We start from the raw sequence: 71,499 nt of genomic DNA, 5'->3' as shown, positions 1-71,499 counted from the left end.
CCTGCGCGAGGGAAGCAACAGACGTCTCAAGAGCAGGAATCTGAGAGTTTAACAACTCAACAGTTTCCTTAGTCTGTTTCAGCTCCTCTTTGTCGGACGCTGCTGCCGCCAAGGCTTCTTCCTTTTCCGCTCGCGCAAGCTCGAGTGCTTCCTGGCTAGACGCTGCCGTCACCAAGGCTTCATCTTTCTCGGCCTGCGCGGCCGCCAGCTCCTTCTTCAGGCGCGCAACCTCACTCTCCAGTGATGATTTTTCAGTTATAGACTGGACAAGAGCTTGGTCACGCGCCTCCGCGTCCAGCTCCAAGTCACGCACTCTACGCGCGTACTTGGCCGCGTCCGCCTCGGCCGCCTGTAGCTTCTCCTGCGCAGCCTGTAACTCATGACCGCGCTTCACGAAGGCAGTGTTGGCACTTGCTCTGTTCTCGCTGAGCTCTGCTTGGAGTTTCTCAGCTCTCTCTCGAGCATCAGAAAGATGCCAAGCAGACACTTTAGCCTCTTGCTTGGCTTCCGCAAGAGCATCACGTACCTTTACGTAATCATAGCGAAGCTCTTGGGAGGCAGCAAAGAAAGCCGACCCAGCAAACAGATGATCGTTGAGCAAGTCATCGCGAGCGCGGCCCTCCTGAAACCTCCTTTCAGCTGGAGGCACAGAATGAGCCCAGAAGTCCGCACACACACCCATGGACTGAAATGAGCTGTCCTCAGTAATGTTCCATCTCGGGCGGTAAATGTGATCGGCTTACTGCAAACACAAAGTAATGATCTAAGTCATCAAAACACTAAGATGGAAGTCCGCGCAGCGGAGCAAAAACGAACCTATACCTGCGGGGATGAAGCAGAAAAGTCAGCGCCAGCCCCACGAGAAGACTGCGCCGGAAAATCTCGTGGCGCAGCAGGGCTGGCGCGGCCACCGTCGGAGTCTTCAACTTCAAACTCCTCATCCTCCTCTGAAACAGGCCTTTTCTCCTGTGACCTAGAACCAAAATCAGTCTCGCGAGGAGGGCTGTGCGCAGGAGAAGGTGAGGGAGGTCTCGACGCCGCCAGGTCGGCGCGTAAAACGGCCTCCTGCTCCTTAGTAATCCCGATGAGGGGAGATTCAGTGCTTGCAGGAGCGGGAGCAGAACCAACGGCGCTGGCACCGGCGCCAGGAGTGCCGCCAGCAGCTTGTACGCCAGCTATGACTCCTATGAAAAAATCAACAAAAAGATATGGTTCATGACTTGATCTAAAAGGAAAAAGTCAGAAAATAAAAGCGCAATACATACCTTGGCGCAACGCCGTTCGCGAGTCAAACATCGCCATGAAGTCCATTCTCCCCTTTTTTGAGGGTAAAACAGGGGACTTCGAAGCGACCTCCGGCGCAGCCTCGGCATCTTGTTGCGCTTGAGGTTGATCCACCAAGGTCGCCGGCTCTACAAACATTTGAGTGAGCAAAGATTCATTAGTAATTCTATCAGAATCGCGCTCATAGAACCATAAAAGATAAGCAAATGATAAGCAAAGTATACCTGTCGAAGGCGCAACGCCGCTTCCCTTTTCCGCCGCGCGAAGGGAGGAGGTAGTGGCACCATACCTCGTGTGGACAGGAGGTCTGCCCACTTTTTGAGGCAGGGAAGACAAGGAAAACTTGGTGGTAAACACCTGGGTTTTCTCAAGTCCCTTCGCCTGAGTAGGAGGATCCTGAACAACAGGGGCATCATCTTTCTTCTGTTTCTTACGGGCCCCTACGCCAGTTTTCCCCTTAGCTTTACGCTTTAGTTGGGGCACCTCAGCCTCCTCCTCCTCCTCCTCCTCTTCCGCGAGCTCCAGCTCGTAGTTTTCGAGCGCATCTACAATACGTGCAACGGAAGTGTTAGCCAAATTTGGTATTATAAAGGCATAAGCATAAGTACAAAGGCTTACCAGGCGCATCGCTGTCAAAGAGAAATCCCAGATCAACAGGGATGAACATGTCATCAAAGCGATCGGGGAAGCCAACCTCCCCAGCGCCCAGCGCGACGGAGCCACCCTCCATATGCTCATCATAGGCGGCGTGGACATACTCCTTGCTGACTACACAAAACAAGTCAAATGATATCAGCAAAACGAATTATATTCGCGCAGAAGCAATGCAATGAGATTAACTTACACAAGCCGTCAACTTGGATAACGGGCTCAGTCGCGCTGTCGGCCCACCTCCTGCTCATACCAACCCCCACCAGCGCCTCCTCGCAAATGTTCTTGGCGGGGGATGGTTCGGCAGTCAACTTTTTAACCCAGGCGCCAGTTGGGTTCTTGAAGACACCCACATCCGCAGGCACAGAAGAGATCGCGCGCATGGTCATGCGGATGGGGATCACACCAGCCCTGATGTAGAAAAATCTCTCAGACCAGTCATGAAGGCTCTTGAATGAAACAGTGCAGCACTTGACCTTCTGACTGCGAGGAATAAATGAGAACCAAGAATCTTGGATCTTGGGCTTATAAAAAAACTGAAAGCGCCGAGAGGTGGGCTCCTCGCGCTGAGATTTGCACATGAACTCAAAGTGAGTCATGCGCACGAGTCCAAACGGATGGACTTGAGATATATGAATCCCATAAAACTTAAGCAGCGCACCCACAAACCTTGTCATCGGGAGACGAAGGTTGCAGTGGGTGAAAAAATGGCAATAAAGAGATATATAGCCGGTGGGCGGGTCCGCCGCCGTTTGCCCGGCCGCCGGCAGCATGCAGCCATACTCAGGGAGAAAACCCTGAGAGGCGATAAGGCTGTCAAAATCGGCCTGCCTCAGTTTGCAGGGGATCTCATCCCACTTCTTCACTGCCTTGGTCCTCCCTACCTCCTCCGATGAGGCCTCAGCAGCCCTCTTCCCCTTGCCGGTCTTCTTCAACGTAGACATCACCAAAGATTTCACACGGCAATGGATAGGGGAGATTGTGTTGTCTGAGCTATCAGACATGCAACTATAAAATCGAACAAGGGTTGCTTCTAAAGAACAGAGATCTGGAAGCAGAAGACAGGTAATCGGGATAGAATGAAAGAAATAAAAGAGCTCTGAATAAACAACAAGGAAGATGAAGGATTAAAACGCTAAGGGCTTGCTTTTATAGGCCCAGGAGAGAGAAAATTTGGTACTGATCGGACTTCACGCGCCCCTACTCGCAGGTGTAAGCCAACGCGAGCGCGACACGTGTCCCTGACACTGTGAGGGGACACGAAAAGAAACGATACAGGTGCTGCCATAGTTCACGCGCCACCACTCGCAGGTACGGACCAACGCGAGCGCGACACGTGTTCCTGACACTATGTGAGGGGACATGACAGGCAACTGTAGCACCTCGAGCACACGAAAGGTCTGACACGTCTCCATCACTGACGCATGTCAGCAACAACCAACCACGTACAAGGACGATTCGTTTTCAACCAAAAGGATAGAATTTCGCGCACCGATGAGTAACAAGAAGAAAAGACAAACCATATTGAAAGAGCAAACTATCAAGTCTAATATCTATCGTACCTCGCTCGCGCGAGACAAGACACACATTAGACTGGGGGGGCTTGAAGAGGTATGTACCCGCCTCAACACCGAGCGAGGCGGGTCAACCCACAAGATATAGACAAGAGGCTTGAAATCAAGACATTATGAAGGCACAAAGCCAAAACCTATGCGCATGGCGCATATAACATATGCTCACGCATGTCGCACATGCTCATGCATCACATGCTCAGGCATCACATATGCTCACGCATCACATATGCTCACGCGTATCACATGCTCACGCATATCACATCTGCGCGTGGCGCATATCACATGCTTGTGCATATCACATCTGCGCATGAAACATCTGCGCGTGAGAATAAAGAGAAGACCTCGCGCATCCTCAGGATAGGCGCGTATCACACATGCACATAATCAACCTCGTCCTTATCCAAATCAGGATTAGGGCAACCTTGATTGTGCACGTCAGACAACCTTTCAGAAGGTATCTTTTTAAGGAATAAGAATATGCTGATGTTGACAGCTGCCAATGAAAGGTGGACAACTCAGCAAAACCCATGTGCTACCACGTGATTATAACCAATGAAAAAGCACCAGGTGTCCCAAGTACACGTGGCGCAAAGCAATTGGAGGAGGCCAACAAGGCTGAGCTCAATCAGTGGAAACCCTAGCACTATAAATACCACATCAACTCTACAAGGAAGGACACATCCAATTACACATCCAATTACACAGTATTCAACTATATTATGCAATACTCTCCAATTTCCTTACTCTCATATTATTATCTTCTCCTACAAATTCTTATTCTCACACCGGAGGGTTATCCCAAAGAGGACCCCTCTGTCCCTTTCTGAGGGGTAAGTTTACGGTGCTGTTCATTTTGTAGGTGGAAGAATCCGGATCCCAGAGAACCATCGGTGAAATAACATAATCACACCCGAGGAAAGTAGATCGTCTACCAGTGAGTCGATCCACGTTTCTTCATTCATGTGGGTGAAAAATAGAAGTAAAAGATCATTGTTTGAGTGAACAAGTGTTGCAAATTTAATTTTGATTTCTTGTTAGTAGGTTATTTGTCAACTTTGCTTTTCACTTTTGTTTCTTTGCACGTCTGTATTGCTTGCTACTTATGAGTAGTTATTTTTTTTGTTAATATGTTCGCTTTTAAAAAGAAAACTTACAAATTAATGTAGAAATCACTTTTGATGAACTATGCAATAGTTTGGGTTCCAACAACACTATTAAGCAACAGTGATTAATAACCAAATCACGACGCGATTAAACAACAAAAACTAAAATGTATTGTGATTTCTAAGATTTTTTATAATGCATTGCAATTTAAGTTTTTGTAATTTCTAAAAATAAATAATAAAAGGTTTTATTTTGTTTATTTTATACTATATATATATATATTAAAACCAGTTCGAGGATGACCAGGATGGGCTTTGAACTCGCCTGGTTCAGTTCTGAACCTACCGAGTTCCTCTTGATTTTAGTTTTCCAAACAAGAAACTTGGTTCCAAACCCGAGCATTCTTCTATGAAACCGGTTTGATCAATACCGCTGACTTTAATTGCAACTGATTTCTGAAAAAACACGGTTTTATACCCCTCTACTTTTGGGTATCACAGCTATGAACCAGATTTCTTTGTAATGTAGTATAAGTGTTAGTCGTCTCACAAGACGTAGTGACGTGTAAATATTAATAGTCTGACTAGACAACCATTAAGAGATACTTACGAGACGTACACGATAAATAAAAAGCAACCAAATGTATAGTAAAACTTTTACAACTAGAACATTTATTTTACAGCTATACTATATATATACACATATAAATAGAATAAATGTAATTTTGGAGTTTATATTCAGTTATAATTCTTGTATATTATCTCTATATTAGAGATATACTTGTCATATTTGTATATGCCTATTAATAAAGAAGAAATAGAGAAATGGAATTGTTAAGCAAACTTATAATTTTGCATGGTGTATGTATTTTAGGAGTTTATATTTATTCTATTAAAAAATTAATATATAATATATAATATAATGTATTTTTTTCCCTCGACATTACAGTATAAATTTTGTTTAAAACGGAGTCATATTCAAAATAAAGTTTGTTTTTATATCGTAAAATATACAAGTGTCGTTTCCATACCAGTGACAAACCAAACCAACTCCGAACGAACAACATTGATACCAGTATCAATATTATTGGAACCGATACCGATACCGATACCTATTTTTATAGTTTTTAATCAACGTAAAACACATATCGCTATACTTTTTGAACATACCACAACTTTGTTTTATGAGTATTCTCTTTCAGTTTTACCATAGGAGTGTAGGCAACGTTACAAACTACGTAAATCCCACCAGCGAGTTGAATTTTAAGTTTTAAACAGTAACGCCTGGCATGAGTAGCAGTAAAATAATACAATGTTCTGACTTCTGACAAGTGGATCCACAATTATAGACTCTGGTCCGAAAACAATACTGTTGGCCGCTTTGCAAGCTGTCTTTGACTTTATCTATATATGCATGCACACTCTCACCGAATCCTTGTCTTCGTCGGTGCCTGTTTTATACGCGTCAAACGAAACTTCCAAACCCATCTTTCTTTCTCACTAATTAGTATATATATACATATACATATATAACGTTACACATCAGTTGCATTTAACAGTCAAGTTTTATAAATCAACTGTAAGTTCATCTTCATCTCTAAGGGTACGTGTGTGTGTGAGTTGTAGTGAAGTTTATGTGAATTTTTTTTTATAACTTTTTTTGTGGTCAATATATGCAACTTATGTGGTTTTTGAATATGAAGTTGATATGGTTGTGTTTAAAACCAGTTTACATCTTTTCATACCTTATCATTGTGTATTAAATAACGGTTAAAGCAATCTTAGTTATTAGGTTTTGTTGATTGACTAGTATGACCACAAAAGTCAATACTAGTAATTAAGAAATGTGGGTGTGTGTCATTATTCTAGCTTGGCAAGTGATAGGATGAATATGTATTTGGTGAAACATTATATATACATATGCATATGGTTCAGTTTTTTTTATATATATTTTGTTTTGAAATCTTTAGGGAATTGAAGGTATGATGAGGGGAGGAGGATGCATAGTTTTAGTGGGATTATTATTATTAAGTGCCTTGAGTATTGAAGGTTATGAAGTTGGACTCACTTTTCTAGACAGTGCTGTTGCTCAAGGAGCTGGTAAACTAGCTTTATCTTTCCACTATGAAATATTCCAACTTTACTATATGACATAATATTTTATTTTATTTTTGTTGTTTTTGAAATGTTAATTAAGTTGTTAACTCAAAGTTAATCATGGTCATCTGCAGTTTGTTTGGATGGAAGTGCTCCTGCGTATCATTTCGACAAGGGGTTCGGTGCAGGAATCGACAACTGGTTGGTTTTCTTCGAGGTATATTATAATGACTTGAATATGCTTCTCAGTTTAAACTTATGTATAGTTTGTAAGTTATATTTATAAAATTGATTAAAAGCGTAATAAGTTTGGATGTATGACAATCCATAGTGGTTAATCGGGGATTAATTAATTAATTAACTAGTTATAGAACTACATTATATCCAATCGCCTAATTATGGTAATGATAATGCGATAAACCCTTGTTAAAATATATATTCTCAAATAGGGAGGAGGTTGGTGTAACAATGCCACGAATTGCCTTGAGCGTAGAGATACACGTAGAGGTTCTTCCAAACAAATGTCCACGACCGAGACCTTCTCGGGGATGTTCCACAACAAGCCAAAGTATAACCCTGGTAAGTCGACTTTCGAGTGTGACATTTAATAATAACAAAAACAAGTGGTCCTTCTATTTACTTTTGCGCTTTGTTTTTAGATTTTTATGATTGGAATAGAATCAAGGTTCGATATTGTGATGGAGCATCGTTTACCGGTGATGTGGAAGAAGTTGATCCTGTAAGTCATAGTTTTATAACAAATCTTGAAGTTTCTAAATTGTTTTATTAAAAAATAAAAACTAAAGTTTTTTGTTGTAACAACATAGGTTTAACTTTAATGATGTTTTAAGTTAAAGAAAAGAAAAAATTGTTTGTGGGCCGGCCCATCCTGGCCCTTGCTAAAAAGTTGTTTGTTTTGACCTGTTGTCTAACGTATTTCATATCCTTTCTTTTCTAGAAAACCAATCTTTACTACAGAGGAGCAAGAATTTTCCGGGCTGTTATCGAAGATTTACTAGCACAAGGAATGAAGAACGCGAAAAATGTAAAACTTAATACATAGTTGAATTTTAATCATTTATTCCCCTTGTTCGCATATATTTAGTTACTAATTTTTACTTTTATAATGTAGGCCATGCTTGCTGGCTGTTCAGCTGGTGGACTCACTTCCATACTGCAGTGTGATAACTTTAGATCACTTTTACCCGCAATCACTAAAGTGAAATGCCTTTCGGATGCTGGTTTCTTCATTAACGCGTAAATATTCGTTTTAGATATTATTTTTGTTTTCACTTCATTGGCATATTCTTCAATGTAAGAAGTTGGCATTATTGGTTCATAAACAAACAGGAAGACCGTGATTGGAACAAGTTACATTGAAGGCTTCTTTGCAGATGTTGTTAACACACATGTACCCTTCTAACCCCTTCTAAATTATAGTTTTTTATATTCGTTATTCACTTGTCGTTAATTTTATTATTTTTTTATAACGTCGATTTGTAGGGATCAGCTAAAGTCTTGTCTCCCGACTGCACTTCGAAAATGAGTCCTGGTTTGGTAAGAGCGGATGTCGTAATTTTTTTTTTAAGTTTATTTTTTCTTGTGTTATAACTAACATTTCTTGTGGTTTTTGCAGTGCTTTTTCCCACAAAACATGGTGCAATACATCAAAACACCGATTTTTTTGATAAATGCGGCCTATGATTCATGGCAGGTTAGGCAAAATTCCGTATGAACAGAATAAATATATGCATTGGTTATTTGGTTTCTATATAGGTTTATGGGTATTTATTTAATTTAATTGTGATTTATATTATTTTACAGGTAAAGAATATATTGGCTCCCGGCGTTGCTGATCGAAAAGGAGTCTGGCACGAATGCAAACTTGACATAACAAAGTGTTCATCTGATCAACTTAATATCCTGCAAGGTTCGCTCTTGTGTCTTTTAATACCTTTAAGTCTTTAAGCCACAATACGGACGTGTTGGGTAGCATGTCAGGTTAAAACGGGTCATTTTTAGTATTGGGTTGAAGCATGCTATTTTTTATTTTTTTTTTGGTAAACAATTAATGAGTTAAACTTAATTCACACTCCTGACCCATGTTTCTGGCAAATTTCACAGGGTACAGACAGGAGTTCTTAAAGGCATTGACTGGATTCGATAACTCTCCTTCGAGAGGAATGTTCATCAACTCGTGTTATTCCCACTGTCAAACTGGAATTCAAGAAACATGGTTGAGAGATGATTCTCCATTGTTGGGCAACACGGTATGTAACGCAGTATAATGTATAACATAAGTTTCCATTTCAAGTTAACGTTTTTGGATCTAATGTTTTGTTATGTGTTAACCATTATAACAGACAATCGCAAAAGCGGTTGGAGACTGGTACTATGAGCGCGCTACATTTCAAAAGATAGATTGCCCATACCCGTGTGACAAAACATGCCACAATCGCGTTTTCGAGTAGAAGATGCAATTGCTTGTTGATTCCGAAGAACATCCACCAAGACATGTTTCATTATACAGTATTCTTTGATGCGGTTTAATTATATTTAAGGAGATAAAGTTATGAAACCAATGTGTTCATTTGTTCAATAAAATTATTATTCTAATAATTTAATTGTGATTTCACGCTATCTATAAGGACTTACGATCGTGTCTTGATGTCTAATTATCAATTGTTACGAATTTCTTTTGTTAATGTTCAAGAACATCCACCAAGACATGTTTTAGTATACATTATTTTTTGATGTGGTTTAATTATATTTTTTGATGTGGTTTAATTATATTCTTTGATGTGATTTAATTATATTCAAGGAGATAAGTTATAAAACCGATGTGTTCATTTGTTCAATAAAATTATTATTCTAATCAATCAATTGTGATTTCGTGTTATCTATAAGGACTTACGATTGTGTCTTGATGTCTAATTATCAACTGTTGCGAACTTCTTTTGTTAATGTTCAAATTAAATAAAAATATATTTAAAATTTGGTTACAATTAGGTATTATTTTAAAAAACATACACCTAAAAGTAACTGTGAATAAAGAAAATCAAATAATAACTGAGTTTTATAATCTTTAATTTAGATAATCATCTTAAATTACATCGAAATAGAAGGCAAGCGGGCAACAAGCTCCGCCGCTATCCCCTTTTGAATTGCAAAACCTAATCTTTTAAAAACTACATTGCGGATCTTGGAGTCATAAAACATTACTATGTATGACCCGTTGAACACGGGTAAGTAGCTCCACAGCTTCAGACGTGAGGAAACCAAAAGTGACAAAAGCAAAAGGAATAAACACATGTTGGTTGTCAAGACACGCTTTCTCATGTTTGGTCACCTTCCCTGAAGCAGTTTTCAAAGCAGCTTGACCGGCTGTGAAACCACTACTCCCTAAGCCCACCAGAGAGGAAACCCTTGTTAAATCTACACAAGCATGTTTTCCTCCTATCCATCCAAACACCAAAATGTCAGCCGGTCAAAGAGATGATCTTCCTTCCGACGGATCAGTCAAGAAATTCACAGGTGCTTCTTTCTTAACAGAAATTCCGGCCCGCTTGAATATGTCAAAGAGCACATCCCTAACTAGATCGTGTCGGTACTTGAACCCCGGGAGCTCTTTACAATGCATCCATGCTCCCCATATGAGTCTAAATACGTCTTACGACAAACATGGCATATCTCATCAACCGGGAATAGAGGAATCATGAGGTGATACTTAAGGATAGTACAATACTCCGCTGGAGACATATGCTAGCCTAACCCATCTATAGGGATAGCAAGAAGAAAATCTTGAGCATGTGGTGCTCGTAAACACTCAAAAATGGCTTTTTGTCTACTTGTCATGTCAAAGTTTGACTCCATGTCGTGAACAATTTTACTAAAAAGAGCACTCGCCAATGCATGTTGGGTTTTAGAGGGGGCAGTCTCTTTGTTAGTGAAACTGTTAAAATCGACGTTTGGAATCATATCACGAAGACAAGCAAAGCACAAGAATAATCAGAATCCATCCCACATATACCACTTTCTCGCAAAATGTGATCCTGAAGCACCCACGATTGCGCTCTCGAGGCCACAAACGCATAGGAGGAAGCCTCTGCTACCGAATATAACACCAAACCCCCATTCTTAATGGGTAAGGAAGCAAGTCGCCATTGGAGGTCTCCAAAGAAAGGACCTCCACAAACTACAATGTCCTCGATCGCCTCACACAATCCCTTGTCAAAGAACAACGCTGCCTCCATCATGTGTACAGGTTGGCATGTTCTCAAACCGAAGAAAAATTCAGCAATACCCATACATGATAGAAGCAAAAGTAACTCACTCTGCGGGTCACCAAGTTTTGGGAGAAGACACATCAAATCAACAACATTAGTGGCTCTCTTCTTTGCCAACCCCCTAATAAACCCGATGTCTTTACTAACAGCTCCCCCAAGAAGCTTCACCCTTAATAATGGTCTTCCGATGTCAGCAGGAAATAAACCGTCACGAGACTTCGTACCATCACAAGAAGGCCAAAATAGCTCAATTTTCTTAATATTCAGTTCAAGACCCAAAGTTGGACCCGTCACCTTAATGATATCCAACACTTTAGCCACCTCCATTGAATCTCCAATGATCATCACATCATCAAGATACCAAGCATTAAGAAGAAGCTTGCAATCGTCTCAAATCTGATGTACAAGGGGGTGTAAAACAAGGGCAAAAAGAAGTGGTCTGTTGGTACATTTTGTGACCGTCGCTATGCAATTCTGACCAGCGGAACGCCACAGGCGAAGTTAGCACAACTTCGCCTACTGAAGCCCAGGCCCGAGAATGTTTTATATATATATACGTGTGTCTTTTTTAGGTTCGTGGATCCAGAAATTAGTGTGTGTTTTGAGCAGTTCAAGTAGCTAGAGAGAGTAAGAGACAAGGAGAGTCGTGTGAGACGACCCGAGGTAGAGCTCACCTCGGGTCAGTCGTGTTTTCTGTTTGGTTACGGTATGTAACGTGTTTGTTTGATTATTATATAAGAATCTGCAGATTTGATTATTCCGTTCTTGTATTTGTTCGTGTGTGTAATCGTGTTCTTAGTCTTCTACACCATTAACGAGTCTAGGAGGATTCCGCACTCCTAGACCTCGTGCGGATCTTGTATCGATCGGCGACGCCCCGGGGGGACTTACATGTGGTATCAGAGCCTTAGGCTCTTATGCTATGGTTCGAGATCAGCGTTTTGGTGTTTCTGGCACGAATCTGATGCGTTCTGGGCTGAACAGCGCCGCAGGCGAAGTTATGGGATTCAGGCGAAGTTGCCGTCACTGTTCGTAGGGTTTCGGCGATGTTATTGGCCAGGCGAAGTTAGCAGCCAAGCGAAGTTATGGCCAGGCGAAGTTATTGAGGGGCGAAGTTGACTTTTAGGCGAAGTTAACGAAAAAAAAAAAGTATTTTGGTGTTTTCGTCTGTATGGCCCGGTGTACACGATTATTGTGAGACCTAAGACGTTGTTCTGTCAACGAGTGAAAGTTGTTATCTCTTGGTCTTACGTGTGAACAAATACGTGTCAACTCTGGATATGGAGTTGAGGTTGTGAATGGGATATTGATTGAAACTGGATATTGACACATATTTGGGTGTTTGTGGGCAATGAAATTGTTGTTGTTCGAGGTTGACCAACTGAAGAAAGTCAAATTGAACAGAAGGTTTTCGTCATTACTGGATTGCGGTCAGAGCATATTATTTATGTTATTTTCAAGGCGTTCGAGAATTGGTTCCTGAAACGTGATGCTTATTTATTAGAGTGAAAATTCTGGAACAAGTTGGATTTAATCGTGAATTAACGTGTTTATGTTCTTGATCGTTATCCCTGGTGATTGAAGATGCTTCGGATTAATTAATGGTCATGTGTTAGATTCTGTTAAGGTGGTTTTGTGATGAAATTGATCACTTGATGTTGAGTAGTTGAAGATTAAACCTTATCGTATGCCGACGAGTTGGTGAAGTTGTGGAGGAAGCCCAACTTCACGTGTTGGTGAAGTCAGATGGACTCACGTGATTGGTTGAGATGATCTATTGGCACGAGGATGCATGCATTTCAAAGACCTCAATCTATAATGTCGGAGAAGCTAACACTGAAGGGGAGATCTGATATGGAAGACGCTGGGTGATTGGTAGATTTGTGAAGCTACATGACAGATTCAGACACGGCTGGTTGACTGCAAACAGAAGATCATCAGTTAAGAGGGGGGCTGTTGGTGCAAGTCGTGTAACAGATGATATTTTGTGTTTGTTAGAATTGAGAGCAACGGTCAAAGGGGAGACTGTTGGTACATTTTGTGACCGTCGCTATGCAATTCTGACCAGCGGAACGCCACAGGCGAAGTTAGCACAACTTCGCCTTAGGCGAAGTTAGAACAACTTCGCCATAGGCGAAGTTAGCACAACTTCGCCTACTGAAGCCCAGGCCCGAGAATGTTTTATATATATATACGTATGTCTTGTTTAGGTTCGTGGATCCAGAAATTAGTGTGTGTTTTGAGCAGTTCAAGTAGCTAGAGAGAGTAAGAGACAAGGAGAGTCGTGTGAGACGACCCGAGGTAGAGCTCACCTCGGGTCAGTCGTGTTTTCTGTTTGGTTACGGTATGTAACGTGTTTGTTTGCTTATTATATAAGAATCTGCAGATTTGATTATTCCGTTCTTGTATTTGTTCGTGTGTGTAATCGTGTTCTTAGTCTTCTACACCATTAACGAGTCTAGGAGGATTCCGCACTCCTAGACCTCGTGCGGATCTTGTATCGATCGGCGACGCCCCGGGGGGACTTACATGGTCACAATGGGTCTCCTTGTTAAACCCCCGTGGTGGACCAAATATGATCATCCCCAAGATATAGTCTTGATGGCTACCCATATAAAAATTCCACCCATGAGGAAATAGAAGGGTATACGATCCTTACCTCATGAAGTAAAGCTGATCTATCCACCATATTAAATACATTAGAAAAATTAACTGTAAGCATTGCAAGAGACCCATCAGTGTGGTGCTCACTCAATACCCTGTTGGCGCTATGTAATATAGCTTCCGCACCACTCGACACACCAACTCCAAACTGGAAATCATTAAGGTATTTGGTCATTTCTTTGCCCACACCTTTCATTGCAACCTTAGAAACCAAATGACTCCATATAGTACCCACTGCAATAGGTCGATCCCGTTGTCGGGTTTTAAAAGCGGTGTAAGAGGAGCAGATGCGACAAACTTTGCCAAAGTAGACAGACATCTCCCTCCTAACCATAAATTAACCACTGCAGCGATAGCCACATATGAGGTCAGTGGCAATAGCCGACCTTTCTCCACAAAGAGCATCCAAAATATGTTGCGCCCTCAAACCGTCCCTCCCACACGAAGTTCCTTTAGGAAACGATTTAATGCAACCAAGGACACTATCAGCCTCCTCCACAAGAGGAGGCTTGCGAAAAAGCCAACCGACAACTATGAATAATACTCTCGATGGTAACGATAGGTGCCTTAATTATTTCATTTAAATCGTTCGATTTTAATAACTTTAAAATAACACAAGTAGTTTATAGTAAATAACTTTATTAAAACAATACTTAATGATTTTATTTATGTAATAACTAAATATGTTTCAAATTTACCTTTTTGCTTTATATGAAATTTTAAAAATAAATACACTTTTATAAATAATCATTTAATTACAATAATTAAAAATTTTAGCAGTGCATAAAAGTAGGGGTCTCAAATGGGTTGTGTTCACGTGCTTGCGAGTTCAACCCGACACGAACCCAAAATTTGTCAAAAACTCGGACCAAAAATCATGTCTGACACCTGATCCAAAACATAACACACATATTTACGAATTAACCAAAATTTTTATTTTTTTCAAATATTATTATTGAAAACAAAAATTACAAATTTATATAAAACAATTACATTTTAATTATAAAATTTTATATCAATTTTCTTTTTCAGCTTTATAAATCTTAGGATAAGATACCCGATCAAGATCAATTATTTATCACATAAAACACATTTAAAAAAAAAAAACGAAATAATTTGTAATCCTCTTAAACAGGTCAACCCGTAAACTCATCAAAACCCGAAACCGACCCGAACCCGTTTTTGCTGATCATTTGAATCCCATGATTCCGTCATCACACGGCGGTTTATCACCCTCCTCCTAAATCTTCCAATTTCCAGGTCACAATGCGGTTTATTATTATTATTATTATTATTATTATTATTATGTGTTTTTGAATTTTAGTTAGTGGGTAGAATTTAGATTGAAATTGGTTTGGTGTGTTTTTTTTTTTTGTGATTAGTAAGTAATGTTGATTAATAATTGGGGTGTTCGTTAGATGGATTGCATACTTATTAGTCTTTTGAATTTTGACATGGTAAATTTGATATCTTTAAGATGTAACTTTGATCACGAAGTAACGAGCCGAAAGTTTAGTGAACCGTTTGTTTATTTATAAACGAACGGAGATGAATAATTTTGGTTGTTTCATTTACGCTCTTCAGGATGTGTTTGTTTACGTTCATTAATGTTCGTTAGCTTGCATTTGTTTAAGTTCGTTCAATATTAATTTGAAAATTTTAAGCCCGTTACAATTTAGCCTAGTTTTTTTTGGGCCCAACAGATTGATGTTTACGTTTACTTTTAGTCGGTGTTCACGCAATTATGATTGTTCTTCTATGTTCAGTTATGTTTGTTTACATTCGTGAACTGTCGTTTATACTATTAACATACAAACAAAACGAACGCAACCACACTCATTTTCTTAGCAAGCAACCCCGTTTGTACTCAATTGTTTGCTTTGTTATAGTTATAACGAATGGGCATGGACATGCCCCGCTCTTGTTCGCTTAGTTTGTTGATAAGTCTAAATTGATCTCTTCAGGTATCTGATCATCAGGCCAAAGAAACTGATATTGAATGCAATATGTCAAACATGAATTCATCAAAGTCAAAAGGTAAACTAGACCGAAACAAAAAAGTCAAACAGGCCGAAAAATGGGTTTGTGTGCCTTCTGAAACACATTTTGGTGAATGGGGTGAATCAAGTCTGAGTGGCACTTCAAGAAACCGAAGTGGTTATAGTAATAAAACTAAAAGTCTTCATGGTTGTGAGTTTTTCCCATCTTGTTTCATGCCAGTGTCACCTGGACCCCGAGATGATGATGCCGATTCTGATTCTGATTCTGATTCTGATTCTGATTCTGATTCTGATTCTAGTTCTGACAATACTGATGCAAGTTTTATCCATGAAATGGGTCCAAATGGCAATCATAACAACGGAATGGAATCTAATGGAAACATGTTTTATTCAAGAAATGTTGAACAAAATGTTAGGTTTAGTAGAACTTTAAGTGTTGGAAGGCTTCGCGATAGGGTTCTTAATAGACCAACAGCTCCTGAATTATTAGAACGGGAGGTTGCGAGTGATGCTGACATGGGATCGCGCTTATCTGGTGAGAATGTGACGATATCCACGTTGTCTTCTAGTTATGGGAATCGTGATTTTGAAGTTGAAAATATAGGTGCCAGAGAAACAAGGTATACTAATCTTTTGGAACACAGGGCAAATGTTCTTGAAAGGAGAAGAAGAATAAGATCACAGGTACATATGCTACCTTTAAACAAACTGTTTGTTAAACCGATACATCTAGAGAACAAAATGAATAAACTTAATTTGTTTAATTTTTTTATTAAGGGTTCATATTTTTTAAAATTTGCGTTTCTTGCAAACAAATGTGTATGTTTATGTACATAAAAAACCATCAAATGAATTTTATTTTATATGTTTGTTTTACTGTTTACCAACTCAATTGGTTATGTGAATGTACTAGTATAACTTACACGTGTAGTTATTATATATATAACAAAATTTTGTTCATATATATATATATATATATATATATATATATTTAGTTTCAGAAAAGACGAATACACATTGCGTTTATATAATTTTGTCTTATTTTATAAATATTAAGATTGAAAAAATGAATGATTCATTTTTCTGCATGTTCTTGCAATATTTAATGTCAAGCATAGAACCCTCCCTATGTATGCATATGTTATAGTATTTTGATGAACTTTCTTTATGGTAGGTACATGCATTGCAAAGAATGGGAAGTCGTTTCGAGAATCTATCTGGTCACGAGAGGTCTTGTATATTATCTGGTCGTCATCGAACAGCTCATTGCACATGCCGTCTTAATAATCAAGATTCAAATGTGAGGGGTAGCATGTCAAGGATTGTTCTATTAACTGAAGCTCTGTTTGAGGTAATGTCCTGTTATAAATACCAGGTTATGTTTTGTCAAGTACTTTATTATGAGTTGAACCTAGTGGACTTATTTAATTAGGTTTTGGGCGACATTCGCCAGCAATCTGCGGTTTCCTCATCCCGACCTGCACTGTCTTCAATCGGATCTGTTCCCACTTCAACTGAAGTTGTGGAAGCACTTCCTATTAAACTTTACCGCAAGTTGTCAAAGCATGTAAACAAAGACGATGCGCAGTATGTTTGTGTGTGTTTGTTTGAAATATATAACAAAGTGATTCTCAAAATGATACGAGTTTTCTTAAATATTTATTATATAACAAGATGTCGAAGCATTCAACTTTATAAATAAAGAGTAATATATTTGGTTTATACAGATGTTACATTTGCCTTGTTGAATATGAGGATGGAGATGAAGTTCGGGTTCTCCCCTGCCATCATGAGTTTCATAGATTATGCGTTGACAAATGGCTCAAGGAAATTCACAGGTGCATTTCTACGCATGGTTACTTCATCCTTTTGCTTTAGATGTTACAGGTTTAACACATTTTCCTCATGAATTTGGGTAGCGTTTTATCCCAAACGGGTTAACATAAGTCAAGTAAAAAGAAATAGCTAAAATGGGAACGAGTCAAATAGGTCAAAATGTTTAGAAGTTACCAAAATATATATTCATTGCATGCAACCTCTTGAATCATTTTATTCAATGATTTAAACTATTATTGTAATAGAATTGTTACAAAATTGGAAGGAAAAAAAATGATTGTTGCCCGACCCGATTTGACCTGCACTAGAAATGACCCGTTTCAACTTGAACCTATTTTGACCCGTTACCCAACCTACAGGATATGCTCCTTATGTCGTGGCGATGTTTGCAAAACTGGTTCATTGCATGACGAGAGTTCACAGTTGTAATTTTTGGTGGACCCACAAAAGCAAGCTGGGAACTTGAGATGCTGCAGCCTACATCAGGGTGAGATGGAAAGTCAAATTTTGACCTTCTTGTTTTTATTGTCCTTATAGAGTTCAAGCATTTCGCTGTTAGAATTCTTGAAGAATGATAGAGAAAACGAGGTTTGAATCGGCTGCTTTCTTAGAAGCTTTAACGGAAATTTGTATGTATTATGTGATTATATTAATTCAAATTTTAGTGTCATGCTAATAACTTCTTTTTTTCTGTGTGTTTCATGCTTCATCCTTTGCTAGTGGCTTGCTTTGGGCAAGAAAAAGAATGATGAATGCTTGTAATTATTTGACTTTTAGGTCAAGATTATTGATTTTGACTTTAAAGACTGATAAACATGTTGTATAATTGGCATTTGAAGAAATTTCATGTGGTAACCACTAACAACACAAGCGCCACATCATTTCCACAGAGTTTTCACACAAACCAGCGCATATATGTAGGGTTTCAGATTGCACATTTTGATTTTTTGAAAGATATATGAATGTATCTTAGGATACGATATGCGACTATTTTATGGTCATGTAGTGCCATACAAATTTTCCACTTTCATAAGCACAAGGAAATCTGAATCCAATGAAACATTTAACTTGTGGTGTGAAATAGCATATGATATAGCAACGTGTGTGCGTGTATTTCGGATATTTAGTTTTGTTGTGTACTCAGGCAAGCGTATCCAGGGAAGAATTTGAGAAAATGATATATGACTATTATATTTGTAATCGATAAAAAAAAATTCAAATTGTTTGCAGGCATATGATTATATTAGTTTTGTACTAGTTTTATAGCTAACAATTGCTAGCTGGTCAATTAGCTCAATTATATTTTATTTTTCATGACAAATAGATATTGTTGATGTGTGATGTTTGAACAAAGATGAAGTGATTCGCAACACAAACATTATATTGGTTATATTTAAGGGATTTTGCTATGACAATCAAATTGATTTCTAGCAGCAGGGCTACCCGATAATTAGCTAAGTCCGTCCATGAATGATATTAACGATTTTATACATAAGTAGCAATCACGACAATCACTAATACAAATATTTAGACACATGATAAGAGTATGGAGACATTGGTGTAACTGCACTTATTACATAATACTTATTGTAAGCGATCCATTAAAAGCTGAAGAACCTTGTCGAATCCCACTTGTAGAAGCACCGCTGCTGCTACCATTAGGTATTTGACTCAAAGTTAGTACACACCACTTATCAATGTATGCCATCGAGTCTAGATCTATGTTAGGAAGTTGACGTGCTTTAAGCATCTTAAGGATCTTTTTTGATTTACCAAGAAGTCGAGCTGCATTCTGGATACTGTCTCCTCTTTTCTTGATTGCATGGTGATGACAACTCAACTGTATGACACGTGGTAAGTTGGTAAAACAAGCAGATAGTATATCCGCAATCGTAGTTGATATCCATTCAAAAAGTTCCATATCATTCGATAAGTTTTCTTGTTCATTGCATTGTAGTAATATAGTCTGACTGATTCGGTACATGGAACATGCAACTACAAACTTAAAAGGTGAGTGATCTATACTTGCCTTTTTGTTACTCTTACTTTGTATCACGATTTTTGCTGCTTCATCTCCCAACCAAGTAAGAATCTCCTTTGAAGTTTTTCCTTTACGAGCCTTCTTTTGAAGTTCAGTTTGAAGCCATGTGCGATATACTACAACTTCTGTCCACAAACGTCTTGCTGATTTTCTTGCCTTTATTGAGTCACCATCCACATTAAGACATTCTTCGATATGCCTGACAATTCGGAGGCCTTCCTTCATGCCAGCAAGTAATTCCTTAAAATGACCATTTTCAATGTTAGGAAGGGCAATGGCAATTGAAGTCAAAGTTACCAGTACAAGGCTCCAACAATTTTGGGGTTCTTCTGGATGTAAAGGCGGGACTTGGTTATTGTCGAACTTCACTACTCCATTGAAACATTTAGACCTGTCTAGAAGCTCGATAAGATTACGTGGCTCTTTCTTTTCAGACGCATCAAGGAGTTGAGTTATAGAAAGGAGTGTATTTCTTAATGTTCTGTTTGAAAACTTTGCCTCCTCTTCGATCTGTACAACATACATAGTGTATTCTTCTAATTCTGAGCTCAAATTGCTATTAGATGCATTTGCTACCTTTTTAAACCTTTTCCAAAATGACTTGAAGAAATAGCAACCACAAGAGAGTAAGATCAAAAATGCTCTCGGAACGAGACATATTATCTTACATATTATCTTACATATAACCAAAATCGCAATATGAATTGCAATACAAAAGTTCAAAAAGGTGTTTTTTGTGTAATGAAAAACTATTTTGCTATGTCTCCCTGGAATGTGTGAATGAATGTGGCTAGTTTTCCACTTGTTAAGGGTTTGGATCCAATGTTTCTCGACTCGAAACACATTTAGTTGGTTCCGGCTCCATTTTTTGGAGAGGTTGTAATGGCCAATAGATGTCAAACATCTAAATACTGGGGCAATACTACCTACTATGGTCCCAATTGATTACACAACTAATATTATCTTTATTGACCATTTATAATCTGTTGTACCAAAATCTGGATATCCATGTATATTCCGACTTATAGTGAATGAAAGTGTATAAAATGAACTTGAAGCAATGATTAAGCATAAAACCCCGAAAGCAGAAGAAACTGGTGAGTTTGCTATTACAAATTGGGGGTTACGAGTTTCTGTCATCATCCAATACCTTTTAACATGATGTTTATGTTCCTTGGAAGAAAACCACTTTTGTTGATGACATGAAACCAATTGTTGTGACTCTTTGTACCTATATTCTAACTTTTTTCTAGTTGTTGAAACTGTCAAAGCAACTGAAAACAACCATAAAGTAGAAAATATCATAATTCCGATATTCAGGATAGTCAAAGAATCACCTTCAAATTGGATAAAAACATTAACATCAATGGTGATCACGAGGATACCCAAGGCTATGATATTCATCAGAAGCTCTCTATCATCCATAAGCCCTAAAGAAGGGAGAAGATTGGCTAACATGGTGACCAAGAAATACATACCGGACGTCTTTGTGTCTGAAAGTAAATCTATATAATACGCATAACGTTCTGGAGGCGGATATGTTTCACTAGTCAGATCTAAAGGTAGTTTCATAGCTATTGCAATGAGTGTGATGGTGGCAGCATTGAGAGTGAAAAATTTATTTGGAAACCAGAGCTTCCATTGCCTGAAAGCTTGGATGGCGTCGGCAGCCATTGCAAAGGTGCAGATCAAAGATGCAATGGCGGTATATAAGCCTACCCATGGCATGGCGTCCTTGGGAGATTCGAAAATCATTGTGCTAGACAAAGGATAAACAAAGGTCGTGCTTACTTTATTGAGAATGAGGCTCATGTAAATATATACACAAATGAAGCTCACAATGATATCTGCTTACAAGTTCCAGGAAAGTGTGATCAAGATACTTTTTCAAGTCATCATGTTGAATACTTCCTCCCCAGCTTAATTATTCTCAAGGGGTTGACCCTACTATAATAATTTGTGTATTTATTTCAAAACATATTAAGTTCATTATTTAGCTATGCTTGACCCAAAGTAAACAAATGGTTGGAAATTTAGAATTTTTGGTCAAATGAAGTTCACAAAGATATTAGAACGATTACTCCCCTTATTATTAAGGAGCTGGCCCTACTGGATATACTAATTTGTGGATATAAATCTATGATTCAAAATGTATTTAATTCATTATATTTAGCTAACATACGGAAAAAAAAAAAAGAAAAACAAAAAATTCTATGTAGAATATAACTATTTTACCGAAACATGTTTTACATCGAACGAAAATAATAATACCGGTTCTGATAATACCATTATCGACGTCGTTCGATTGGAATCGATTTGATTGACAATTTTATGTTGTTTATGCATATGTTTTAAGTTTGAAAATATTTCGGCCCATTCAATCTGTTTTGGGTTGTGTTTTACATTCGTTGTGTTTCACTTCCAGTGACTTGGCATTTGACAATTTTATTGTATTCACGTTGGTAATTTAGAAACGTTGCTTAGTTCTTTTGTTAATGTTTATCCTATATTATTACTACTAGTTTTAGAGCCCGTGTCACACACGTGATAATTCAAATTATAAAATTATAAGTAATTCAAATAATTACATAGCGTATATGAAACAAAATATATTACATCTATGTTTGTATCTATACAATGTGTACACAAATTGATTTTATTATATCATAAAATGATTTTTTTAAATGAACTTAATAAAAAAAATGCTCGTGTAAAATCATATCCGAGAATGCTTCTTTCTATTGAAAAATTCATTCTCGGTGTCATATATGTATAATTGAAAGAATTTTAGCTATGAACCAATTTCCAAAATAAGACTTCTCATATGATAGTAGTTCTAACCACTCAGCCTAAATACAAAAGAGGCGTTACCTTTATTGATATATTTATCAATTTACCACCCATAAAAGGAAAGTAGGATATTAAATTGTAGCAATGGATGTTTTTCAGGAACTATGCTTTTCTGAGCTACACATAAAAAAGATTTTGATAAGTTTCAGATGGCTTATCGACTTTGTCATAATGACAACATAAAAAATAACATATTAACCCATTTAATTTTGTGAATATTTTGTTTCATTTTAGCATAGTTTTGCATGACATGCTTCTCATACAACGTTCTGATCACAATTGAAGGAAAAATTAATGTTGACATAAATATTTCAAATTCGATAAAAGTTATAAGCATTGATAGGCATTGGGGTGGCATATCGAAAGTGTTCGCAATCTTTTCTTAAATTTTAATAGTTGAGGGAAAAATAGTCAATTTGCCAAATCCCGAACCTTTTGATTATTTCAAAAAATGCCCTTAAAAATAAACTTGAAACCTGAATCATGTTTAAAATTATAACTTTCATACTTTTGACATTTTAAAGTCAACACTTTGAACCATAACAAATTTGACGATAAATCTATTTTGCATTCTCAAACTTTTAAAAATACTCAAAATTTTCATTTTCGACCCATAACAAATTTTGACCTAAATGTAATTAACTTTTACCAAACAATCTATTTACCAACTTTTGACCCATAAAAACAAATTTAACTTCCACAAAAAACCCGAAACAATTTTCATTTGAGAAACATGATTTGTTGTTGATTTTTGGAATTCACCATGTATTTTGAAATATATAGTAAAATAATAGGTTAATATTTATATTTATAAAAATATATAGATATTATATAAATATAGTGTAAAAGAAAAGTTAATAATTATTGATTTATTACATATATTAGAGTATATTAGTTTTAGGGGGAAAAAATTGTGAGAATTAACCAAAACATGACAAGTGTTCCTATTTATTTTACTTTATTAGAATAGGTAGATTATTATTATTATTATTTAAGTTTATCTTTTATTTAGTTTCCTTGTATTAATCAAATTATGTTTCCTTAATGTTTATCTTTTTTCTATTTTTATGTCTTTGTTTTCTATATATTGTAATCTCGTTTAAGAATAATAATAAGAAGGAATTATTATTTTGGGTCTATTTTCTCTTCTTCTCTTGTGTTCTTGGGTGATTGACGGTTGTCTCGAATAAACCGTATCAGTTAACGTAATATAATTAGGAATTGATGGATGCTTTTTATTGTTTAATCTTCACAGGATTAAAGGAAATCATCCCTACAACATGTGTGATCCTTTCTTATGGGTTGATGACATGAGATGCCACATTATCTTTTATTTAAGCAAGTAAACGAAATAACCGTGCAAGCCTTTGACTCATGGTTAGAATGTATTAGGAAACTTTTTTATTTGAATTTGAATATATATAAGGCAGAGCCGTCAATACAACAAGGTTGCTCAAATTTTACACGTGTATATATATTTTTTTACCTTTTAGATTCAGAATATAATTGCCATTGTTCTTCTTTATTTGGACTAGATGGTGCTTTATGTTGCTCGCATTATCAATTTTAGATGTTTACAGGTGGGTTTTTTTTTGGGTTTGTTTTGCTTTGCCATGAACCCAAAACAGCATTCAAATCGACCACCACTAAACCCTGCAACGCGGGGTGGGGGTGGGGGGGGGGGGGGGTTGGGGCAATATAATAGTTATTATATAAATTAATCAACGCGTTTCTTGAGCTACTTGATCTACTTGATCTTGGAACTATTGAATTGCATATGGGTGATGAAACCATGTTATGACAAATAAATATCAAACATATTTTTAAAAGATTGGTTTAATTGTTATATTGTTTCTGTTGCAAAAACAGGGTCATTTTCACATAAACCCAAAATTGTGAGTTAACAATTCAACACCAGAAACATTTAGGTATATGATCAATGACGTGACACAACAAAAAATTTAAGGTTTCTCTATAAGGACTAAAAGTGACTTACGATATTAAATGTCAATAACTTGAAGAATTATAATAGTTAAGCAATTACTTAAAGTTATCGCACAAGGGTTTAAACAGTTACTATGTTATGTGATAACTTCAAGCACACGGGATTTAAGGCTAAGCAAAAACTATTGGTGTGCGAAAATTTAATCAAACGCGAGAACTGGGGCTGATGAAAAAACTTATGTTTCACTATAAATAGTGATCTTGATAGTTCATTCTAGTATGTGTGTTTGTATTGAAACCACCCACCCAAGGGGAGTCTACCTTGAGCGGGATCGGGGCTTGATAAAATAGACGTATATTCCTTCGATATTGTAATGATTCGATCATGATATAATCATTTGACTATCAATACAATTATTCATCAACTATAGCTTTGTTTGCTTGATTGATTTCACTCCGCACATTCCTCTCAGGTTTTACAACTTCAAAAGCATTTTAGATCTAGATTTGAAACTTGCAATCTTAGCAAAATATTTTGTAGTTTTGTTTTCATCAATCGTATCATATTTGTTACACATAAAATATAGTTCACCAAATACTAAAGACCTAGCGTTTAATAAACTATGACAATTTTGTAGTTGTTTTAAAAATTTCGAGCAATTTATATCCGGTAAACCATGTGGGGTCGACCAATCATCGATAGTTATGTCCAATCATCCAAGTGTAATGGATGATTTTATTCCCTTAAGCAACCAAACACCACTTTTTTCAATCCCACGCAATGAATCATTCTATTTCCCCTATCATTCCTGCATACCAAACGCTACCTAATTGTATTTGATTCTCAATAAAGAGAATGGCTATTGTGGTCCATATGATTTGTTGATTTTAACTGTTTTGGTTCAATTGTCAAATCCTTATGAATTTGAGTCATTAAAGTTTCTATTTGTAAAGATTTTAGTACAAATGACATACGCCATCCAACTTCTCCGTTAAAAACCCCATGGGGCGTCACGTGAGGGGTATTTTCGTCCACTCATCTATCTTTTATTCATGTGATTATCCTCGTCCTGTTAAAACTCTAGAACTATCAAATCCTTCCACCACCACCATTAATCTGGCCACCAACTGTAAAAGCGATTTGAGGGCCTTACGATCATTTCCGTTTAAACAACCATGGTGTCAGTTGTTTGGTGGTGCTGCAAACAGAAAACAAAGGTGGCTTATGAACGGAACCTGACGGCCTCTGAGGACTAAACGGTAATGCTGCAAGAAAGACAATGACGTTGGAGAGCGGTGGCGGCTAGGGTTCCGCTGCAGTGTTTCACACCAATATTGAAAAGCAGGGTGTCAAAGTCCCTGGATTCGATTAACATATTTCAGACAGAGGATCGAACAATTCAGGCAATGGCTAATATACACGTGTAAAATGGAGATTTGGAGATTTGGATAGCAGTAGCAAGTCCGTTAGACTGAAATCATTACAAATTAGAACTTTAATGAGTCCAAGATTGAACCAAAATAGTTAAATTTTACAAACATACAGAACAAATAATATATAAATATAACAAAATAACTAATATATAACCATTAACTTTCTTATAAATCCCATTGTATTCTATTCTCTTGTATTCTATCTTCCACCCCCAAATCAAACCCTAGCCTCTCTCTCTCTGTCTGTCAACAAACAATGGTGTGTATACGCAAGGCAACAATCGACGACCTGCTTGCGATGCAAGCGTGTAACCTCTTCTGCTTGCCTGAAAACTACCAGATGAAGTATTACTTTTACCACATCCTCTCGTGGCCGCATCTTCTTTACGTCGCTGAGGATTACGGCGGCAAGATCGTCGGCTATGTGCTCGCCAAGATGGAAGAAGAGACCACTGAGTGTCACGGTCATATTACGTCACTTGCTGTGCTTCGTACGCATAGGAAGCTAGGCCTTGCCACTAAGCTCATGGTTGCTGCTCAGAATGCCATGGAACAGGTCTGCTGTTATTATTTTTATTATTTATTGTTATTGTTATTGTTATTGTTATTGTTGTTGTTGTTGTTGTTGTTGTTGTTGTTGTTGTTATTATTATTATTATTATATAATTGGGAGGAAATCTGTTATTGTATTGTTCCGGAGTTAAAGTTTTTAAATTGGAGGTCTTGTTAAAAAAAAAAGTTTATGTTTTATATTTGTTCGTTTGTGGCTTTGTGTTCATTTATGTTTGTTCAATTATGTTCACTTATGTTCGTTTGTTTCTTCATTTAGGTCTTGTATTATTGTTATTATTATTATTGTTATTATTGGATAATATTTGATGCGTTCTGTGGAGAAAAATCTGTTATTGTTATGTTTTGGAGTTAAAGGTTTAAAATTGGAGCCTTGTTGTAAAAAAGATGTTTAATTTGCTTACAATTAGGCATGTTGACGAACTGAATGTTCGGCGGATTGTTTGCGAATTGTTATGCTTTATTTATTAAACACGTTTGTTTATGTTCAGACTTCTGCCATTTATGGCTGTGTTTATATTGTGGACTGTAGGTTTAGATGCTATAACTATTGATGTATCTTGTTCTGTTATTATCTGATTGGGAGGAAAATCTGTTATTGTTTTGTTTTGGGGTTAAAGTTTTAAAATTGGAGCTCTTTTTGTGAAAAATATTTTTAATTTGCTTATAATTCGGCATCTTGACGAACATAATGTTTAGTGAACTGTTTGTGAACGATTATGTTTTATTTATTAAATGTGCTTTGTTTGTTTATTTATGAAAGTTCACACGTTTGTTTATGTTTGGTCATTTATGCTTGTTTAAAATTTGTGGACTGTAGGTTTAGATGCTATAACTATTGTTGTATCTTGTTCTGTTATTATCTGATTGGGAGGAGAGCCTGTTATTGTTTTGTTTTGGAGTTACAGTTCCAAAATTGGAACCTTTTTTTGTAAACAAATGATATTTAATTTGCTTACAATTAGGCCTCTAGTTCGGTGAACTGTTGGGGAATCGTTATGCTTGTTTATTTATGTTCGTGAACAAATTCGTTTATGTTTGTGATCATTGTGCTCGTTTAAATATTATGTGTTTTATTTACATCGGTTTATGTTTTATATTTGTTCGTTTGTGTTCATTTATGTTTGTTTATTATGGTACAGTTATGCTCATTTATGTTTTTGAACTGTTTGCTTAGATTGTTAACGAACGAACTTAAACGAAAACGAACTTGTTCTTTTTTGAACGAGCAAACATGAACACAAATATTTGTTTGTTAGTTGTTCGTATTCGTTTAAAGTTAATTGAACGGAAAGAACATACACTTGTTTGTATGGGTCTGTTTTGGGCTCAAATTGAACCAAAACTGAAAATTTGGTTTTTGAGTTTTTGAAAACGGTTCTGTTTAGGTTTTTCATTTGTTTTGGATTTTATTATTTGGGCTTGAAACTTTTGTGGGCGAAAAAAAAATTGAACCAATTTAATGAATTTGGGCCCAATTTTTTTTCTTAGTAAATAATAATTGGATGACTTTTATACATTTGGGCTAAAATATTTGGGTTACACTATGAATTACGAAAAATTTAAACATAAAATTGAAAATCCATAAATTCAGTTTGCTTTGTTTTTGAGTTTTAATTACACGAAATGCCAAAACCGAACTGAAAGTTCAGTTTTTATGAAAACATAAAACCAAACCATCGGTTTTTGTTTGGATTTGGTTATTTTGCTTCGGTTATTTTAGCTTTTCAGTTATGGGTCGATTTTTTTGGCTTCATGCACATCCTGATGATACACATTTTTTATATGATTTATAAAAAAAAACACAAAATCCTGGAATTCTAACTGAATTGGAGGCTCTTTAAATAGGGACATACTAGTGTTTTGAAATTTTGATTGTGTGTAGAAGTTGATGTTTATACAAGTTGAATTTGATCTATATTTGGTATAAAATTAGGTGTTTGGAGCAGAATATGTTTCACTTCATGTGAGGAAGAGTAACAGGGCTGCATTTAATTTATACACCGAGACGTTAGGTTACAAGATCCATGACATGGAGGCTAAGTATTATGCAGATGGAGAGGATGCATATGACATGAGGAAAGAATTGAAGGGAAAGCCGCCACAGCAGCACCAACACCATCACCACCACCACCACCACCACCACCATGGTGGTGGCTGCTGCTCTCATGATGCGAAAGCTGCGTGATGGAGGTTAAGCTTTAAGTCATAGAAGGAATGTTATCTATTATCATACTCTTTTTGCTCTTCTAAGTGTATTGTGGGATTCATTTGAGAGGCCAATTTGATTGCTTGGCTCTGCCTGTTATCTGTTTTGACTTGATTTTGGAAGCTGTCTTGATTTTGACTTTTATCTATGCCTCTCTTCCGGTGCTCTGTCCATTTTAAGTTGTACGTTCGATGGATTGGATAGTAAGTTGGAGTAATAATAATAACAATAGATGTATGAATGATTAATGATGGCTTTAATGATTTCTTACAAGTTTTTAGAAGATTAAAATGGACAAGTTATAGATACAAGTTTAAATTATTGTTCATCGCATCTTTTAAACATATAAATTGCTTAATATATTGTATTAATTAGAATGATGAGGTCTGGTGTCTAGGCAATAAGAGTGTCACTGTTTTTTAGTTGGTTTTTATTATATTTTGAGCAAAACCGCTAACAGCAGCTTTAGAAATCTAAATGACAAATTTGAACCATTTTTTCAAGAACTTGTTTAACTTCAATTTAAGTTTCTAAATGAGAAAGATAGTTGAAGAATATATTACATGTGGCTACATATTTTCAGAATAAAAGAAGTTTTAGGCAGTTAACTGGTTCTGTTTAATAGATCGTAGACTAACCTTTAAACAATCAAAATGGAAGGACAAAGAGTTCGCTCTTTTTAACCATCATCGGTGATCGAAAGGAAGAAATTATGAATCGGTTTGAAGCCCCAAACACCGGCTGAGGATGAAATATTATGTTTTTTTAAGAGGAATGTTTGGTGTCGAAAACCAAACCAAACCAAATATGGCAAAGAAAGAGAAATCAAACCAATTCCAAATACTTGAAATCTAAGTGGAGCAAATCGTAATAACCAAACAAAAAAATCTAACCGTGTGGCAATTTGATATATGTGAAAGTGACCAGAGAAAGGTCCTGGTCGCTTAAAAACCCTCAACTAAAGGGCTTGCGAGCACACCCGGCCCTCCTGGTACCGACGAAAATGAATCCCACCTGGTTACCCGGAAGGATCCTGTGCCACTTTGTGACTTAAATCATATACATACATATTTGAGGGATTCTTTTTGTCTTTAATATTGTTAAGTTTAATTTAACATTTAATTTGCATGTTCGTTAATAACCTGCTCTCATTAATCCTCTTTTTTTAAAGCAAATTACACACTTTTGTTCATTGTTTTACTAACTGTAACAAATTTCATCGGTTTAGTTATATTCAAAATAAAGTATTTTTCGGATTCTTAAGTTGCTCTGAAGCATGCCAAGAAACGCAATTATTATTTGAATATATGTAATTGTAAAACACATTTAAACATATGCTCGGACTTTGTGGAACGTGTTTACACAACTCGACTACCTGTATATATTTTTAAAGCAATGTAATTTACATTTTATATTATTTACAATTATATTGTTTAAATTCATACTTATAGAATTATATCTTTAACTACTTGTATAAATTTTTATTTATATAAATCAATTATTCATAGAATAAGTTCAAAAAAAATTTAGGAAAATAATCATCCTCCACTATTAGGTTGTTCCGTGTGGATTAATGCCGTCGGGCGTTAACCCCATCCACGTCGGCAACCCACCTAAATCATTAACCCAATACCGTTTGGTATAACGCTACCCCTATTTAACACTCTGGTGCGGTGTTTAACGCATGTTTAAAATGTGTTGGCAATCACGAAAATCCTTTTTATTTTAACTTTTTAAAAGGTTTAAAAAGCAGTTTTCTAAAAACCTTAAAATCCTGGCTTTTTGAAAATACCTATAAGCCAATAAGCATTTTTCAAACTCAATCCCAAACATATTGCCTTTTTAAAAACACTAATAAACCGATAAGCATTTTTCAAACTCAATCTCAAACATGCTCTAAACGTCAATGAACAGCCTTATTGCAAATCAAAATATAGTAGCACTATGGTATTCTTCTTTTCAACAAAATAAATAAAATAATCAGAAGTTGTCACGAAGTCATGGTCAGCCTTCCAACAACAAAAATAATTAGATGTCTAATTCTAGCTTCACCCAAACCTCGTGTGAACCTGTTGACGATTTATTCCTTTGTAAACTCTCAAAAACAACTGCTTCCATATTCTTCATGATCAATCTATTCATCATCCACAAATCGGTACGTAGTTATATTTTGACGTTATATTATATTTATTAAGTATGCTAGTTTGAACTTAAATAGTCCCACGTACGATGCACTCCACAAATCAACTCAAGTATTGCTTAATTTGTTGAGTTTATAGAAATCAATAGCACCTGTCATGTAGTTTGGACTTTGGATTCAGTCTTGTCACTTTGTAACCTTATAAAAGCTTGAAACTATTAGCCATCATCTTACTATTTTGGCCTTGTTTACTGTTTAGTTTTAACAAGCACGAACTGTTAATCGAACAAATATTTGTGTTCATGTTCGTTCTTTAAAAAATGAATAGTTCGTGTTCATTCGTTAAAATCTAAACTGAAGAGGTATGTACCCGCCTTAACATCGAGCGGGGCGGGTCAACCCACAAGATATAGACAAGAGGCTTGAAATCAAGATATCATGAAGGCACAAAGCCAAAACCTATGCGCACGGCGCATATCACATATGCTCACGCATCACATATGCTCACGCATATCATATATGCTCACGCATCACATATGCTCACGCGTATCACATGCTCGCGCACCATATATGCTCACGCATATCACATCTGCGCGTGGCGCATCTGCGCGTGGCGCATATCGCATGCTCACGCATCATATATGCTCACGCATATTACATCTGCGCGTGGCGCATATTACATATGCTTGCGCATGAAACATCTGCGCGTGAGAATAAAGAGAAGACTTCGCGCATCCTCAGGATAGGCGCATATCACACGTGCACATAATCAACCTCGTCCTTATCCAAATCAGGATAAGGACAACCTTGATTGTGCTCGTCAGACAACCTTCCAGAAGGTATCCTTTAAGGAATAAGAATATGCTGATGTTGACAGCTGCCAATGAAAGGTGGACAACTCAGCAAAACCCATGTGCTACCACGTGATTGCACATGGGTCAGGTAAAATGCCTGGGTCAGAGAATAATCAATGAAAAAGCACCAGGTGTCCTAAGGACACGTGGCGCAAAGCAATAGGAGGAGGCCAAAAAGGCCCTAATGGGATCTGAACCCAATCATTGGAAACCCTAACACTATAAATACCACACCACCTCCACAAGGGGAGGTAAGCAAGAAAATACATTCCAATTCCTTACTCACTCTCAGATTATTATTATCTTCTCCTGCAATCTCTTATTCTCACACCGGAGGGTTACCCCAAAGAGGACCCCTCTGTCCCTTTCTGAGGGGTAAGTTCACGGTGCTGCTCGTTTTGTTGGTGGAAGAACTCATACTCCGGAGAACCATCGGTGAAATAGCATACTCATACCCGAGGAAAGTTGATCGTCTACCAGTGAGCCGATCCACGTTTCTTCATAAACGAACATAATTGAGCAAACATAAATGAACACAAACAAACATAATGAACACACTAAAAAGAACACAACGTACAAATATAAAACATAAACGAATGTAAATAATATTTAATTATTTTCTATTAGTATTTAAACAAACATAAACGAACGTTCACGAACATAAATGACCGAACAAAGCATGAGTTATGTCTGTTCATTTATTAATGAACCAAAATTTTTGTTCATGTTCGTTCGTTTATTGAATAAAATAAACGAACATAAATGAACTTCATGCTGAACGATTCACAAACAGTTCGCTGAACGTTCGGTTCATTTACAGGCCTAGTTCTACATGATTAAATGGAAATATTACTCAAACTTACGTTTGATCTTACTTTTCAATCATTTGTGCTATCTGACTGTTTGAATCATCAGAAGATGATTGAAATAACTGTTTACAGGTATAATAAAGTGCTATGCCTTGCATGTATCATATATATATATATATATATATATATATATATATATATATATATATATATATTATATCATTCATTTGGTGATGTGTATGATGATTTAAGTCTTTTGGCTTATGCCTTTTAGGACAAAGCTAAAGTAAAAAATCTTGAGTACTTTGGGATAAACAGAGCATATTTCTTCACTGTGTGTATCTATTCAATATGATGCTAACTAGAACTACCAAAGGCAAGAAGATATTATGCCCGCCCGTACCACAGCCTTGCAGATGCTTTTCATTTACTGAGCTCAGTTCAGCAACACATAACTTTGACAAAAGATGGTGCATTGGCCGTGGAGGATTCGGCAAGGTTTACAAAGGAATGATCTCTAATGGGTCAACTAATAATATATACGCCATTAAACGGTTGAATTTCATGTCCAGTCAAGGAGCACCCGAGTTTTGGGTTGAAGTCAAGTTGCTCTCAAGGCTGCGCCATTGTAACCTTGTGTCTTTGATTGGTTATTGCAATGAAAGAAAAGAGATGGCGCTTGTGTATGAGTACATGCATAACGGAACCCTTTTTGATCATCTTCACAAGAAAGGTACGATTTTGACTTGGTCACAACGGCTCAAGATATGCATAGGAGCCGCACGCGGTTTAGACTACCTTCACACCGGCACTGGCACAAAACATGGCGTCATACATCGTGACGTGAAAAGCTCCAACATTTTGTTGGACGGAAATTATGCAGCCAAGATTGCAGACTTTGGATTAGCTAAAATAGGACCAACAAATCAGGCTCATACACATGTTAGCACCGCAGTCAAAGGATCCTTTGGGTATATGGATCCGAATTATTTTTACACAGGCAGGCTGACAAGAAAATCCGATGTTTATGCATTTGGGGTCGTATTGCTTGAGGTATTATGTGGTAGGCCCGCTTTGGACTAGAGTTTGGATGAGGGTTTAGCAATATGGGCTCAAGACCGTATCAAACGAGGAAAACTCATCCAGATAGTTGATTTAAGTGTGAGAGACCATATTTCAAAGAGTTCTTTGAAGGAGTTCTCTCGCATTGCGGTTCGTTGCTTGCTTAGTCATCCAAACGAGCGCCCAACAATGAGTGAGGTTGTCGGTAGCCTTGACCGGGCACTGTCATTTCAAGAAAGAAATCATTCTTCCACACAAGTAAGGATCAATATAAAGAATGTGTGGTCAATGTTTTCATTTAAAGGACAGTTTGAAAGTAAAGTAACAAGTGTTGTTAAAGCTATAAATGAGAATGGTAGCATGCTAGTTCCCGCTATTTTAACTGAAAATGATGATGATAATTATAATGACCCGCTTCCTGCAATAGAGGGTCTTTGTATCACGGGGGATGCGTTTCCTGGAGGGAAGTTACAAGTGTGTGGCTACTCTATCAATGGTGCGGTTTCTTGCATGTTCAAATGGGTTCAACATTTCAAAGATGGATCTTATCGATACATAGAAGGTACAACCGGCCCGACATATACTGTTTCGTTTGATGACATGGGTACCTTCATTGACATAGAAGTTGTAGCGTCGGATAAATATGGCCGACAAGGCCACAGTTTCAAATGCTTTGCCCACAAGGGACTACTTATTACCTCTGCTCCACAATTTATACAGAGCCCCCCAACTTCTTAAAAGGTAAATGTTGGAAAGTCAATGCTCCTTTGACTTGATAAAACTTGTTAGTTACTTGACTGATCTTTTGTACACACTACTGGTTTTCAAGTCTTATGTTAATTGCGATTTCCTTTAGTTTTGCAGACTTTTGTAATAATTGACTTTTGACACTTTTCTAACATTACAGATTGTTACATGTGCGCCAAATTATTTGTTAGTTGCGCTAATATGAACTCCAATAGTCTCTTTTATGATGCGACGCATTAGGTAAGTTATACGACAATCGAAGGCACTTTTGGGTATATGGATCCAATTCTGATGTTTATGCCTTCGGGGTAAAACTTACCCAAATATTTATTCTAGTTTGAGATGACCTCTCGAAGAGTTCTTTAAAGGAGTTCTCTTGCATTGTAGCTCGATGCTTAGTAATCTAAATCAACACCCGATAATGACTAAGGTTATGGTCAATTCTTTCATTTAAAGGCCATTAAAGAGTACGCGTGTTCTCGTTCTGAAATAATAAAAAAGAGATGAGTATGTTTGAAACGACAATTAAAGTTTACTATCATTAAAACACGACATTCTCAACTTTTTCTATGGACTATGAAAGTAATAACGATGGTTGGAGCTTATAAAGTCATTCCATGTTTCATCTTAGAGTTTCATGTATTAAAGACATACAACGCTCGTAATTTCATATTCTTGATCAAACCACAAACATTATTAGATTGAGAATGAACCAAACAAACGAAATGGTTGCCGTGATTTGCTTACACGAGAATCTTTTCTTTCTTGCAATGACAATGCTAGTTCTAGACGGCTTAAAGCGTCGCTCATTGTAGGGCGTTGATTTGGATCACTAAGTAAACATCGACTTGCAACACGAGAAAATTTCTTTAATGAAGTCTTCGAAATGTGATCCCTCAAACTAAAGTCAATAATCTTAGTTAATTTCCCTTGTTTGATGTGGTTTTGAGCCCAAGTCGCTAAACCCTCATCCAGACTCTTGTCGAAAGCAGATCTGCGACACAAAACCTCAATCAATACAACCCCAAAAGCATAAACATCAGATTTTCTTGTCAGCCTGCCTGTGTTGACATAACTTAGATCCATATACCCAAACGTGCCCTTAACTTCTGTGTTGACACATGTAAGCGTCATGTTTGTCGGGCATATTTTTGCCAACCCAAAGTCTGAAATCTTGGCCGCATAATTTTTATCCAAAAAAATGTTAGAGCTTTTCACATCACGATGTATGACTCCATGTACCGTGCCAGTGCCGGTGTGAAGGTAGTCCAATCCACGAGCAGCTCCTATGCATATCTTGAGCCGTTGAGACCAAGTGAAAGGTGTCCCTTTTTTATGTAGATGGTCATAAAGGGTTCCTTTCTTCATGTATTCATAAACAAGGGCCATCTCATTTCCTTCATTGCAATAACCTATTAAAGACACAAGGTTCAATGCCGCAACCTTGAAAGCATCTCGACTTCAGCCCAAAACTCAGACGCTCCTTGTACGGACATGGAATGCAACCGCTTTATAGCACATACGCTATATTGAGTCGGGCCATCAACGATCACTCCTTGATACACCTTCCCAAATCCCCCATGGCCAATGCACCATTTCTCGTCAAAGTTGCATGTTGCTGCTTTAAGCTTCGAGAATGAAAAGCGACGACATTGTACCACAGGAGATAAACCAGGGGGTTGCGCATTCTTGTCTTTGTTAGTTGTAGTTAGCATCATTTGGAAAAGGTATAATAGCTTTGTCCTAAAATGAATTGAAAAAAAAAAGTATATCTAATGAGTTGAAACTTGGTATACAATAGAACTAAGACATCGAAATTTAACACGACATGAACCAAAGAATCGTGTCAGTGACATGAACCAGAACACGACTTAAGTTTTTGTGAGTTAACAAGAGGACCGTTTTAATCCACAAAAAAATGCATGTTAATGCACTAAAGTACATTTTTGCTCAAAAAATACAAATGTGCATAAAATTATTATGTTTACACTATAAAGCTCCAAGCTTATTTTCTCTTTAAGTTATTCGGTCTAAAATTATAACATAAAAATGTATTTATAAAGAGAATTATAAAAAAAATAAATTGGTCAACATGTCATTTTGATCCATCATCCAAACGTGACCCCTTTATCTAAAGGTGTTTACATTTTTTACCTGAAACTAATCCGAACATGTTTACACCAAGCTTAAACACACAAATTTCATGTTTGGTTCTTTTTAGATTTTCAAGTGTGTCGTAAATTCACATCCTAAAACGCTATAAGAATATAGAGAATTAGAGATAATCACCATATGTTTTAAGCAACTAACCATCATATTGGGTGTTAATTACGGGGAAAAAAACTTACTAAATGAAGGAGGAACACACGAGAGAGATTGAAAAGGCAACAATGACATCAACAAAGTTTTTTCATTAATTGTGTTAATTGTTCATTAATGTAACTGAAGTTTATTAATATTTTATTTTTCCTTGTTTCCTTTTGATCGGTACCTCCAAAAGTGTACAACAAAATTGAATATTCTAAGCATTGAAATGGTTTATAGTGAAAAATACAACCTTGAAAAATACAACCTTTCCTTTTGGTCGGCAACTCCTTAAGTTAATAACAAAATTGCATATTCTAAGCATTGAAATGGTTTATTAGTGAAAAATACAAAATTCAAGATCCAAATGTACGATGCAAACAATAAAAATAAGACTCCGAATATTCATATGGCATCCAAAGCCCCAAAGAGAGAACTTAAGATCAAATAAATAACATTTTACATATTAGAAACTAGTGTAAAGCTTTAACTTAATTGAAATAAACCGTTTGTATAATATACCCTAATATCTGATAATAAATAGTCTAGTTGGTTTGACAAAATAACATTTTTTAAGGTTTTATTTTAAAAAGTTGCATGAGATTTGTAGTTCTCGTCTTGTAAATTTTTTTTTTGTCTAACATTAACTTCCATCAATATTTAACGGGAAGGGTCATCATGTGTGTCGCACTTAAAGGTAATTTTGGTCATTAATCATCCTATAAATGTGGTATTGGTGACAACACAATGGATCATGTCTCTCCTTTTCTTTTCTTATGATTCCTCTTGATCATCTTCCCTTTATCTCATTTCATTGTCTAGTAAGATCTGAAAACTCTCGTCACCATGAGCCAACTCCTAGCAATTGATTTCTCCTCGTATACGCCTGTCTCCACCTCATGAACAATGTTAAATCACCCAAAACCGACACAGGCAATCCCAACTTCACCTACTCAACTTTTCAAGAACCCTCTTCGTTTTCTTAGTTAATAACCACTTCAATCTTCATTTTTTTTATTGAGACACATGTGTAGGCTGACATTAAGTATCTAGCGTCCAGCGAGAATCTAACTGTGCACCATCTAAAAGCTAGTAAGGAAAGTGAGCATTTTTGCTTATACAAGAATCCTTTCTCTCTTTAGATGATTAGGCTAGCTTAATATAACCTAAAATCTTAGACATTAGACGACACTTAGTTGGATACGTGAAGAAACACCAACCGGACCCCGGGCAGATTACGGGTAACCTGGGGGTTAGATGTTTCCCACGAGGGGTTAGACCCGGCAAAGATGGTTCTTCTGATAACCTGCAAAACAGACACCGTGAGCTTGTCACTGAGAAGGGGGGGGGTTCCTCCTTGTGACCACCCTCCGGCGTGAGAATCAGACTAGATTGCTCTTTAAATATAAATGTATATTAAGAGATTGCTAGAGCAGATATCAGGTATAATATGATGATAATGTGATAAGATATGATAAGATATGATGGTCATACCATTTGGGGTATTTATAGCCGAAGGTAGGTTTCCAAGGAGGTGTGGCCGGCTGAATAGTATTCCTGTTCCACCAACAGTGGCCTACGCACGTGCCCTGCTGGTAGTTGGTGGGTAGGCAGCGGCTGATAGTGACCAGGCCTGCTGTGTACTGTTCCTTTTCCACCAACTGCCGGCTATGCACGTGGTATGACAGGAGTTGGTGAGTAGGCAGCGGCTAATAGTGACATACAGTACAGGAGCATGCTGCTCGCCATACTGTTGTCAATAAGCTGTCGTATCCTTAGTCAGATCTTTTGCCCATACCTCGTCAGGTACAGTACAGAAGATCTTCCCGTATCGTACGGACTGGCTTATTTGGGCGGGAGTATTCCCCCTCCCGCCCTTGTGCGGGATTGTTCCCGGCTTTGCTCATTCCTTCAGGTGACACTGAGTGATTGAGAGCTAAGTGCCTTGTGCGTGTAGCCTTGCTGCGCGGGTGGCCTTCCCTGATGGCTTGTATCCGCAACTGCGGGAACAGGCAGAGTCCTTCACCATTGGGAGGCATTTCCTGCGGGAACAGCTTGCGTACTGCGCGTAAGGACGTCACGTCTCTGAGCATGGTTGGTCTTGCGGATCCAGTTGGTTTCTGCGCAGATGTCCCTTTTCAAGGTGAGTCTTGCGGGTCCAACTGGGCTCTGCTGGGACCTACCTCTTCAAGTCCCCCCGGTCCAATGTTCTTCTCATGAGTGTTTAATAAAGTGAGGTGAACTTTTGGACTTAAGCAAAGGGTTTTGAAAAGGGTTTTTTAAGGTTTTCCATGGGGATTCTTCCCGCGGAAGTCCTTGTCACTTGCAGAAATTCCCGACTTTCCTGCTTGATCTTTGGGTATGATGCGGGTAGGTCTGTAACCTCCTCGCAAGTCAGGAGCGTTGAGTCCCACTTGTGTGGATTCTCCATGAGGTTTTGGTAGTTTTGAACATAGTGATCAATTATGTTAAAACCACCAATTCCATCCTGGAGCTTCAAACAACGTAGTTCTCGACGTTCCCGCTATGCGGGGATGTTATTTCCGTTTCCGCAAGCATTGCCCAGAAGATCCTTCTTGTTTTCAATTCCCTGCGGAGCGCTAGGTATGTGAAGGGTTTTGCCTTAACACTGTACCCGCGCTCGTCTTACGGTTACTTTACTTCCAAGGTATTCCTGGCGTCCATTCCCTGCGGGTGCTAGGTATGTGAAGGGTTTTGCCTTAACACTGTACCCGCACCCGTCTTATAGTTACTTGGTTGCCGAGGTATTCTTGGCTTCAATTCCCTGCGGGTGCTAGGTATGTGAAGGGTTTTGCCTTAACATTGTACCCGCATCCGTCTTACGGTTACTTGGTTGCCAAGGTAAGGGGTATTTTCCCGCTTACTTTTGAATCTTTTTGAATTTTGTAATTCGAAGAGTTGGTGAAAGGATAAGAACAGTCCGAACGTCTGAAACGTCGTGCGACGGTTTCTTCTGACTGTGTCAGGACGTGCAGGAAGTTATGGTGACGTGACAGTACCTGGTCATTCCAGACGCTTTTTCAGGCGCGTGGGCGCGATTTTTCGGGCGCGTGGCCGCGAAATTAATGGTACGCGTCCTTTCAACAGCTGTTGCCAGCTTGCTTTTTGCCACGTGTCATAGTTTCATTGCACCTTCGATTTCTCTCTCTTCCGCATTAAATGCATCGCATTAATTGCGATTAGTATATAAAGGGGGAGAGGGTTCTTTGTAATCCACACTTTCACTCTTCTCTTCATCTTCTAAGCGATTTCCGGCGAATACTCACATTTTCAGGCAAGCATTCTCTTGAAATCGTTTTCTTCTTTCATATCTGCAAGATGTCGTCTCGTGATCTCGAATCTACAGCCGATGACAAGAGTACTGCTGGCGAGTGCCAGTGTGCTCTGCCTGTCGATCTATATCAGTACATCGTCAGGAAGTTCATGCTCGAGTCTCTCGAGCCTGAGTTTCCTGAACCCCATCAGACGGTGTACGATGCCCCCAGAGGCAAGATCGGGGTATATGCTGCATTCTTTGTTTATGGGAATCTTAGGTTCCCATTGACAAAGTTTGTGTACCGTGTCCTGGAGAGGCACGGTGTGCACCTGACCGAGGTGCACCCGATGGCGATTGCCAAGATTCGGCACTTCGAGTGGGTGTGCCGGATTCTGGGCATTGAGCCCTATGTTGACCGCCTGATGACCTTCTACACTTGGAGGTGCATCCAGGGGTGGTATACATTGATAACCCGGATTAAGGGTTTGAAGATCTGCGCAACCGAGCGCAGTCTTCGCTCGTGGAAGCGGGAGTTCTTCTACATCTCCGCTCGCGCCATCCCCCTTGCCATGAAATTCAAGAACGGGCAAGCACTTCCCAGCCTTCACGCCTCCAACTACGAGGAGGCGGAATGGTTTTCGAAGATATCCCGGGTCCAATCTCCGGTTTACCGGTTTGCGGAGTCCGGGATGGTGATGCTCGGGATGAGCCGGGTGTGGAAGGATGCGGATGCGCGAAAGATCCCGATCGTCCTCGAATACGGTTCGAACTCTGTTCCTTACGGTATGCTTTGTTTCTTTTTGTTGATTTAGAAACTCTTCTAACTTCTTTCCTGTTTATTTCAGAGGGGAACGACTTGCAGTCGCTCATGTACCCGCGGGAGGCTGACGGTCCCGCTCGGATGGGTACTCGCGCTCTAGACGAGAACGAGTTGCCCATCCTAGAACAAACGGCAGATCGGTTCGTGGAGGTCTACCCGCTAGGCCACGAGATCCTTAGCGCCAGGCGGCCAGGTAAGGCGCTATTCAACCCTCGACCCCTCAATGCTGAAACCTCTGCTGAAAATTCCTCTAATCGTATGTTCTGATGAGGAATCCGCAGATGGTCCTCCGTTGGTGCGGAAGAAGAAGGCTGCCGGCAGGAAGGGGAAGGAGAAGGTGGCCTCCACTGCCGATCCGGTGCCTCGGTCTGATTCGGAGACCGAGAGCGAAGAGGTGGCGGGGAATCCCGGTGGTGATAAGACCACCGCTCCGGAGGCTGCGACTGTCACCTCCGGAGAGCCCAAGAAGACGACGGTGAGCGGCGCGAAGAGGCCGGCTCCATCGGGTCCGTCCCCGCCTGTCCGTACCATTAGGCTCAAGAAAACCCGTAAGTACAAACTTCCTTTATCTTTAATTTCATAGCTTAATATCATTAACACTTTTCTTCTTTGTGCAGGCGTGGATGTTGACGCATTCCAGGGTGGAGCGCAGGGGAGTACCCCTCCGCCCATGACGGTAGGCTTGGTCAGCCTACCTGAGGCGACGACCCAGGCGGCTGCGCCTGCGCCTGCATCCGCAGGTTCAGTTGCTCACTCCTTTGAGCCGACTGTTCCAGCTGTGATGACGTCACCGCCGGCTGTGAGTGCCATTTTTACCGCATCTTTCACCGAGCCGGCGGTTACTTTTGCTGCGGATTCCGCAGCGCCGACCGCGGCGGCCGCGGCGGCCTTTACCATGCCTCCTCCGTCATCGGCAACGACGGCCGATCCTTCAGGTATGCATGGGGCGTATTGCCAACCTCTGCCACCTTCCCATCTCCCTGACCTCTTGGATGGATTTCCCTTGGGTTCAGGTGATGGTTCGGCGGCTATCGGCCTGTTATTGACCCTACAGGTGCGTAGGGTTCTTTTGGCCTATTTTATATTTTTCAATCATCTTTTCCTAACTGCTCTTTGTTTTTTGCAGTGTCGGATTCCAATGAAGTGTATGTTCCACGATGGAACATTCGCCGAGGAACAACCCTTCGCACCCCTGTAGAGTGCGTGGAGTGGGCTCGTCACGCTGCTCCTAGTGGTGCGTTGGGGGAAGCCATGGCTAGCTACCATGAGGGTAGGCTAACCAATGAGCTTCGGGTTCTCCTGTCCCGGATGCAGCCGCGCGTCGAGCTGCTTTGTCGTGAAAACGACAAGTTAAAAGCAGCTCGCCTTCAGGAAGTAGCTTAGGCGCGGGCTGTCCGGGAGGAGAATAGGAGGCTCTCCGCCGCGGCGGCGGAGAAGGAGAAGGCGTTCAAGGCCCTTGAAGTTGAGGTTCAGGCCCGTCTCGAGGCTCGCTCCAAGGCTGCCCAAGCTGTTAATGAACAGCTTCGGCTGGCTAAGGAAACTGCTAGGAACGCAACTGAAAGGGCCACCAAGGCTGAAGCTGTTGCTGAGCCTCTACGCCTGGAGAATGAAGAGCTTAAAGCCAAATTAGAGGCTCTCCAGCAGGCTCATGATGCCTTGGCGATGGAGGACGCGAGGAAGCTCCAAGAAATCCTGGACCAGAGGGGGGTGCTTGACCACACTGAGCGGAAGCTAAAGGGCGTCGAAGAGGCTGCTGCAAAGGAAGTGTTGCTTGCCAACCTTAATAAAAGTGAAGCCGAACGCGCCTGTACCCAAGCTCAAGCCGCCCTCCAAGAAGCTCTGGTTGCCAAGGAATGGCTTCTTCGAGAAGCGTTGTCTCAGGTAAGCTTTTCATGTCTTTACGCTTTTCTTTGTAAATAGAAAAGGTTCTGATACTTGTATATTTTCTTTTGTAGGTTGTGCATCGAGTCTTCACTAAGACTTCTTATGACGATGCTATGAGCGCAGCCCTCAACGCTTCTCACGAGGATGGGGAAAAGGCCGGCTTCCTGCTTGGTCTAGGGTTCGTTGAGAAAGGCCTCCCGCCTTCCAACTTCCCTTTATTTGATGTAGATACTGAAGCTGTATACGACCAAGCAGTGAATCAGTATGCCGCCTTCCCGCATCCGGTGGTGGAGAAGGTAAACGAAGTTGCTGCTGCTGATGATGGGCTAGCTATCCTTAAAGCTTTCCTTGAACTGCCACGCTCAACTGATGGTGCTGGTCCAAGTGGAAGTGGCTCTGAAGCCTGATCATGAAGATCCCTTCCCACTGCTAGGATAGATTTAGCTTGTATAGATTTATTTTCTTGTAGGCGGGTAGTTACCCGGCCATTCTTGTAATGAATCATTGTGAAATATAAATCTTTGTGCGGGTAAGACCGCTATTTTCTCTGGATTCCTTGCTTTATAAACGTTATATGACTTGCATACTTTAGTTTAAATTAGCAATTTTCCAAGTGTTTAGAATAAGTTAACCTTTGAACGTGGTAGATAATAGGTTGAAGTTTTGCTTCCTCTTTCGTGATTGTGCGGGTAGGACCGTCACTTGCACTTAGTAGGATGGCTAAACTTTACCATCTGACCTGCGTGGAGGTTTTCCTCATCTTTTTTTGAAATTTCTAAGTCTTTAGGATAAGTTAACCTTTGAACGTGGTAAATAATAGGTGTGAAGTTTTGCTTCCTCTTTCGTGATTGTGCGGGTAGGACCGTCACTTGTACTTAGTAGGATGGCTAAACTTTACCTATATCTGACCTGCGTGTAGGTTTTCCTCATCCTTTTGTTAGAAATTTTCTTAAATAAGTTAACCGTTCGACGCGCGGTTGTCAATAGGTTAGTGTTCAGTTTCCTCTATCATGATTCATGCGGATAGACCGGCACTTTCATTTAGTGGGATGACTGAACTTTTCCCCTTCAACTGACCTGCGTGAAGGTTTGCCGTTTTTTGGGTTTATGCGGGTTTTGCCGCCTTCCCCATGCAACGACTTTCCACGTAATTATGCGGTGAAAACCGGCATATTAGTGTTGAATAAATTAACCGTTCGACGCGCGGTTGTTAATGGGTTAGTGTTCAGTTTCCTTTATCATGATTCATGCGGATAGACCGGCACTTTCATTTAATGGGATGACTGAACTTTTCCCCAACTGACCTGCGTGAAGGTTTGCCGTTTTTTGGGTTTATGCGGGTTTTGCCGCCTTCCCCATGCAACGACTTTCCACGTAATTATGCGGTGAAAACCGGCATATTAGTGTTGAATAAATTAACCGTTCGACGCGCGGTTGTTAATAGGTTAGTGTTCAGTTTCCTTTATCATGATTCATGCGGATAGACCGGCACTTTCATTTAATGGGATGACTGAACTTTTCCCCAACTGACCTGCGTGAAGGTTTGCCGTTTTTTGGGTTTATGCGGGTTTTGCCGCCTTCCCCATGCAACGACTTTCACACTTATGTATGCGTTGAAAACCGGCATCAGTGTTGATAGTTCATAAAGTATAAATGTAAAATCATCAGCGTCGATGTTCTAAGGAGAATCATTTCCATTAGAAGTGGCTCTTGGCCTTTTCTTTACAAATTTGGAATTGATATACATGCAAACTGTGTAATTGAGCTCCCTTCCATGTTGTTGGGATGGGAGTGCCATCGAGCCGATACGCACCTGGTTCGGGATCTCGTTCTTTACGCAGCATGTAGTCTCCACATTGAAGCTGGAATTTCTATTCGTGTTTTCCCCAGCTGGGGTTCTACACGCATCAGCCTGCTCAGCGTTTATTGCGCCACGAGGCGCGCGAGCGTCCCATCTCTGACAAATGCTTCGACCATGTCCTTTACGTCTATGCATTCTTCAGTGTTGTGGCCTTTTGTCCTGTGAAAGTCACAGTATTTGCTCCGATCAGCATTGTGACGATGTCGGATTATTGGAGGCTTTGGCCATGGGAGCTCCTCAGTGGCGAATATCTCGGTGACGCTTTTGGTGAGCGGTGTCCATCTGGAGTTGTGGTTCGACTGTACGTTACCCCTTCCGCCTAACCGATGTTGCAAGCCGGATGAGGTGTCAAAGTTTACCCTTGACTGCCAAATGCCTAGCTTCCGTTTTTTGTTTAATCGGGCGGTAAGGACGTTGTCTTCTCTTGTTTTCTAAGTGTAGAGGTTTGTGCTCTGTGGGAGATCTCTACCCAGTTGCTTCTCCGTTTCCGCAAAGCGTTTAGCTGCTGTCATGATGGCATCCCATGTGGATGGCATGCCATCTTTACCCGTTAAGGTGCGGATGAGCTCTGGGTCGTTCGCGCCCTGAATAAAAGCAGCGCGAACAAGATCTTCGCTAATGTTACCCAGACTTAGCTTCTTCGAGTTGAAGCGAGTGATGAAGTCTAGCAAAGATTCATCTTCCTCTCGAATGCATTTGAGGATTGTCCATTGCTCTTCGGTATACTTTCTTTGCTGGCTGAAGTGTTGGCTAAACTTCTGTTGGAAGTCTGCCCAGTCGTAGATGTGGTTGACCGGTAGACGATCGAACCACGCTCTAGCAGCCCCAACAAGGGTCATTTGGAACATGTAACACCACGTAGGTTCCGTCCAACTACTGACGGTTGCCCTCGCTATGAATCTGTTTAAATGATCATCTGGGTCAGATATACCATCATATGTGCCTATGCTGGACATTTGTTTGGCACTTTTTGGGGCAATTGCTTCCGAAATGTCCCTTGCAAATTTGGACGTTCCCGCATTTGCGACGTTTGGTCTGAATGTTTTGGAGAAGTCACGTGGACTTCCACCTGTGTTTTTTGGTTTGAAGGCTTCTCCAAAATGCCTTCTCGGTTGGGAGTCCGTTTCCTTACGCTTCCCTTTTGCCTTATGACGAGGGTTCGCGTCGGTGTCGGATTCCTCCGAGTCATCGTCCGAGTATTCTTCGAATTCGTCAGCCTGTTGGACGGAACGCAAGCGTTCGTCCAACTCAGCTTGGAATTCCCTCTGACGTGCCTCCGCCCATGCCTTAACTTCATCGAGTGTTTGGCGGGGGAGTCTTGTTCGTTTCTCTAACTGGGTATCGGTGAACCCCAGTGAGCGATTATTTACTGCACTTGCCCCAGCTTGGGTAACTGGGGTAGTGTTCGTAAAATTTACTTCACTTGCCCCCGCTTGGGTAACCGGGGTAGTGTTTGTAAAAACTCTGTAGCCGGTATTCCCCCCAGTAGCTGGGGTTGTGGTTACCGGAGTTTCTTTAACCATCTTTCCAGAAGTTTGAAAAAACTGGAGAAAAATGAAGTTCTAGCTTTATGCACGTGGTCGTGGGTTCGAGTCCCACGGATGGCGCCAATGAAGAAACACCAACCGGACCCCGGGCAGATTACGGGTAACCTGGGGGTTAGATGTTTCCCACGAGGGGTTAGACCCGGCAAAGATGGTTCTTCTGATAACCTGCAAAACAGACACCGTGAGCTTGTCACTGAGAAGGGGGGGGGGGTTCCTCCTTGTGACCACCCTCCGGCGTGAGAATCAGACTAGATTGCTCTTTAAATATAAATGTATATTAAGAGATTGCTAGAGCAGATATCAGGTATAATATGATGATAATGTGATAAGATATGATAAGATATGATGGTCATACCATTTGGGGTATTTATAGCCGAAGGTAGGTTTCCAAGGAGGTGTGGCCGGCTGAATAGTATTCCTGTTCCACCAACAGTGGCCTACGCACGTGCCCTGCTGGTAGTTGGTGGGTAGGCAGCGGCTGATAGTGACCAGGCCTGCTGTGTACTGTTCCTTTTCCACCAACTGCCGGCTATGCACGTGGTATGACAGGAGTTGGTGAGTAGGCAGCGGCTAATAGTGACATACAGTACAGGAGCATGCTGCTCGCCATACTGTTGTCAATAAGCTGTCGTATCCTTAGTCAGATCTTTTGCCCATACCTCGTCAGGTACAGTACAGAAGATCTTCCCGTATCGTACGGACTGGCTTATTTGGGCGGGAGTATTCCCCCTCCCGCCCTTGTGCGGGATTGTTCCCCGCTTTGCTCATTCCTTCAGGTGACACTGAGTGATTGAGAGCTAAGTGCCTTGTGCGTGTAGCCTTGCTGCGCGGGTGGCCTTCCCTGATGGCCTGTATCCGCAACTGCGGGAACAGGCAGAGTCCTTCACCATTGGGAGGCATTTCCTGCGGGAACAGCTTGCGTACTGCGCGTAAGGACGTCACGTCTCTGAGCATGGTTGGTCCTGCGGATCCAGTTGGTTTTTGCGCAGACGTCCCTTTTCAAGGTGAGTCTTGCGGGTCCAACTGGGCTCTGCTGGGACCTACCTCTTCAATACGTGAGCAAACATTGACATCTAAAGCTAGAATCGTAAATATTGAGTTGTAGAGACCAATTGCCGATAAGATGGTTTGACCATATGGGTGTGTGACTAACAGCATTCTCAGCTCGTTTCCTAAAAATATGCGAGGGAGATCTGTAAATTATATGGTATGGTTATGGGTGATTGTGAGTAGAGAAGAGAGAATGTTATATGGGAAAGTTAAATTTGGTGTTTCACTGTTCATACGATATAATTTTTTAATATTTGCTAAAAGTGATTGTGAGTAGAGAAAAGAGAAAAGATAATAATAAAGGTATAAAAAGTATTATTTAATTAAACAGAAAAGAGAAAAAATAGTAATTTTTAGTATAATTATATGATATATATATATATATATGGTAAAGAATGGATTGGTAATGCTCTAAAGGTGTTTGTGAGCGCTACACCTTGCCTCGAGTAGTGTCATATACGGAGCTAGTAGCCCGTCTACATAGCACACAAATTCATTTGTTATCATTTTTTTTTTATCTTTTGTGTGTGTATAAGTTTATTTGTAAAAGAAATCTAATCTACTCTAAACTATTTCTAATATAGATATTAGGATTTAGGAGAGAAAATAATATGTGAAAATGACTTTTTTATTTCATTTAATGACTCTGTATGCTAAGTAGAGTTAAGACTTAAGACTTAAGACTTAAGAGTTTGTTGAGTAAGTCATGACGCGTATCATACACGTACGGGAGAGGTGTGAACACCGGTGTCCTAACAAATGGTATCCAAAATAAAGCAACGGCAAAAGACAAAAAATTAATAATAATAATAATAATAATAATATCCATAGACTTATGGAGTCAACTACTTTAATTTGGACATAAAAATTATTAAGTAACTCACCTAACCAACAAATTATCTAATTAGTATAATTGAGAAGTTTTGGTGTCATAAAAGATTTTTTCAGTATTTTATTAGTTTTGTTTATTTTTATATAAATCATTTTAGCATTTAATTAATTGTGATAACTTGACATGTTAGTTGTTGATGAGTTTATTAAATCTTAGGAAATTAGGAAAGGGTATGCAAGTTTAAGATTCTTTTCTAACAATTTTTGATAATTTTTTGGGCTATATGAATACCTTCTTTCTTTGAATATTTTTTTTGGTTTTTTCTTTTTTTTTTGTTATTTTATTTGCTTTTTTCTTTTCTTTTTTGTTTTAAACATGTTAATTTGTCGAAATTATTACCTGGGTTTATTTCTGATACCGCAACAAACCTATTCGATACCTATTAAATTCGTGTTGACAGAGCCCGTATTCTATCGACCACATAAACATCATTTTACAAATTTTCTTTGTGGATCATCGTATGCAACAACTTATAATTGTTACAATTATGTTTATAAACTAGTATACGTGTATTTCGACACTCAATCCGTTGTCTTACTTGGCTTTGGTCTTCTGTTATTATTCATGCCGACATACTTTGTAGTTTGTACTCTATCCCAACTTCCAATCTTTATAAACACATCATCACAAAACAAAAGAATAGTACCTACACACTTGAACACTTCCCTCTTAATTTCCCAATATCTAGCGTTTCATTTCACTCTTAACAATGTCCAAAATCACCGCCACGCGCCGCCCATGGCGACACTTCTTCCATCACTCGGCCATATCTATTCCACCAACCTTCCAAGACACCATAGCAAGAATCAAACGAAATTTAAACTACTTTAGAGTCAACTACGCCATGGTGATGTTACTAATAATATTCCTAAGCCTTATATACCACCCGGCTTCCATGATTATATTTTTAATAATCTTCGTTGCATGGTTTTATCTTTACTTTAATCGTGATGTGTATAGTCCTGTAATGATATTTAACCGTGTGGTTGATGACCGGGTTGTGTTAATCGGTTTAAGTTTGGTAACGGTGGTTGTGTTGGGGTTTAGTAATGTGTGGTTGAATGTGGTGGTGTCGGTGAGTATGGAGGCGGTTGTTGTGGGGCTTCATGCCGCGTGTAGGAGCGTTGACGACTTGTTTTTGGATGAACAGGAGGCGGCCGAGGGCGGTTTGCTTTCTGTTGTTGGTGGTGATCCTTAGTGAATAGAGGGCTTGATTGGTTTGCTTGTTCATTGGGCTTTGATTAAAAATGTTTGTTATGTTGCCCTTGTGAGTTTTATTTTAGTTTCAAAAACGTCAAGGTTAATCCACTTATTAGGGTTCACAAATTTGGGGTGCAAACCATGTAAGCTCGAGCACGAGCCTTAAATAAGACCTATTTAGTTATCAAGGTTCAAGATCGAGATCGAACCTTGTATGAAAAGCTTGTTTGGGCTGAACCTTAACGAGTCTTGTATATTTTTAAGTTTGGCATCTTCACAGCCAAGTTGGTGCCGAGTTTTGGCTCGTTAAGGTTTGACACAAGCCTGAACCAAGTTTAAGCTTGTTTAATAAAAAAAATAATTAAAAGCATATATAAATTAATTATTAATAAATAACAAACGAGTGAAGATCGAGTTTGAAAAAACAACTTAGGAGCCAAGTTTGAATTTTAGAAAAAGAGCTTGAACTGTAGTAAGTCAAGACGAGTCGAGCTCGGTTTGGCTCTTGTTTACACATATTGGAATCAATCAACTTGAGGGGTTCATTAATTTCAATTTTTTTTAATAAATATTTGTTCCAACCAGTATTTAAAACACATTGGCAATATAAAATAACAACCCGAATTAGCATGAACACATTGTCCAGCAAACCGTTTCAACATAAAACTTTGGGTGAATTTGAAACTTATTTTTAAGAAAGCTGTTTTGGTAATTACATGTCGTTATAAAGATATTGCTAACCGTTTTAACATTTAGCTACACCCTGTTTCGGTTTCCCATCAATGAATGATAAATTAAATATGTTTTGCTAATTTGTTAGAAAAACATATATTATCCGTTATTATCATAAAATATAAGATGCGTAATTTAAGAATAGATTTTCTTGTGCAAGTAAAAATGGCGATAATTAAGCATTTCTCATTTTAACTTCTCTGATTTTTATTTAACAACATTAAAAAAGACAAATTAACATAAAGAATCTCAATATGTTAATTTTATTACGTTTAGTTTAAAATATTCAATTAATTTTCTTGTCCAATTATGTGAGGGTGGTGGTTATTTGAAACATGACAAGAGTTTTCTTATAGTATCGAGTTTCTTCCTTAATAATATTTCTGGTTGAGTCAGATGTAGAGCATCAAAATCTAAGTGAATGATTTACATCATGTCTAAAGAAGACTCACACGGTATTAAGAAATAGTTCCAAACATTATTAAAGAATTGTATAGTTTAAATATATTTTTATAAACAACTAGAATATATCATATTTATGTATTTATTATTAGAACCTTATAATTAATCTTACAAGTTACAATTCATAAATATTTATTTCAATGCTCACAACCCGTATTTTATTTATATAAAAAACTCAAAACCTTGTAACTCTAACAAGCAACCCCACACACTTCATCATCATCATCATCATCATCGTACTCAGTATATCCCACCAATAGCAATGCTATGGTAGGGTCTGAGGAGGGTAAGATGTAGACAGCCTTACCTCTATCCCATAGGGATAGAGAGGCTGCTTCCGGTGAGACCCCCGGCTCGATAGTAGTTTTGCATCAAGCCTTGGACATAAGGCACATAGCACTCAATCATCGGGACACCGGCTGATCGGTGCATGTGCCCTTGTCTTTCGGCTATCAACGCCACCACATGATGCCTGATTAACCTTCCGCCACTTTTAACGTTATTTTCACGAGATTAGTAAAATAACGTCAAAATTAGTGCAATTTTACTTTTGCCCACCCGAGGGTTCACACATATATACATTATATGCGCGCACCGCCACACACTTAATATCACATAACACAAGCATAAACATAAAATGTTTTAACTTATTTATCTAAACATGTTATTAGAGGCGGGCGAATAAGCCGGTTAACCGAACCGACCTGAAAATCAAACCGTAACCGAACCGGTTTGAAACCGATTATGTAGGAACTGGTTTGAAACCGATTGAAACCATAGGTTCAAAACCGATTTGCAATTTTCTCCACCAAAACCGATTCCAAACCAGTTAACCGAAACCGATCAAAACCTAGTCAAGAAATCGGTTTCGATTTCAACCTGAACCGGAACTATCATAAACCGGTTTTGACTTTTGTTAGTCAATTCGAACCGTTTTCAACCTAAGCCAGCTTTGAGTTTTAAACCGGTTTGTGACACACCATACACAGTGCCTCCGTGGCTCGTTGAGGTATTCAAACTCTGTAACGCCACACTTCCACACATCATCATCATCATCATCATAATAATAATAATAATAATAATAATAATAATAATAATAATAATAATAATAATAATAATAATAATCTAATTATTTAAATTTAAATTATACTTATCAAATCGCCACTTGAATCACACCTGCATCCAAAACTTAAATTTGTTCGTCATTTGCACAGCATATTACTGTTTATAGGTATCAATTCTCCTTTAATTACTGTTCTATAAGTATAATTTACCGATGTTTCTAGACCTAGGGTAGATTCACACCTTAATCTCGCCATTAATGTTTAATTTTCCTCAGATTAGGCTCCTTTTTAGGAAAATTAGCAAGCTAATTACTGCAAATTTAGATCAATTTGAAATTTAGGTCAGACTTCAGGTTTTGACATTGTTAGGGCTGTAACCGAACCGAGCTACTAGGCCTTGTTCATTAAGGAAATGAACTTGTGGTGAACGGTTCACAGATACAAATGAACACAAGTTTGTGTTGGTGTTTTTTATTATAATTAATATATTCATACGTTCATGAACAGTTCACTGGACATCCGGTTCGTTTACAGCCCTAGACATTGCTGTGAGATTAGATTGATTATTGTAATAATGCAATGATCCAACAATAACATGCATCTTTACCCACAGTAAAAAAATGGTTATAGCATCTACTACAATCGGTACTTGTGGCTCAATGGAACTGGCTCCATCTTCATTCAGTCCCCGACACGACTGTGTTTATCTCAAAAGTTTGAGCTCCCGGTGGCTGCAGAAGCCGCCTCGGCGGTTTGGTTCTTCTTGTGAAAATATAGGTAAATTCAATCGTTCCGCTTGCTCAGTGAGAATGATGATTACAAATGATTATGTTGGAAGGGACACTTACAGAATTAAGAAGGATAATGATGATAAGTTATATAGGAGGCTTGATTCTTGTTTGGTTATTCCTCCACCTAAAGGCAAGAAGCCAAAAGCCATTATTAAGTTCCTTGGTGGCGCCTTTATAGGTGCGGTTCCTGAAGTTACCTATAGGTGAGTTGTTATAATTCTATATTTAGATCACGAGTTGCAATTTATAGCTTATTTATCTGGATCATATAAACTGTGATCTTTATATGCAGTTATCTTCTTGGGCTATTGGCAAATGAAGGTTATCTTATTATTTCAGTGCCGTATAACGTGACGTTTGATCACTCACAAGCTACTAGAGAAGTCTTTGAGAAGTTTCATTCTTGCTTAAATTCAATACTAACATCTGGATTGCCCGATGATGGCCTGCTAGCATCCGAGCTTGTTGATCTTCCTCTTTATTCTGTTGGTCATAGGTATGCATAGTTCATTTTGAGCTTTTTATCTATAAAATGGTGTTTATGCTCTATATTTTGGTTTCTATATAATGTCACACATTCCCAACAGTATTTTGCATTTATGTGAAAATGTGCAGCAATGGTGCCCTACTTCAAGTACTCACCGGAAGCTATTTTTCAGATAAGCTACCAAAGGTTTGTTTGATGCATTCTTTGTTCTTATAAGATTTTGTCAAAATAATATGAAATTTTCTTGGAAATTAATGTAAATTTTCTTGTATTGTGGCAGGCTAATGCCATAATATCATACAACAACAGGCCAGCAACAGAGGCGGTACCATACTTCGAGCAGGTAATGAGATTGGTTCAAGTATAAACTATAAACAGAGTTTATATATATAATAGTGAAATAACTCATTATGATTTTTTCACTTGCGCAGCTAGGTCCTCTAGTAAGTCAGTTGATGCCTGTTGTAGAAGCGTCTCCAGTGTCTTCCATGGCTAAGGGTGCTGCAGGTAGTCACACTCTTTTTTTCATCCCTCTCAAGAATGAAAAAAAATGATATTGTTTTGGTATCACATGTGATTATAAAGATATTGTTGATTTGGTATTAACATTTTGATACATGTTGTTTGTCCTCTTTTTTAATGAAGATGCATGGAAAGCACTGCTTGATACAGCAGAATCAATGACGCCTAATTATGATCCTGAAGCTAGGGTTTCATTGGACAAATTTGTTGATCAGTTGCCTTCTGTTTTTAATCAGGTATGATGATAGGTGGCTACTTGTTATATGCTACTACTTTTGAAAATTAATAATATGGTTTTATCCAACTTTTAAGGTTGCTCAAGGAATATCAGAATTCAAGCCAACACCAACTGAGAACCGTGAATGTTGCAAGAACTCGTATAATGTCAAGAAAACACTCCTGGTACCTTTACTGCTTCTCATTGGTTATAACTTATAAGTAAATTTTACATTTATCCTTGTGTTATATAATAGATATAATTGTTTGTTTCAGGTTAAGTTCAATACTGATGCCATTGATGAGACGGATCTTCTTGAGGAGACTTTGAGGCCTCGTGTGGAAGCTATTGGCGGAACACTTGAAAAGGTTTCATTAAGTGGTAACCATATTACACCATGCATCCAGGTCAAAATATTTGTGCATTGTTTTTTTCACATGGTCTATTAAGGTACTGTTATTGTAATGTACTGATATTTTGTGCATGTTCAGGAACCAAAACTGCAAGTGGGTGATGTGTACACACCAGCAGACGCGATAGCACAAGGGCTCAAGAATCTTTCACTAAACGAGACCAAAGTCGTGGCCAGAACCATTGCAGACTGGTTTAGCAGCATTGGTTAGTAATTGTAAGTTCTAATGTTTAGAAAGATTGGCCCTAACTAGCTTCAGCTAAATTGTGCGAATATTAACTTGGAACGCACATACATCTACATGTAGTTAATTAAATTGCCGCAGTACTTCATTTGATTTGACCTTCGGGATCGATTGAAGATTAGAATTATAGAATATGGTAAAATATGCAAGGGATGGTACTTGGTTTTTAGTAATATAGTGTAACTGAGGCCCCGTAACAGTTCAATTTCAGTCTAACGTCTCAGTATATTTACATCCATGCTTCTAGTTTGTCGAACCAAATGATAATGAACTAAATTCAGCTAAATTTCATTGTCATTAAAAGTATAGAGACAGTCCTAATCTGAAGGTATAATCTGCAAAATTGGATTTTTATTAAATTGCTATAGGAGACTTTCGGTTAGGTAACATTAACATACTTAACTAGTCAAGCTGAGCTGATTGAAAACAAAGAGAGTGTTCATTCTACGGTCTTCTCTCAAGTCTGCACCATCAGTTCGTCACTCATTAGACCATTAGTTTTAACTCTTAACTATGTGCAGTTAAGAGTTTTGGTTACTGAGAGATAGGTGCTAACCAAGATTAGACTATAATGAGAATTTACTCATACTTGCGAGTCAAAGCTACAATATTGCAAATTGTAATATTATTGGAAGGCGTTCTTAACAACCATCTTGAAATAACACACAGAAAATGGTTGTATTTTCTATCAAGTTACAATTTTCGACAAATGGTTGCTGTCAGAAGTTTCTAACATGCTAACGAACGTCGGATAGATTATTTTAACCATGTCTGATTGTATTTTGCCAATTCTGATCACTTGATAAGCGACTCGTTTTCACCTGAACCAAGTTGAATGTGTTTATAACCCGAACCCTCTTTGAATCATTACCTAACCCAGCCCTTTTGCAGGACTAATTAAAAGCGTATAACATTTACAACTGATTTTACTTCGATGTTATAATGATCAGGGGGTGTCCCCTGGGGACCAAAAATAAGCCTCTTAGCCAAGACAACATTCGCAGCTTCTACTTGGTGTTGCTGTCACCGATCTTCTGTAAAAAAGCTTCTGTTTTTAATAAACTTAACTTGCCCTCTGTGCCAATATGCCATCAATTTTATCAGTTAGTGTGTCCTGCTTTTATATTCATTCTAGATACACCCGAGACCCCCGGAGTGATATTTGTTGCCAATGGGGAATCCGGATCACTTAAAACGTCTTCCTGAGAGATGTCCCCAATTCTTGTCAATACGCTGAATGCCAAGTTTCCAAGAACCCGAGAATAAGCTTCTATGATTGCATGTGCAACATCCTGAAATAAACAAATATTAACCACCTGGTTTTTAAAGCAAATACGGATTTTAAGATTTAACTCACCTTGCCATATTGGATTTTCATGGCATCAAGAAACTTATGAGGGAGATCTGGATATTGGATTTTAATTTCCCGCGCAAGGTTTTTAGCTCGGTTTATTAACACCTCGATCTTGTCAAGTTCAGAAATGTAATCTGTGCATGACCATGATGTTCTTGCTGGTGACTTACCACTGTCATGTTCCTCAATCTTGTCTTTCCATGCATATATTGCTGCTTCTAATCTGTTAATGGCATCCAGGGCACTGTTTTCAGATTTTAAACTCAGTGAGTTGAGCATGTCACATGCCGATAAGGAGCCTTTGTTCAGTATCCTGTACAGATCCTCACCAAGGCTTTCCTTTCCTGACTGAAGAAGTGAAAAACAATGACCAGTAATGTTTATTATTTTTACTCAAAATAAGAAAATGTTATAATGTTTCAACTAGGGGTGTGCATGGGTCGGTTTTGGGCTTAAAACCAAACCAAAACTGATGTGAAAGCACAACCTACTGACAAAGTAACGGCCGTATGACCATTTCAAACCTATCATATTCAAAGAAAAAAAAAACCATGCTATGGATTTACCTTCGGTATCGCGTCAGTGATGACTTTTGGTATCGGCATTTCAAGCAATATATCCTCATTGATTGATTTGGCAGCTTTGAAAATTTGAAGAACCAATTTGGTCTGATTAAGCAGTTTCTTTCTTTGACCATCTGAAAGACCACCAACCGGCACTTGTGGGGCCGGAAGCCACCATCTTTTGCTTCTTCCTTCTGCTCGGCTGCCACCTTCATCGTACGAAAATTCCGTCTTGATCATTGAATCCAATGCTTCCTGTCATAGTGTTGTTTATGCACACTAAATAGCTTTGAACAAATAACCGCATTTTGCTGAAATGGTTTTTAATGAGAGTAACTAGATCACCTACAAGAAGCATGGAGTCTAACTTCTGTAGTGCTGGAAGATTCAGATGAACATCTCCACGAGCCTTTGGTGTCATTACCTCTATTGTCCTGCCGTCAGGCCCGCATTGCTTAGCTGGAACTAACTGAACCATGTAATTGGTTGGAGAAAGTAACCACTCCATCTCTCTTCTCCACTTGCTCTTTTTTTCCTCAGGCAGAGGCTCAAGTTTCCATAGCTCTCCAAAAACGGTTCCTTTTTTCACAAGTGCAAAATAGCATTTAATTGTAATAAAAATAATAATTAGATACTGATATTTGGAAATTTCTGATTTGATGAATCAATAGACATATAATAACAAGAGGTACCAATTGTGTAGGGTTAGCTAGTTAATAGGTTGCTTGATGAAACTGAACACAATCCATGTATTTATGCTAGTCAAATATATTAACCTTAAACCAACAAACTTATAATCCGCACATGACTAATCTAAACCGAAATATCTAAACAAGTTAGACTGATGACGGGTTGTAACCAAGTTCTAACCTAGCTAAACGGGTTGACAGTTGTAATAAACGAGTTAAACGGGTTGGCCTTATTAACTTAAATTGTTTATTCTAATTTTAAAAGGGCTACATATGTCAATCCAAACACGACTCATTTACTCAAAAGGGGTTAAACATGTCAACCTAAACACGACCTCGGGTTAGATATGACAATTTGAAACATTACACGTTTCCGTGTCATGTGAAAGGTTCCAACCAATACTAATGACCAAAGAACAATTTTGTGAATGAAAAAAATAAAATTTAGTGAAATATGAGCAAAAGTGTCTAAAAATTGGTTAAAAGGAAGCAAAATTATTAGTCCAAACCCAATATAAATGAATTGTAAAAGTACCGGCAAGATTTGTTATGGCATTGGACAAAGCCAAAGCAGGGGAAACTCCATTACGTCCTCCTGTAGTATCTTCACCCAACAAAAGCTTTGCATATTTTTCCTTCATTGCATCAACATCTGAGAATTTTATTATGGTACTATCCTCTAAACACTCCCATTCATGTTCATGTTCATGTTCATCTCTTTTTGTCATACTCCATTGAGAAAAAAAGGAACCAGAAGGATTGTTGCTAGAACAACTGCTGGAGGGTGACTCAGTTGGATATCCATCTCCTAATTTACTTGCAACACTTTCGTCTTCATGAGAGTTATTAGCATTTTGAATGCAGCTTTCAAGCCCGTCATATGTCATAATTCCTGAACGTTAAACGTAATCTTTTAGTTATTTTATTAACAAACACCCATGAACAATCTTGTACTCATTTTTTCTATATGTTGGTCTGATAAAAATGACACTAAAATTAATATCAGGTAAACATCAGCTGTCATAAAAACAAATAACACGGATAAACCAATTTTTATAATTTTTCGTTTCTACTTTCTAAAATGGCTCCTTGCAACCTGAGCCTATTTTGGTCAAATTAATAATTGTATGCTAATTGCTAAATTTGAGCATTTTAAATTGTTTGCTGCATCTTAACTATCTACTTAAAGATACTTGATTTTATTTTTCATTTTATGTCTCTTATTAACTTGTTGGATCTGGAAGCCGTTAGAGATAAGTGTGTGTAAGAGTTTTTTTTACTGTGTTATGCATGTTAAAAGCTCTTGGATCTGCAGCACTGATGAGGATGACAAACAATTTATTTGTTTCTGACCTGTGTAAATGACTTAAAATACCTTTCTCATAACCCTACCTAGTAACACTTAATCGGGTATTCGGGTGTCTCCGTGTCTAGTATGTAGGTGGCGGGCCAGACCCCTACTTTAAATATTAACCTTTAAAACCTTTGGTAATCTCTAGTTTGTTGGACTATAATAATATGCTTACTAAATGATATAAATGTCACATATCAATAAAGATTCATGATAGAGTGCACCATCAAACCATGACTTTGAGAAAACATTGCAATATCGACATATTGTACATATGATACAATCATATATACAAGACGTACAACATGCTATTAAACTATTTGCCTTACATATATATATATATATATATATATATATATATATATATATATTCAATTAAAAGACGTAAAAAGTTCTGTCCTTTTTATCAATATAACTTTCATGTCCCCACCATCATTTATGGAATTGGTTGGGATGCTTGTACCACCATGTCACACAACATACCAGAACGCAATAAAGGCCCAATATTTGTCCAGGTCAAATTTAAACTTAAACAAGAATCCTGCCATTTGATATGGATTCTGTCATGGGACCATGCCAAATTTTATATATCAGCAATCATCATATTAAGCTTTATATGACCAGCTGGCTCGACCTGGACTAGGCTCGAGTTCAACTAGTTTATTATTTATTAATTAGTTTAATACATATTTAATTATTTTTATATATTTTGAGAAAACCTTAGCGAGCCTTAGCCTAGCTCGAGGTCATGACCCGTACAACAAGCCAAACCTCGACTTGAGCTCGGCGGTGTAATGTGGCATTAATACATAGAAGTCTAAAAGAGTTAAAACTTAAAAATACACCAGGTTCGTTCGTTAAGGCATGACGAGCCTAGCAATGCTCTCATACAAAGGCTCGGCTCGTTTAAGACCTTTATCAATCCGATCTCGAGTAGCTCGTGAGCAGTTAATTTCCAGTCTTAAGATATTAGTTTTTTATAAACCATACTAAAATGATTTTCAAGTTTCATCAACATTTTTATGGAGTACTGAAACTGAATGACATCATTAGAGCGAAAGAAGGAAGAAATCGTACTTTCCAGTGGTTGATCGAACTCCATTCTGTTGCTGATTTCTCTGTTCCCTGTGCAGCAACTCAACCTCATACCTAATAACACCATCTCAATGATACCTGCAACTGTTATATCGTTAAACAAGTTTGTAAGCCAACACAAAAACCTAATTCATTCCGTATGTTGACTGACTGAAATTATTTAAGTCATAAATCTATCACCATATAATAATTTTGTAAAATTGTATATATTGCAATCGGTATGCTTGCTACAGCCTATAGTTATGTCATATTTATTAATTAAATCATTTAACGCACTAATTAAAAACGATTTGCATTCTCATTAATGAGTATCATCATCAGCTTTTAATTCATAATTAATATGACAGAAAGCAAAAGTAACGATCAATATGAAGATGCAAATGAGTATGATTATGAAGAAATCTAGCGGCATTGCATATATATGTAAGATGATTTCAGTAAACAGATCGAGAATAATATTAATAAATTTCTTCCCCAAATTACGATGGAATTTAAATAAAACAGATGAAAACGGACCTTGGAGCCGGTTTATTGACGTTTAGACGGCTGTTTAGATGAAACTGGCGTTGATGAGTTGAATGATGTGCAGTATCGCCATTGATGGAGAGTGTGAACGAGAGAATCAAGGCTGTTAAGTCAAAATGAGTAGGTAACAGCAGGTGATGCCAGTTGAATTTCAATCTCTCTGTTTTAAACTGATGATGGTAAGCGGATACTGTTGTGAATACGTGGGGACGGTTATAATAATAATAATAATAATAATAATAATTGTTACTGGTTTACTGGTCGGACTGTTAAATCTTAATTCGATTCGAGTATTTAGAAGAAATATAAAGCGTGACGAAGAATATAATAAATGGCATAAATGGATAACTTTTTTTTATAGGGCATAGAGAGTCAGCTAAATGCACAAATAAGCCCTTTTGACCCTTTAGGAGAAAAGCGAGTTAGCTGGTATGGGCGGACCTAGAAAGAAGACAGGAAGGTTAACGACCAGTCAAGGAAGGAAAAAGTTAGTTCAGCATGCCAAGCGCAATCTCTCACCTAGATCGAGATCCTTGGATAGATGATCTCAGTGCGACCTCTTCGTTATCATATCAAACCTGCCTTCCACTCTTAATTTTTTCGGGTGAAGCTTCTTTAAAGTTTAAACACTGCAGGCCTCGCGAGTAGTTGAACAAATAAAGATGATCTTAAAAGGAGATGTTACTTAAAAGAGTTAAAGTAATAATCTTATTTTCTACTTTTGGATATGGTTAACAATCAAGTGTTATAAAGACTTTAAAAATAGAGAGTGACCACTTGTAAATTCTTTTTAACAAAACTCCTTGTTAACTTTAAAATGAATATGTTAATTAGATAGATGGTATATGTGATTTGCTCACATTATTGTTTTTTCCATATATAGCTTTTGAACAAAAATAAATAAATAAATACATGTTCATACTATTAGTTTGCACAAATGTAACAACAATGATTTTTGCGGTGGATGCTAGTGAACTTTCTTTTTTGCTTCAATTTAACCTTGAGCTCAAATACAAACTCGACTCGATTCAAGCTATTTGTAAATATATGCGTATATACATAGCTATAGGCTGCAAACCATCAACAATCACAAATGATAAAACGCAAATTACCTGCAGATAATTCTTTTAGTATTTTGGGACACAATTAAGGAAGTGAGGTTCCAAAGCCCTTGCTTTTTTTTCATCAAGCCATCCATGTTAATAAATAATAACCCTCAACTAAACAAAAACGCACTACAAAACAATCTATGATTAATGTAGTTTAGTAGTTAAACACCGTTAAAAACTTGATAGATACTCTGAAAATCCATAATTATATTAAAGTAAAAACTAGTACACATCATTTGCCATTAACAAAATTGCACTACTCATATAGTTTTTTTTTTATGTAATTTATATATAGTTAGTTGGTTGTTGATAATTTAGAATGTTGTTTTGACGAATAAATTGATAAAATGAAAAGGCAAACTTAAAAAACTTTTATTATAAAATATAATTCAAAATGTTAACATGTAAAGTGAAAGTGGGTGCGTTTGTAATCATGAAAGTAACATAGAGACCTGGTTAAGTATTTTATTTTATTTTTTATGTTTTGTTTTCTTATTTCACAATAAACAATTGAGTTTTATACGAAAAAACGGAATTAAAAGATAATAAGCTAGAGAGACCGTAGTGTGACACCTCTAAAAGCCTCAGAAGACAAAATAAAGCCTAACTACTTTTTGTTTAATAATAACAATAACTTTGCATGAACATTAGTATAGGAATACGGGTTAGGATATAATTTCAAGACCACAGTATTAATACATGTATCAATGTACCATTAAGTAAAATATATTTCTGAATCGATGAAAATAGATCTAGCAAAGAAGCTAGGAACTAACAAACCACCAACGTCCACAAATACAAAGGGAAAATTAGTGTGTTGATTAGATGATCTGCTTTGATTGAGATGGTTTCTTTCTCTTGATACGCACCTGGGATCGAATACTATGGTTGGGTTGTTCAAGAGGAGAGATCATTATGTAACAAATTGTCTTTCTATTTAATAATAGATTAATAGACCAACAAAGTTAATCAAAGGAACGAATATGGTCAAAAACAAAACATTATATACTTCATTTTTTCTTTTACTTGCACATTGGACACTTATTTTGTTCGTCATTTTATTATATTTTTTAATCTATTGTGTATTTTTTATTTATCATTGTGTTTTTTATTTCTTCTCGTAATGTGTCTTTTCTCCTCAACATTTTTTTTTTGAATAAGAAAGACGGGGAAAAACATTTTAGTTTTTCTATTTTTTTTAATTTATATTTTAAGCTATGATTTTTTTATTATTTTTCTAGCATTTTTAAGGGTTTTTTAAAGGCAAAAAATCCTTCTCATTTTTCATTTTTGTCTTCTTTTATTTTTTGACATTTTCCATAAAAATCACTGCTTTTAGTTAATATATGATTTATTCATATTTTTAAGAAATCGTTTAAATACATATTTTTAAATATATTTTCATACTAGGATAATCTGTATTTTTATTTAGTTAATATACTCCAAGGTAAAATCATTTTTTTTAAAGAAAGTAATTATTATAAATTTTTTTTCTTAATTAAATGCCTTATCCCATATTTTAAGGGGCGTGGATGGTGCGTTGGTGGTGGTGGGGGGAGGGGGCTGGTTTAGGCAGTCATGGCTTCAGGCAATTTAATTATGACTTATGAGGTTATTCCTTTTTGTTTTTTACGAAAACTTCAAATACATATATAAATTGAATTTTGTTGGTGACAATTATTCCCATGTGGTAAAATAAAGCGTGACTATTTGTCTTTTGTCAACAGCTTAAATTTAATTTTAGGTAAAGCCTAGTGTCACAATATATTATCAACAGAAGTTTTAGTTTGCGTTGACAACGGTTATCGATTAAATATAAGGGTAAATTAACTCCAATAACAAATAGTAACTACTAATATTCTACCCGAACACTGCGACAGGAACGTGAGACTCTACGAGGATCTTACGGGATAAGAATGTAAAATTATTAAAATTGTGAGAACTTCATGAGTACGTGAAAATTATTACATATATGAGTAAGTCCATTCATAAGTAAATACTTACACGGGCGGTGCTCATAGCGTTTTGAGGAGAGTTTTGGAGCCCCAAACACTCCATTACGGATGCTCTAAGAGGTACAAATAAGTACAATAAATGATAAATAAGTACAAATAAGTGTAATAAATGATAAAATCACATATTAATTACCATTTAATTCATATACGTTTTAATATGTTTTATGTTTATAGCTGATGATTCAACACATTTGATGATGTCGGCATGACATGTATCAAATCATACTAAATTTATGTTTTTTTTTCTAGCCTTGTATGATTCCAATTTGAATATTTTAATTAATTGCATCTACCTGCATTTGTATAAATCTTTCAATTAATTATAACAGATTGAATATGCTTGTTCTTCATCATTATTTTAATTTTAATAGTCTTTTCTCTTTCATTATATAAGTTACTTAAATAACATTAGTATTATCACTTATTAGTTATTAAACTAAACTTAAGTATCATCAAAATTCACATGCATTGTATTGAACAAAAATACTGTCATTATGTAATTAATTTTAATATCTTATAAATTACACATAATATATTTCATTTAGTTACACTATTGTCATCATGTGATACTTTCAATATAAGAGATGCAACGGTGATATAGTGTACATTGTAGTATATGTTAAACTAAACTATAGTTTTAAAATCCGTGAAAACATATTTAAACAACGTAATTGTGAAGATTGATTTAGGTAAATAATTAACCAATATTTTTTTCGTACGGTACTAATTGGTAACCCTCAAATTCTATTAACTCATAAATAGCCTCACACGCCAATTTATGTATATTATCCCACAACCTTTTAATATGATAAACATCATGTTCCGTTAGCTACACAAGAAAAAAAAAACAATGCCACAAGTTTTTAATAGTGTACGAACCAATAACGTAACAAGCAAATCGGTACTAACTAAGTTTCCATCAAGTACCCGTTGCAACAAGAGTTTAAGGCAACTTACTCTCATTTGAAATTGAGTTCTCAAACTTGAAGTATATTTTTATTCGAACACAACCCTCGATATCTCGAGTGGTGGAGAGAGAATGCATGTTATATTGTTTGGGTGATGTTTTTGTCTTCGTGCCAGGCTCCACAAATATAATTTTGCAAGAAACAAATAAAGTCACACCCACCCCATTTTGTCTCCTAATTATTCCTTCATTTTGTCTTGTTTGTGATGTCAAAACAAAAAGGATTTGCATCGAGAATGTAACGGATTTTGGAGGGATGCATATAAACTTGCGGAATGTGACACTTTTGGCCTCGTCATTGGTAGTTTTACTTAATAAAAGAAATAAACTAATTAGCTTTAAGTTATTTTACTTTACTAGGTCAAATGGGTAAGAAAAAAATGCTTTGTTAAAAAAGGAAATTGTAACTGTATTCACGCGTTGCTGCGGGCCAAGTTGGCAGGGGCGGATTTGGTATGGGTTCCCCGGGTTCACGGAAACCCATTGGTTTTCAAATTTTAAGTTAAAAATATGTATAAAAAGTATTAGTGAACCCATAAGAATTTTAGAAGTGAATCCATATCAAAAAGTTTAAGATGGTGTAGTGGTAAATTCCTTTAAAACCTTCCTAATTTTGTGAATTTTGAAAGTTCTTAAGTTCAAATCTTTCAAATGCCCACTTTGATTTCATATTTTATTCTTTTTGGTAAGCAATCAATATGCTATTAGTTTGGGTTTTATTTGAAATGTCTCAAGTTCAAGTCTTTCTAAATCCTATTTTGGTAACATTTTTTTTTCTTTTTGCTAAACCATTATTGTGTATTTAGTTGGGTTTTTAATAGCTAAAAAAAGAACGTTTTTGCCTCTAATTATTTCCGGACCTATTCACACATTACGCATCCACAACCCATTTATTGCAATTTGTTTTTCATTTGTAATGACTTTACATGTTTTTTGAATTAACATATTGTTTTATTATGGTATCGTATTATATATATTCTACGACAAGGCCCGACCGACCCGAAAAATTTAATGCTTGGTTCTATGAAATTTGAACACCGAAAAATGGTGAACCCATAGGAAAAAAATCCTAGATCCGTCACTGCAAGTTGGTGTATGTTTACTTTGTGTTAGATGTGTTCATATTGTCATTTGTTTAATGGAGCAGTCATGTTGATAAATTTGAAGTTAGAAGTTAGATTTGTACATATATACATACTCCACGGTTAACGAGGGCTTTTCGTTGTTTTCAAGTTAGATACCCATACAACGGTGATTACAAAAGGAAGTAAAAACTAAATACCAAAATCATGCATAACCATAAACACCATAAAGGCATAAACCGTCAAAGTATTCGCTGGGCTTCACCGATCTTGGGCTTCATGTCTCAACGTATGATGAACACTCCTTTGATCAAAGTCACGCGCGACTTTATAAGCTTAATTTCGAGCAACCTTTCGATTGGGCAACAATAACAAAATCTGCAAACAACGATATCCAACAAAAGGTGATGACAGATAATGACACAGCTGCCCTATCTAATCTTTTACTTAAAAAATTGTACAAATTTCAATGTTTCAGACCAAAATCAATTAACAAATATGAAATCATGGTTTGTGTTTTAAATATAACTAAGTCAAAAAAAAAAAAAAAAAAACCTATAATAAACCTTGTGTTTTGGTCAAGGGCCAACATTGGCCAAAAAGGCAACAATTCTATCTTTTTAACATGTTATTCCATATTTAAACTCCATACTTCACACCATTATGAGCATTGGTCCCCTTCATTTGAGCCGCACCCGCGTCATGATGGGTGTGTTCGGAGATCCGAAGACGTGACGAAAAAAAGAGAATTTGAATGCTTCCGAAACCTTTAAATTTCTAAATCCAGACTAATTGACCAAGGCTAATAGTTAATTCAAGTAGAAATGCGCTTGCTTGCCGATTTAAGCAATCCATACAAAACCTTGAATGCAAAAACGTAGAGGAACACACAAACAAGAAACGAAGGAAATATACATAAGAATTGAAAACCCTCAACACATGATAATCAATCAAAGAGCAGAAGAACTTGAAAACCTAAGAAGAAAACTTTCGTTCGTTTGGTTCTCAAGGTCGAACAAAGAAGAAGACATACTGTGGTCATGAATTGAAATGGGTAAATGGGTAACTTGGCACAAAAAGGAAAAATATGTAATTAAATTTTATGTTTGGATTATATATGTAATTGATTGTGTTAGAAAGGAAAAATATGTAAAGATCGGTTTTAGAACGTGTATACATACTATCGATTTATAATTTAAACTCATCTTGACTTGTTACCTACCATGTATACAAAGGTTTAGCTATTTTTCGCATAAGATATGTAAATAACCTCAAATAAAAGACGACACGAAACCTTTTGACACAAGCCGAGATTTGAGAGTACATAAAAAAACAAAAACAAAAAAAAACACTGATGTTCAACTTATTTTTAAAATTAATCTATTGACATACAAAGTGTTCTTAAACATCATGCTATAAATTTTGGTATGTATCACCTATGGAACAAAAATCCCCAATTACAGGCAATTGTTTGAAAGACTCGAAAACAAAATTCATATTGGAACCTGGGTCAGACCACTGTGATGCACTTAAAAAGCAAACAAGAAGTGTTGGTTTGTTGACAAATGTGTATTTAACTTGTCGGTTTTCACATGTTACCTAATAAAGTCTTCTAATCTTAACCTTGATATCCAAGTACTTTCATGCCTTTTAATATCACATATTAAATCATACTTTACAAGATTTGTAGGGCATCAAACTATAAGATTAATGAGTTCTTGAGTAGTTGAATGAGAGAGTATTATTAGGGTGGATGCATGGCATATATGGTGTTTCCCTGCTAACTAATTTAAGTTGTTTTGATATCTCAAAGTCGTAAAAATACTTTTTGTTTTGTTATCGAGTTAATACATTTATGAGGCTATTTGTGTCCCAACACAATGTTATGAAGCCAATTGCCGTTATAAATAAATCAACTATGATATTTAGTTATTAAGTATATATTATTTTTCAGAATCTTGTTTTCACAAAATACGCTTTAAATAATTAGGTAGCGTTTGGTATACATAAATGATAGGAGAATGGAATGATTCAATGTGTAGGAATGAAAAAAGTGATGTTCGGTTGCTCAAGGAATGAAATCATCCATTACACATGGAATCTCATTCCATCAAAACCATTCCTTCCTACCCCCTTCTTTTTTTTCATTTCATTCCTCATTCACCCTACGTTCTCAACAACACCATCATCATCTAACAACAACTACCACTATCATCGCCATCACCGCCGCCATCACCGCCGCCACCCGCCTCCGCCTTACCACCAACGCGACTGTGACAACTGCCCAATCCGACCCGACCCAGGTACCCGTTTTCGAATCCGATTCTTTTTATAATTTAAAATTTTGATTATTAATCTCTGTAAATTTAACATTAAATAAATCATATATATATATATATATATATATATATATATATATATATATATATATATATATTTTTATATTACTTACTAATAATAATAATTTCCTTCCCGCCCCTTTCTCTCTTGTCGCCGTCCCGCCCCTTTCTCTCTTGTCGCCGTCCCGCCCCTCTGCTTAACCCTTAAGTCTGGAACCCCTTTTTCTCTTAACTCTTTGCTTGTCCTTTGGTTCTTCCCGCCTAAGGATGTCTGCGCAGCTCCACGCGCCAGACTCCTTACAAGGAAGCCTGCGCGAAGACCAACTGTTCCTGCGATACGCGAGGCGAACTGTTCCCGCAGCGCGCTAAGAATGGTAGTTCTTCCCGCGGCGCGCTAAGAATTGTAGTTCTTCCCGCGACGCGCTAAGGATTGTAGTTCTTCCCGCGGCGCGCTAAGGATTGTAGTTCTTCCCGCGGCGCGCTAAGGATTGTTCTCTGTCTGCCTTCGCCCTCGCGCGCACTCGAGTCTTCTCGCGCTAGACCTTAAGTCTTTTCTTCAGTTTATGTCAGCCTGTATGCTTTTGAAATATCTTATCTTTTGTTTGAGCACTGTAGGTCAGTTCCGACATCTGTCCGAAAAGCCACTTTCGGCGCAGCATGCGCACCAATCCTATTGGTTGACAGAAAAAGTGACTGACGTAATCTTTTGAAATCTTCTTTTGCATGTCTTGAACAGTGCTTTATCTGACACCTCCCATGCTTTGATCTGTAACCTGTCAGCTTTTCCCCATCCCCTGCAGCTGCCGGCATATCTTTTGATATCTTTTGCTTTTGATTTCTTGTGTTTTTTTAATATCTTTTGCTTGATTTGATAAGATCTTTTCCCCTTTTCAAGGGATTGTGTTCCCTTGGGTTTTCCTATAAATTAAGCTAATTTCTTAACACTACACACACTACACTTAAACACTCCCCAAATCTCTCTCCCTTTGCTCTCTGCCGTAGTTCCTCAGCAGCGCCACTCCTCTCTTTGCCTCCGTCCTCTCTTCTGTTCTGCCCAGAATCTCGGTAAATATAAATATATATATTTTGTTTTAATTTGTTTAACTAACAAAAATCGATACTTACTGCATATATTCAAGACATAAAAACCAATCGTTAAACCCATAACATCTTATTTATAGGTTAACTTGTGCTTGTTTAAAATTTGGATTCTTGCATTATCTTTCAACGCACCGTTTACAGGTGAGTAATCTCGTACTTAATCCCCTTTTATTTTTAACGTTTTGGGATGTTCATGTGTTCGTACAACTTGAGTCTTAAACTTGTTTATGAAATTTATGTGCGCAAAACCCCATGTGTTATGGACGTTTACTTGGCTGTTTATTTGTATGTGTGAATCATTAACCGCTTTGTTCGGCCTATTCCGAAGTTTTCATGGATCCATTAGATGAACACGGGAGACCTATCGTTTACGGTTTTCTTGTTTTGTTTACACATGCACGTATGATTATTTGTTTTTGTGCTCGATTGGGAGCACGGTTTGAACTATGAGCTATGATCTATTTAGGCTTGATCACAATCTGATTACACCCTATGTTAAACCCCAGTTAAGCACATGTTGCGCGCAGTGTTTGTTATTATCTATTTATATCTATTAAACTTGATTTCTCACTGACACGCAAGTGTTGACGTTTTATTTTAACACATGTTCAGGTTTGCTGTAGCTGCTTTTGGGAATCTCAAGGACACGTAGGATGTTTTCTTTTTCGTTGGACCTAGATTAAAATGTAACAAGACAAATTATGTTATTTGAATATTTTGAGTTATGATATGATTTATGTTACTTTACGATTTGTGTTTCTGCGCGTGCGCAATGAAAATGTATTTATTAAATATTGACACCCAAATAGTGTCACGAGTAATGAAACAATACGTGGCGCCCCGATGTATAATCCGCCATCGGTCGGGGTGTTACAGATTGGTATCAGAGCTCCGTGACTTTAGGATAGGTGGTTAGACGTAACGACCTAGAATACCTAAAAGTCCCTTCTCGCGCATGAGAAATATCTCATGTTTGTGCGCTAATTGTTAATTACTAGATATTTATAAAATATGCTTGCGCATACGCAGCACATGATTTCGTGTTTTATCCGCGATCTTTCGATTTTTATTGTTAAATTTCAATTTATTTCTCTACTTACATATTCGTTTGTTGTTGGGATTTAGCATTGAAAATCCGAAAAGTCATGGTGATACATGAATAGTTGATTTTCAATCCCCATTAACCTTATGTTTTAAATTGAAGATTTGAAAAGTCATGGTGATACATGAATTGTCAATCTCCAATACTCATTTACTCGATATTTTAAATTGAGAATTCGGAAAGTCATGGTGATGCATGAATTGTCGATTTCCAATTCGAATTCATTACCTGTATTAAGTTTGCATTTAAATTCATATTTTACTTCAAAATTTGATAGCATTTAACTCCGCGAAACAAGCTTTACGACGATATACTTTGCGCTACAACGATTTCCCATACCAAGATATTAACAAAAATTAAAACTTTTATAGAATGCCTCCGCTATCAGCTCGCCGTCATCAGAGGAGAGAAGCCTCGCGCAGACGTAGGCAGCAACGTTCCCAGGAAATGGCCGCCGCAATAGCCCAAGCCTTAAACCAAAATAATACCAACCCCTCCGGATACAATATTAAATCCTTTAATGCGGGTAACCCTCCGAAATTCACAGGGCTTGAAGGAGCCACCGTAATGCTCCAATGGCTCGAGAAAATTGAGAACACCTTCCTCCATACCCAATGCCCTCCAGACCGACGAACCTTATACGCCTCAAGTGTCTTAGAATCAAGGGCGCTTACTTGGTGGAACGGAGTAGCTCACGCGCGTGGCGCAGAGGCTGCTTCTAGCATGCTCTGGGAGGAATTCAAGGAACTTTTGACTAGAGAATTCTGCCCTCCCAACGAAATAAAGCGCCTTGAGGAGGAATTTTGGAACTTGAAGCAGTACAGTGGCGAAGCGCGCGAGTACGCTACGCGCTTCCACGAACTAAGTTTGCTTGTCCCGCACCTAGTTACCCCTTCCCGCCGAGCCATCGAGAAGTTTCTTGGGGGTCTCCCCATGGAAATTCAAGATTCTGTATGGGCCAGGAACCCAGCAACCCTCTCTGACGCTATCGAGTTGGCCGCTGTGCTCAGCGACAACCATGTCAGGGCAGGAACCCTGTTCCTGCGGGGAGCCGAGAAGACCAAACTCACCAAGACTGTCCCAGAACCAACAGAAACCAAGCCAGAACCCTCAAACCGTAACAACCTCAAGCGCAGGCGCAAACATCAAGCCTACGCGCTTACCAACCCGCTCGTTGTCCAGCAACCCGCCTACCAACCTCCAGTATACGCTCCTAACCCACTGTCAACCTACCCAACACCCCCTGTAGTCCATAACTATGCCTTAACCAATCCCGCACTCCCTGCCCCGTCAACTAAGAAACCTTACACAGGAAACCAACCCTTTTGCCCAACCTGTAGACTTCACCATCCAACTCAAGTCCCGTGTCGACAATGTAACCGATGTGGCCGTACTGGTCACACTGCTGAGAACTGTAGAGTCCTTCCCGCCATCCCAATCGCGCAAACACCACCAACTTACCCGCTAAACCCACAACCAACATACCCTAATCCAAGACCCAGGTCGTGCTTTAACTGCGGTGACCCCAGTCATTTCCGGAACGCGTGCCCGAGACTGCAAGTGCAAATTACGCAAGCTAATCCGGTTAACCAAATTTCAAACCAAGTGACGCGCGGACGAGCTTTTAATATAACCGCGCACCAAGCGCAAGCGAATAATGACGTGGTTAATGGTACATTTTTACTTAACGGACAATATGCATCTATACTTTTTGATACTGGCGCCGATAGAAGTTTTATTTCTCGCGCATTTGAACAAAAACTTGCGCGACCGCGAGTAAACTTAAACGAAAACTTTTCAGTTGAATTGGCTAATGGTGAAACTATTTTAATAAACTCCGTGATCAAAGATTGCACGCTTAACCTTAATGAACATGATTTTCTAATCGACCTCATTCCCATGCCTCTTGGAAGTTTTGATGTGATTATTGGAATGGACTGGCTCTCGCAAAATCGCGCCGAAGTAATCTGCGCCAAGAAGTTGATTCGCATTCCTCGGGAAAATGGTCAAGATCTTCATATCTACGGCGAGAAACCATCTAACGGTCTTAAACTTATGTCATGCACTGAAGCCCGAAAACTTTTACGAAAGAAATGTGTCGCGTTCTTAGCTCATGTGGTCAAACCCGATGAAGGAAAGAAGAAACTTTCTGAAATTCCCATCGTGAGCGACTTTCCCGAAGTCTTCCCCGACGATCTTTCTGGTTTACCTCCCGCTCAGGAAGTCGAGTTTCGTGTTGATCTTGTCCCTGGTGCATCCCCCGTAGCCAAATCTCCTTATCGATTT

The 71,499-nt window shown here is 38.0% G+C and overlaps 5 protein-coding genes and 4 pseudogenes across 6 annotated transcripts; 6 read left to right on the top strand and 3 right to left on the bottom strand.

Annotated features, from left to right (window-relative positions):
- Positions 1–6,555: 6,555 nt before the first annotated feature.
- Positions 6,556–9,271, top strand: LOC143579721 (pectin acetylesterase 8-like). The gene is made up of 12 exons (XM_077062947.1): positions 6,556–6,712; positions 6,844–6,926; positions 7,159–7,288; positions 7,369–7,448; positions 7,668–7,754; positions 7,842–7,966; positions 8,060–8,120; positions 8,213–8,266; positions 8,346–8,423; positions 8,534–8,639; positions 8,834–8,979; positions 9,073–9,271. Exons 1-12 carry the CDS (start codon positions 6,595–6,597, stop codon positions 9,178–9,180), a joined length of 1,176 nt encoding a protein of 391 aa, XP_076919062.1. The 5' UTR covers positions 6,556–6,594; the 3' UTR covers positions 9,181–9,271.
- Positions 9,272–15,992: 6,721 nt separating this feature from the next.
- Positions 15,993–18,014, top strand: LOC143579713 (uncharacterized). Its single transcript, XM_077062941.1, has 5 exons — positions 15,993–16,343; positions 16,834–17,010; positions 17,092–17,246; positions 17,387–17,497; positions 17,855–18,014. Exons 1-5 carry the CDS (start codon positions 15,993–15,995, stop codon positions 17,922–17,924), a joined length of 864 nt encoding a protein of 287 aa, XP_076919056.1. The 3' UTR covers positions 17,925–18,014.
- Positions 18,015–19,068: 1,054 nt separating this feature from the next.
- On the bottom strand, positions 19,069–21,291 carry LOC143579712 (uncharacterized). The gene is made up of 3 exons (XM_077062940.1): positions 20,874–21,291; positions 20,746–20,810; positions 19,069–20,211 (listed from the first exon to the last, which is right to left on the bottom strand). The coding sequence occupies exons 1-3, from the start codon at positions 21,289–21,291 to the stop codon at positions 19,069–19,071; spliced, it is 1,626 nt and encodes a 541-aa protein (XP_076919055.1).
- Positions 21,292–25,941: 4,650 nt separating this feature from the next.
- Positions 25,942–28,712, top strand: LOC143579720 (N-terminal acetyltransferase A complex catalytic subunit NAA10-like). The gene is made up of 2 exons (XM_077062946.1): positions 25,942–26,320; positions 28,271–28,712. The coding sequence occupies exons 1-2, from the start codon at positions 26,021–26,023 to the stop codon at positions 28,520–28,522; spliced, it is 552 nt and encodes a 183-aa protein (XP_076919061.1). The 5' UTR covers positions 25,942–26,020; the 3' UTR covers positions 28,523–28,712.
- A 3,985-nt stretch (positions 28,713–32,697) lies between these two features.
- LOC143579711 (receptor-like protein kinase FERONIA pseudogene) lies at positions 32,698–34,129 on the top strand (annotated as a pseudogene).
- Positions 34,130–34,792: 663 nt separating this feature from the next.
- LOC143579710 (receptor-like protein kinase ANXUR2 pseudogene) lies at positions 34,793–35,870 on the bottom strand (annotated as a pseudogene).
- Positions 35,871–48,499: 12,629 nt separating this feature from the next.
- On the top strand, positions 48,500–49,039 carry LOC143579709 (PRA1 family protein E pseudogene; annotated as a pseudogene).
- Positions 49,040–51,866: 2,827 nt separating this feature from the next.
- LOC143579719 (uncharacterized) lies at positions 51,867–53,968 on the top strand. Its single transcript, XM_077062945.1, has 9 exons — positions 51,867–52,242; positions 52,332–52,535; positions 52,655–52,712; positions 52,807–52,869; positions 52,958–53,033; positions 53,172–53,284; positions 53,361–53,450; positions 53,541–53,672; positions 53,757–53,968. Exons 1-9 carry the CDS (start codon positions 51,869–51,871, stop codon positions 53,886–53,888), a joined length of 1,242 nt encoding a protein of 413 aa, XP_076919060.1. The 5' UTR covers positions 51,867–51,868; the 3' UTR covers positions 53,889–53,968.
- Positions 53,969–54,867: 899 nt separating this feature from the next.
- Positions 54,868–59,049, bottom strand: LOC143579718 (rop guanine nucleotide exchange factor 14-like; annotated as a pseudogene). The gene is made up of 6 exons (XR_013143512.1): positions 58,956–59,049; positions 57,063–57,419; positions 56,188–56,417; positions 55,842–56,093; positions 55,279–55,623; positions 54,868–55,213 (listed from the first exon to the last, which is right to left on the bottom strand). The product of XR_013143512.1 is annotated as a rop guanine nucleotide exchange factor 14-like (transcript).
- Positions 59,050–71,499: the final 12,450 nt, after the last annotated feature.

This window comes from Bidens hawaiensis, unplaced genomic scaffold (assembly GCF_021521415.1).
Source record: "Bidens hawaiensis isolate Kalapana, Puna unplaced genomic scaffold, B.hawaiensis_p1.1 tig00029918_1, whole genome shotgun sequence".
Classification (NCBI taxonomy): Eukaryota; Viridiplantae; Streptophyta; class Magnoliopsida; order Asterales; family Asteraceae; genus Bidens; species Bidens hawaiensis.
The sequence above is the reverse complement of the archived record's forward strand: the minus strand, read 5'-3'. Positions and strand labels throughout refer to the sequence as shown.

Coding starts and splice junctions, on each gene's coding strand:
- LOC143579719 (XM_077062945.1), top strand. CDS start 51,869: ATGGTTATAGCATCTACTACAATCGGTACTTGTGGCTCAATGGAACTG. Junction 52,243..52,331: donor GTTCCTGAAGTTACCTATAG/GTGAGTTGTTAT, acceptor CTTTATATGCAG/TTATCTTCTTGGGCTATTGG. Junction 52,870..52,957: donor CGGTACCATACTTCGAGCAG/GTAATGAGATTG, acceptor TCACTTGCGCAG/CTAGGTCCTCTAGTAAGTCA.
- LOC143579721 (XM_077062947.1), top strand. CDS start 6,595: ATGATGAGGGGAGGAGGATGCATAGTTTTAGTGGGATTATTATTATTA. Junction 6,927..7,158: donor ACTGGTTGGTTTTCTTCGAG/GTATATTATAAT, acceptor ATTCTCAAATAG/GGAGGAGGTTGGTGTAACAA. Junction 8,267..8,345: donor CGAAAATGAGTCCTGGTTTG/GTAAGAGCGGAT, acceptor TGGTTTTTGCAG/TGCTTTTTCCCACAAAACAT.
- LOC143579720 (XM_077062946.1), top strand. CDS start 26,021: ATGGTGTGTATACGCAAGGCAACAATCGACGACCTGCTTGCGATGCAA. Junction 26,321..28,270: donor CTCAGAATGCCATGGAACAG/GTCTGCTGTTAT, acceptor GTATAAAATTAG/GTGTTTGGAGCAGAATATGT.
- LOC143579712 (XM_077062940.1), bottom strand. CDS start 21,291: ATGATTTTCGAATCTCCCAAGGACGCCATGCCATGGGTAGGCTTATAT. Junction 20,811..20,873: donor TGTTTTTATCCAATTTGAAG/GTGATTCTTTGA, acceptor GGTTGTTTTCAG/TTGCTTTGACAGTTTCAACA. Junction 20,212..20,745: donor ACAAAGAGTCACAACAATTG/GTTTCATGTCAT, acceptor GTTATATGTAAG/ATAATATGTAAGATAATATG.
- LOC143579713 (XM_077062941.1), top strand. CDS start 15,993: ATGGGTCCAAATGGCAATCATAACAACGGAATGGAATCTAATGGAAAC. Junction 16,344..16,833: donor GAAGAAGAATAAGATCACAG/GTACATATGCTA, acceptor TCTTTATGGTAG/GTACATGCATTGCAAAGAAT. Junction 17,011..17,091: donor TAACTGAAGCTCTGTTTGAG/GTAATGTCCTGT, acceptor TTATTTAATTAG/GTTTTGGGCGACATTCGCCA.